Source organism: Rutidosis leptorrhynchoides, chromosome 4, assembly GCF_046630445.1.
Source record: "Rutidosis leptorrhynchoides isolate AG116_Rl617_1_P2 chromosome 4, CSIRO_AGI_Rlap_v1, whole genome shotgun sequence".
Classification (NCBI taxonomy): domain Eukaryota; kingdom Viridiplantae; phylum Streptophyta; class Magnoliopsida; order Asterales; family Asteraceae; genus Rutidosis; species Rutidosis leptorrhynchoides.
In genome coordinates, this window is record NC_092336.1 from 397,010,417 (window position 1) to 397,082,505 (window position 72,089).

The following is a 72,089-nucleotide window of genomic DNA, read 5'->3' on the forward strand; positions in this document are numbered from 1 at the left end:
TTATCTCTATGTATGGGATGTGTATTGAAATATGAAATCTTGTGGTCTATTATTATGATTTGATATATATAGGTTAAACCTATAACTCACCAACATTTTTGTTGACGTTTTAAGCATGTTTATTCTCAGGTGATTATTAAGAGCTTCCGCTGTCGCATACTTAAATAAGGACGAGATTTGGAGTCCATGCTTGTATGATATTGTGTAAAAACTGCATTCAAGAAACTTATTTTGTTGTAACATATTTGTATTGTAAACCATTATGTAATGGTCGTGTGTAAACATGATATTTTAGATTATCATTATTTGATAATCTACGTAAAGCTTTTTAAACCTTTATTTATGAAATAAAGGTTATGGTTTGTTTTAAAATGAATGCAGTCTTTGAAAAACGTCTCATATAGAGGTCAAAACCTCGCAACGAAATCAATTAATATGGAACGTTTTTAATCAATAAGAACGGGACATTTCAGTTGGTATCCGAGCGTTGGTCTTAGAGAACCAGAATTTTGCATTAGTGTGTCTTGTCGAGTTTCTTAGGATGCATTAGTGAGTCTGGACTTCGACCGTCTTTACTTGAAAAATGATTGCTTAACAAATTTTGTTGGAAACTATATATTTTTAACATTTGAATATTATGTGATATATTAATCTCTTAACGCGTTTGATATTATGTGATAGATGTCTACCTCTAGAACAAGTCCCATTGACTCTCCTAATAATAATGAAGAGTCAAATATAAATTGGAATGATTCGTGGACTGATTCACAAGTTCCCGAAGAGGAACCGGAAGAAGAGTCGGAACTGGAAGAAGAATCGGAACCTGAAGAAGAATCGGAACCGGATGAAGAAATAGAACCGGTGGGGGAAATAATAAAACGGTTAAGTAAAAGAAAATCCTCAACCAACCGACCAAGGTTAATTATGGTCAATGGTGTTTCCGCCAAGGAAGCAAAATATTGGGAGGATTACCAATTCTCCGATGAATCGGATTCCGACGAGAATTCCGATGATGTTATAGAAATTACCCCAACTGAATTTAAAAAGGCAAAAGAAAATAATAAGGGAAAGGGCATAAAAATAGAGAAATCTAATTCCAACCCCGATGAACTTTATATGTATCGTCAACCCCCGAAGTCCTTAAGTTGTAACAATGACCCGGGAACCTCTAAACCACCAGGTTTTTCTAAACCAATGTGGAAAACGACGGCTCGTATTAGGGAAACATCATATATCCCTAGAAACTTGGCAAAACAATCCAAAACCGAAGAAGAAGAAACAAGCGAGTCGGAATAAGATAGTTGTATTCGTGTGGTGTACTATATGTAATATAGTGTGCTTATGCTTTATGATATATGTAAAAATTACTTGTATTAATAAGTATTTTTTTTTATGAATCTAACTCTTGTCTATTTTACAGTATAAAAACACAAAATGGATAGACAACCCAATATTTTAAGAGACCTACCCGGAGACATGATTGATGAAATCTTGTCTAGAGTCGGTCAGAATTCTTCGGCACAACTGTTTAAGGCGAGATCAGTTTGTAAGACATTCGAAGAACGTTCCAAGAATGCCTTGGTTTATAAAAGGCTTTCGTTCGAAAGATGGGGGATATCACATTGGGAAATCCATAAGTTACGATGTGTTTACTTTGACGCATATATTGCGGGGAACCCAAATGCTATTTTACGCAATGGGTTAAGAAATTATTTTGACTCAATATATCCGAATATTGGAATTCGTGATTTAGAAAAAGCAGCTAACATGCAACATAAAGAAGCATGTTATGCTTACGGATTAGTAATGTTCGCTTCTCACCAAAGTGAGAATAAGAACATCGGGCTACAACTATTAAACAAAACATTCCCACAAGTGACGGAGTCGGTAATTGGGGTAAGAAATGAGGTTTTTAGTTTGTTACGGGACTGTTGGACATTACGTAACCCTCGTCCCTTTGACGACGTTACAACACGATGTCTTATCAACGGCCATAACGGTTATGTTCCACAAGACCAAGGATGGGAAGTAATCCTAGTAAAACCAGAATGCATGACTTGTTTCTGGACGTATGAATTACGTGTCTTTATTGCCTTTGCTGAACGACTTGTGTACTAGCTAGAATTATCTTCACAACCATTTTGTATCAAATTTATTGTGTGCTATATTTCATGCTATATGTAAAATAAGCGGTATTGTAAGTTTGTAAAATATTGTGTAAAAGTTTGAACGCGAAATATTATTATAATCAGTTTTTCATATAGAATTGTAGTAGTTGAATTGTATATTAGCTACTAAGTATGAACTTAACGGGTAGGTACTACCCGAATTTAAACTTATAAAACGCTAATATGAAGAAAAAGCTTTTATAAATGAGTTCATATTATGCTACGAAATACTATTAACTACTCTTAATATTCTGTATGATTAACTTGTTCCATTTGACTATTTTGAAGGAAATGGCACCGAATACTCGACACACCGTGAATATGAATGAAGAGGAATTCCGTACTTTTATAGCTTCAAACATAGCCGCAGTACAGGCTGTGCTACATACCAACAATAACCTTGGATCTAGTAGTACAGGAAATCGTGTAGGATGCACCTACAAAGAATTCACTGCCTGCAAACCTTTGGAATTTGATGGAACCGAAGGACCGATCGGATTGAAACGGTGGACCGAGAAGGTTGAATCGGTGTTTGCCATAAGTAAGTGTACTGAAGAGGACAAAGTGAAGTACGCTACGCATACCTTCACAGGTTCTGCGTTAACATGGTGGAATACCTATCTAGAGCAAGTGGGACAAGACGATGCGTACGCACTACCGTGGTCAGCATTCAAGCACTTGATGAACGAGAAGTACCGTCCCAGAACCGAGGTCAATAAGCTCAAGACAGAACTTAGAGGGTTACGAACCCAAGGATTTGATATTACCACGTACGAAAGACGATTCACAGAATTGTGCCTATTGTGTTCGGGAGCATTCGAAGATGAGGAAGAGAAGATCGACGTGTTTGTGAAAGGATTACCGGAAAGAATCCAAGAAGATATAAGTTCACACGAGCCCGCCTCCATACAACAGGCATGTAGAATGGCTCACAAACTAGTGAACCAGATTGAAGAAAGAATTAAAGAACAGACTGCTGAAGAGGCCAATGTGAAGCAAGTCAAAAGAAAGTGGGTGGAAAATGGTGATAAGAATCACCAATACAACAACAACAGCAATTACAACAATAATCGCAACAATTATCCCAACAATCGCAACATCAATCGCAACTACAACAAACGGCCCAACAACAACAACAACAACAACAGCAACTACAACAATCATCCCAACAACAATAATAACCGCAACAACAAAAACAATCAGAAGCAGCTATGCCAAAGGTGTGAAAAGTATCACTCGGGGTTCTGCACCAAATTTTGCAACAAGTGTAAAAGAAATGGTCAAAGCGCGGCGAAGTGTGAGGTCTACGGACCAGGGGTTAATAGAACGAAAGGAACAAATGGTGTCGGAACAAGTAATAGCGGAGCAAGTAGTGTCAGAGCAAGTTATACCAATGTAGTTTGTTATAAATGTGGAAAACCGGGTCACATTATTAGAAATTGCCCGAACCAGGAGAACACGAATGGACAAGGCTGCGGAAGAGTTTTCAATATTAATGCGGCAGAGGCACAGGAAGACCCGGAGCTTGTTACGGGTACGTTTCTTATTGACAATAAATCTGCTTACGTTTTATTTGATTCGGGTGCGAATAGAAGCTATATGAGTAGAGATTTTTATGCTAAATTAAGTTGTCCATTGACGCCTTTGGATAGTAAATTTTTACTCGAATTAGCAAATGGTAAATTAATTTCAGCAGATAATATATGTCGGAATCGAGAAATTAAACTGGTTAGCGAAACATTTAAGATTGATTTGATACCAGTAGAGTTAGGGAGTTTTGATGTGATAATCGGTATGGACTGGTTGAAAGAAGTGAAAGCAGAGATCGTTTGTTACAAAAATGCAATTCGCATTATACGAGAAAAAGGAAAACCCTTAATGGTGTACGGAGAAAAGGGCAACACGAAGCTACATCTTATTAGTAATTTGAAGGCACAAAAACTAATAAGAAAAGGTTGCTATGCTGTTCTAGCACACGTCGAGAAAGTACAAACTGAAGAAAAGAGCATCAATGATGTTCCCATTGCAAAAGAATTTCCCGATGTATTTCCGAAAGAATTACCGGGATTACCCCCACATCGATCCGTTGAATTTCAAATAGATCTTGTACCAGGAGCTGCACCAATAGCTCGTGCTCCTTACAGACTCGCACCCAGCGAGGTGAAAGAACTACAAAGCCAATTACAAGAACTTTTAGAGCGTGGTTTCATTCGACCAAGCACATCACCGTGGGGAGCTCCTGTTTTGTTTGTCAAGAAGAAAGATGGTACATTCAGGTTGTGTATTGACTACAGAGAGTTGAACAAACTTACCATCAAGAACCGCTACCCACTACCAAGAATCGACGACTTATTTGATCAACTACAAGGCTCGTCTGTTTATTCAAAGATTGACTTACGTTCCGGGTATCATCAAATGCGGGTGAAAGAAGATGATATTCCAAAGACTGCTTTCAGAACACGTTACGGTCATTACGAGTTTATGGTCATGCCGTTTGGTTTAACTAATGCACCAGCTGTGTTCATGGACCTTATGAACCGAGTGTGTGGACCATTCCTTGACAAGTTTGTCATTGTTTTCATTGATGACATACTTATTTACTCAAAGAATGACCAAGAACACGGTGAACATTTGAGAAAGGTGTTAGAAGTATTGAGGAAGGAAGAATTGTACGCTAAGTTTTCAAAGTGTGCATTTTGGTTGGAAGAAGTTCAATTCCTCGGTCACATAGTGAACAAAGAAGGTATTAAGGTGGATCCGGCAAAGATAGAAACTGTTGAAAAGTGGGAAACCCCGAAAACTCCGAAACACATACGCCAGTTTTTAGGACTAGCTGGTTACTACAGAAGGTTCATCCAAGACTTTTCCAGAATAGCAAAACCCTTGACTGCATTAACGCATAAAGGGAAGAAATTTGAATGGAATGATGAACAAGAGAAAGCATTTCAGTTATTGAAGAAAAAGCTAACTACGGAACCTATATTGTCATTACCTGAAGGGAATGATGATTTTGTGATTTATTGTGACGCATCAAAGCAAGGTCTCGGTTGTGTATTAATGCAACGAACGAAGGTGATTGCTTATGCGTCTAGACAATTGAAGATTCATGAACAAAATTATACGACACATGATTTGGAATTAGGCGCGGTTGTTTTTGCATTAAAGACTTGGAGGCACTACTTATATGGGGTCAAAAGTATTATATATACCGACCACAAAAGTCTTCAACACATATTTAATCAGAAACAACTGAATATGAGGCAGCTTAGGTGGATTGAATTATTGAATGATTACGACTTTGAGATTCGTTACCACCCGGGGAAGGCAAATGTGGTAGCCGATGCCTTGAGCAGGAAGGACAGAGAACCCATTCGAGTAAAATCTATGAATATAATGATTCGTAATAACCTTACTACTCAAATAAAGGAGGCGCAACAAGGAGTTTTAAAAGAGGGAAATTTAAAGGATGAAATACCCAAAGGATCGGAGAAGCATCTTAATATTCGGGAAGACGGAACCCGGTATAGGGCTGAAAGGATTTGGGTACCAAAATTTGGAGATATGAGAGAAATGGTACTTAGAGAAGCTCATAAAACCAGATACTCAATACATTCTAGAACGGGGAAGATGTACAAGGATCTCAAGAAACATTTTTGGTGGCCGGGTATGAAAGCCGATGTTGCTAAATACGTAGGAGAATGTTTGACGTGTTCTAAGGTCAAAGCTGAGCATCAGAAACCATCAGGTCTACTTCAACAACCCGAAATCCCGGAATGGAAATGGGAAAACATTACCATGGATTTCATCACTAAATTGCCAAGGACTGCAAGTGGTTTTGATACTATTTGGGTAATAGTTGATCGTCTCACCAAATCAGCACACTTCCTGCCAATAAGAGAAGATGACAAGATGGAGAAGTTAGCACGACTATATTTGAAGGAAGTCGTCTCCAGACATGGAATACCAATCTCTATTATCTCTGATAGGGATGGCAGATTTATTTCAAGATTCTGGCAGACATTACAGCAAGCATTAGGAACTCGTCTAGACATGAGTACTGCCTATCATCCACAAACTGATGGGCAGAGCGAAAGGACGATACAAATGCTTGAAGACATGCTACGAGCATGTGTTATTGATTTCGGAAACAGTTGGGATCGACATCTACCGTTAGCAGAATTTTCCTACAACAACAGCTACCATTCAAGCATTGAGATGGCGCCGTTTGAAGCACTTTATGGTAGAAAGTGCAGGTCTCTGATTTGTTGGAGTGAAGTGGGGGATAAACAGATTACGGGTCAGGAGATTATACAAGAAACTACCGAGAAGATCATCCAAATTCAACAACGGTTGAAAACCGCCCAAAGTCGACAAAAGAGCTACGCTGACATTAAAAGAAAAGATATAGAATTTGAAATTAGAGAGATGGTCATGCTTAAAGTTGCACCTTGGAAAGGCGTTGTTCGATTTGGTAAATGAGGGAAATTAAATCCAAGGTATATTGGACCATTCAAGATTATTGATCGTGTCGAACCAGTAGCTTACCGACTTGAGTTACCTCAACAACTCGCGGCTGTACATAACACTTTCCACGTCTCGAATTTGAAGAAATGTTTTGCTAAAGATGATCTCACTATTCCGTTAGATGAAATCTAAATCAACGAAAAACTTCAATTCATCGAAGAACCCGTCGAAATAATGGATCGTGAGGTTAAAAGACTTAAGCAAAACAAGATACCAATTGTTAAGGTTTGATGGAATGCTCGTAGAGGACCCGAGTTCACCTGGGAGCGTGAAGATCAGATGAAAAAGAAATACCCGCATCTATTTCCAGAAGATTCGTCAACACCTTCAACAGCTTAAAATTTCGGGACGAAATTTATTTAACGGGTAGGTACTGTAGTGACCCGAACTTTTCCATGTTTATATATATTAATTGAGATTGATATTTACATGATTAAATGTTTCCAACATGTTAAGCAATCAAACTTGTTAAGACTTGATTAATTGAAATATGTTTCATATAGACAATTGACCACCCAAGTTGACCGGTGATTCACGAATGTTAAAACTTGTAAAAACTATATGATGACATATATATGGATATATATATAGTTAACATGATACTATGATAAGTAAACATATCATTAAGTATATTAACAATGAACTACATATGTAAAAACAAGACTACTAACTTAATGATTTTTAAACGAGACATATATGTAACGATTATCGTTGTAAAGACATTTAATGTATATATATCATATTAAGAGATATTAATACATGATAATATCATGATAATATAATAATTTAAAATCTCATTTGATATTATAAACATTGGGTTAACAACATTTAACAAGATCGTTAACCTAAAGGTTTCAAAACAACACTTACATGTAACGACTAACGATGACTTAACGACTCAGTTAAAATGTATATACATGTAGTGTTTTAATATGTATTTATACACTTTTGAAAGACTTCAATAAACTTATCAAAATACTTCTACTTAACAAAAATGCTTACAATTACATCCTCGTTCAGTTTCATCAACAATTCTACTCGTATGCACCCGTATTCGTACTCGTACAATACACAGCGTTTAGATGTAAGTACTATTGGTATATACACTCCAATGATCAGCTCTTAGCAGCCCATGTGAGTCACCTAACACATGTGGGAACCATCATTTGGCAACTAGCATGAAATATCTCATAAAATTACAAAAATATGAGTAATCATTCATGACTTATTTACATGAAAACAAAATTACATATCCTTTATATCTAATCCATACACCAATGACTAAAAACACCTACAAACACTCTCATTCTTCAATTTTCTTCATCTAATTGAACTCTCTCAAGTTCTATCTTCAAGTTCTAAGTGTTCTTCATAAATTCCAAAAGTTCTAGTTTCATAAAATCAAGAATACTTTCAAGTTTGCTAGCTCACTTCCAATCTTGTAAGGTGATCATCCAACCTCAAGAAATCTTTGTTTCTTACAGTAGGTTATCATTATAATACAAGATAATAATCATATTCAAACTTTGGTTCAATTTCTATAACTATAACAATCTTATTTCAAGTGATGATCTTACTTGAACTTGTTTTCGTGTCATGATTCTGCTTCAAGAACTTCGAGCCATCCAAGGATCTGTTGAAGCTAGATCCATTTTTCTCTTTTCCAGTAGGTTTATCCAAGGAACTTAAGGTAGTAATGATGTTCATAACATCATTCGATTCATATATATAAAGCTATCTTATTCGAAGGTTTAAACTTGTAATTACTAAAACATAGTTTAGTTAATTCTAAACTTGTTCGCAAACAAAAGTTAATCCTTCTAAATTGACTTTTAAAATCAACTAAACACATGTTCTATATCTATATGATTTGCTAACTTAATAATTTAAAACCTGGAAACACGAAAAACACCGTAAAACCGGATTTACGCCGTCGTAGTAACACCGCGGGCTGTTTTGGGTTAGTTAATTAAAAACTATGATAAACTTTGATTTAAAAGTTGTTATTCTGAGAAAATGATTTTTATTATGAACATGAAACTATATCCAAAAATTATGGTTAAACTCAAAGTGGAAGTATGTTTTCTAAAATGGTCATCTAGACGTCGTTCTTTCGACTGAAATGACTACCTTTACAAAAACGACTTGTAACTTATTTTTCCGACTATAAACCTATACTTTTTCTGTTTAGATTCATAAAATAGAGTTCAATATAAAACCATAGCAATTTGATTCACTCAAAACGAATTTAAAATGAAGAAGTTATGGGTAAAACAAGATTGGATAATTTTTCTCATTTTAGCTACGTGAAAAATGGTAACAAATCTATTCCAACCATAACTTAATCAACTTGTATTGTATATTATGTAATCTTGAGATACCATAGACACATATACAATGTTTCGACCTATCATGTCGACACATCTATATATATTTCGGAACAACCATAGACACTCTATATATGAATGTTGGAGTTAGCTATACAGGGTCGAGGTTGATTCCAAAATATATATAGTTTGAGTTGTGATCAATACTGAGATACGTATACACTGGGTCGTGGATTGATTCAAGATAATATTTATCGATTTATTTCTGTACATCTAACTGTGGACAACTAGTTGTAGGTTACTAACGAGGACAGCTGACTTAATAAACTTAAAACATCAAAATATATTAAAAGTGTTGTAAATATATTTTGAACATACTTTGATATATATGTATATATTGTTATAGGTTCGTGAATCAACCAGTGGCCAAGTCTTACTTCCCGACGAAGTAAAAATCTGTGAAAGTGAGTTATAGTCCCACTTTTAAAATCTAATATTTTTGGGATGAGAATACATGCAGGTTTTATAAATGATTTACAAAATAGACACAAGTACGTGAAACTACATTCTATGGTTGAATTATCGAAATCGAATATGCCCCTTTTTATTAAGTCTGGTAATCTAAGAATTAGGGAACAGACACCCTAATTGACGCGAATCCTAAAGATAGATCTATTGGGCCTAACAAACCCCATCCAAAGTACCGGATGCTTTAGTACTTCGAAATTTATATCATATCCGAAGGGTGTCCCGGAATGATGGGGATATTCTTATATATGCATCTTGTTAATGTCGGTTACCAGGTGTTCACCATATGAATGATTTTTATCTCTATGTATGGGATGTGTATTGAAATATGAAATCTTGTGGTCTATTATTATGATTTGATATATATAGGTTAAACCTATAACTCACCAACATTTTTGTTGACGTTTTAAGCATGTTTATTCTCAGGTGATTATTAAGAGCTTCCGCTGTCGCATACTTAAATAAGGATGAGATTTGGAGTCCATGCTTGTATGATATTGTGTAAAAACTGCATTCAAGAAACTTATTTTGTTGTAACATATTTGTATTGTAAACCATTATGTAATGGTCGTGTGTAAATAGGATATTTTAGATTATCATTATTTGATAATCTACGTAAAGCTTTTTAAACCTTTATTTATGAAATAAAGGTTATGGTTTGTTTTAAAATGAATGCAGTCTTTGAAAAACGTCTCATATAGAGGTCAAAACCTCGCAACGAAATCAATTAATATGGAACGTTTTTAATCAATAAGAACGGGACATTTCATCCCTGTGGATCGAACTGGTTAATTTACTTGCTAGTTACTGCATGATCGGGTTTTAGTTGCCTGTATTATGTGTTAATTATTAAGCATATTGTCTACATTTTAAAGGTTACGTCTTGACACATCAATTATTAATTAATAATACTTATGATATGATTTAAAATCTATTATTAATTAATAATACTTATATCATAATTAATATTTAATTAATTAATTAAATACTTATGTTATATTAATTATATCATTTAAACTTTTGTTAACTTTAATAATTCAATTTAATTTAATTAAACTTATGTTATGACATAATTATACATATATGACTTAAATTAACATTATAACCTATATTATTATTATAACCTATACTTTTAAAATTAACGTTGACTATGTTTGACCAAGGTTGACTTTTGAGTTGATTTTCGGTTGACTTTGACTTTCAGTTGACTTTTGTTAACTTTCTAATTAAGGAAACTTTCCTAACTTATAAACTTTTCAAAAATAGCAACTTTCTAAATATGGAAACTTTCTAAATTTGGAAACTTTCCAAAAAATAGAAACTTTCCAAAAAAAATAGAAACTTTCCTAAAATAGAAACTTTCCTAAAATATAAACTTTCCAAAAATGGAAACCTGCTAAAAATAGAAACTTTCTAAAAATAGAAAGTGTGTGTGTCCGTATGCTGTTCTGATCAAACCGACGTATGTGAGTGTTGTTCTATGTCTACTTGCAACATGTACAATAGCTATCATACTAAGACTTGATCTAAGTTAGTTATTTATATCGACCTGCTTTATTTATAGGTCGGCGTTGTGGTCATTCCTGATCACTTTACTTCATTGCTGTTCGCATATTTGTGTGGTTACTTTGTTTGCTATTAAGGTGAGTTATAGTCCCATTTTCCTATTTTAAATCTTTTGGGATGAGAATACATGCAATTTATTTTATATTTTGGACATAAGTGGAAGTAGGTTTAAATTATTCATTGTGAGTTGAACAAAAATATTTCCTAGTCTGGTAACTGTAATCACTGGTTTCTACTGGTGAATGTGAATCCTATGGATAGATCTATCGGGTTTGACAACCCCATTTCGAGCTAGTCGCGCTAGCAATTTATAATCGGAATGTTTAGTACTTCGTATTTTGTTGTAGATACACTTGTTCGGTGTATATTATTTATTGTGTTTGACAAGGGTAAATAAATGATTAAGTAGTTACCAGGTGGCTCATGAAAAATGGAATAATGTTTTTATATGTTTTCTAGGATATAATTTTGTGGTCCAAAAAGGAGTTTTTATGTTTTCAAACATAAATTTTTATGGATTAAATTAAATATTGTTTGCAATATTAAACCTATAATTCACTCAACATTTTTGTTGACAGTTACTCGCATGTTTTATTTTCAGGTTCATGATCGATTGCTTCCGCTATGCTTAGAGAGTCTGCATATTTATGATGGCAGCTTTTGTTAAACATTAACTTGCATTCTATTTTGATACATTTAATAGTGGATGTTGTTGACTTGTTTTGGTCAACTTTTGGTTAAGTCATAATGTATGGTTTTTCTAAACTTACATATTTTGATAGTTTTCCTTTATAGGAAATCATTTTTAAATAAATAATGCAAGGTTATTTATCAAATTCATATAGAGTTATGATCAAGCTGTGGGACTAATATAACGATGGTCATCAAGTGTACTTTGACGGGTCATTTCAGTTGGTATCAGAGCCTTGGTTGTAGGGAATTAGGCTGCATTGATGTCATTACCCGAGTCAATAGGGTACATTAGTGAGTCTAGTCTACAGCCCGGCCTATAATATATTATTATATGTGATTATTTGTATCGTGTTGGTATGTATATTGTTTTCATACATACATCTCTATTATGTTCTGAATCTGGGAGGAACTCCCATTCCGATTTAAACGTATTCTCCGACTCATGCGAACTTATCCTTATAAGAACACCTCGGGTAGTGAAACCGAGGGTGTCATTATTGACTTCTGAAATTCTCGACATTTCTATGTCATCTATTATGGTTATGTATATAACGTTTGAGTTATATTACGCGAGATGTCATTCTTGACTTCTAAAGGCTCGGCATTTCAATGTCAGCTATTATGTTTGGGTATATAACATTCTTGTTATATTACGTGCCTTTGTGTCGTTGTGCCTTTGTACTTTGGGTTGCGAATCAGAAACGTCATTCTTGATATTTAAAGATTCTTGATACTTCAAAGGCATTTTTATGTCATCGTTACTCTTATTCATTACTTTTGATGTTTTTGTTTCTTGTGCTATCCTTAGCACATTGTTTAAGAATCGTTTTAGAGAAATTGTGTGGAAATTCGAGGTTGATCGCGTGTCCTGACCTCATGTAGTGCTATTGGAATGGAACTATGAATTAGTGAAATATAATGGCATCAGGCCAACGTGATTATATTACGTTAATTCATAAAGAAGTCCCAATATTGTGACATAAGGAATAGAAAGCGAGTCAAAGAAAATTTTTACACTACTCATTCAGAAATTCCGATGTATTACATGGGTAGGGAAAATATTCATTATCTTATTTGTTGATATACGAGAAGCTCGTTTTAACCAGATTATCTATCTCATGCTCTATCCTTCATAACTCGCTTGTTAGCAACAGCTTCGCTCGGAAATAGTTTTGGCCCAAGGACTTATGTCCTGATAATAGTCAAAACAACATTTAACTCATTGGTTTTCATGACCTCGTAACATTTGTTGGTCAAATGCCGCACGATGATTCAAGTCCTTTGCTCGATCTTCCACCATCTTACTTCAACTTGTAACCTCTGAAATTCAGATACTCTGTTTATCATCGGGAGTTTTACACATTTGTTTAATTGGGCGGTTCTCACGAGATTATGGGCGAATAGAAGTAATGAAATATTTTATCATGTATACAATTTATAAAATCATATATGTATGTGTGGATTCAAATGAATAAATTTACCCTTACCTATTTTGGCTAGTATATACTAAATCATACCTTCAAAATTATTTTAAAACCACTAATTTATTAAGCTGTTTGACTAAGTCAATTTGTTTTATATAAAATGGTACACGTTGTACATACTTCTAAATTTACTAAGAACTTCGTTCTGTTTATGTTGTCACATCAAACGTTTAAAGCTTTTTCAAAACTCCTTTGATTGATTTCATCAAATTTTCGCATTACCCTACAGAGTGTTTGGATCACAATTCTTCTCATCCTCCGTTTAAGGATGAAACTTACCATTAAGTTCATTGATAGAAACTCTTACACCACTTTGGGTGCCGGTTTTATAAAATTTGTTGGAAAGTCCTTGCGTTCATAAGATTTTCCCTCTTATGGTTGGACATGGCCGAAACGCAGACCGATAAATCAGTTTTCTGAGATACGTATAGTGGTCACCCTGTTCTTAGGAAAGACGCTAGGTGGATTTCTACCCCAACTGTTGTTATAGTGGGTATCATGGATATATATTACACTAGACCGTTTGAGGAGTTTCTACACTCAATATTCGCTGTTAACCGTAACACCCTCGTAAACATCAATCCTAGGATTCAATACTTTGAGTTACACGAAATTATTTTTGGAGATTCATCTCACCTGGAGTCGACCATTCCTTATAACCCATGATTCGCGTTCTTTTCATCCGCACATGAATTTAAGAATATGGATGAATCCTAGATTTCCTCGTTCATTGTACAAGGAAGTTCACTCTCATTAAAATATCACACCTTTCGTATGTCTTCCTTTTGGAAATGTAATGAAAATTTACTTTGAAGTCCATGATCCTCGTTATCTCCTTTGAGAGAATTGTCTTATATATATCTATGCCACCGATGTGACTACTCCATATATTTCTTCCTTCATTGTAGCAACTTTATTCGTCCTAGTTTGTCCCCTTGAGGAGCTCCTGTTTTGTTTGTTAAGAAGAAAGATGGTTCGTTCCGATTGTGTAGTGATTATCGCGAGTTAAACAAGCTTACTATTAAGAACCGTTACCCTCTTCCTAGAATTGATGATATGTTCAATCAACTTCAGGGTTTGTCTGTTTATTCTAAAATCGATCTTCGTTCCGGCTATCATCAGTTGCGTGTTAAAGAATATGATGTTTCAAAAACTGCTTTTCGCACCCGTTATGGTCACTTCGAATTCCTTGTTATGCCGTTTGGATTAACAAATGCACCTACTGTGTTCATGGACCTCATGAATCATGTGTGTAGACCCTATCTGGACAAATTCGTTATTGTTTTCATCGACGACATCCTTATTTATTCCAGGAATGATGAAGAGCACGAAGAACATTTGAGGTTAGTGCTTGATCTATTGAGGAAAGAAGAATGGTACACTAAGTTCTCTAAGTGTGCTTTCTGGTTACAAGAAGTTCAATTCCTTGGGCATATTGTTAGTAAACAGGGAATACAAATTGATCCGGCTAAGATTGAGGCGATTGAAAAGTGGGAAATTTCGAAAACTCCTGCTCAGATTTGTCAGTTTCTAGGATTGGCAGGTTACTATAGAAGGTTCATTCAAGATTTCTCTAGTATAGCGAAACCTCTGACTGCTTTAACGCACAAGGGGAAGAAGTATGAGTGGAAGGATGAACAAGAGACTGCTTTTCAAATTTTGAAGAAGAAGTTGACTACCGCTCCGATATTGTCACTACCTGAGGGTAATGATGATTTTGTTGTTTATTGTGATGCTTCGCGTCAAGGCTTTGGTTGTGTTTTGATGCAACAAAAGAAAGTTATTGCGTACGCGTCACGTCAGTTGAAGATTCACGAGCAAAATTATACAACTCATGATTTAGAGTTGGGGGCTGTTGTATTTGCGCTTAAGATTTGGAGACATTATCTTTATGGGGTCAAAAGTACTGTGTACACGGATCACAAAAGTCTTCAACATATCCTTGATCAAAAACAGTTGAATATGAGGCAACGAAGATGGATTGAGACGTTGAATGATTATGATCGTGAACTTTTATATCATCCGGGAAAGGCCAATGTGGTGGCAGATGCGTTAAGTCGTAAAGAAAGGGCTGAACCTTCCAGGTTTAGAGCCTTAAATATGACAATTCGAACAAACCTCACAAGGCATATTCTTGAGACACAACAAGAAGCCTTGAAGGAGGAGAATTTTGTGAATGAGAATGTAAGAGGCATGGCTAAGAAGTTTGAGGTACGAGCAGATGGTACTAGGTACTTTGTGGGATGTCTTCGAGTTCCGAATTTTAGTGATCTCCTACAACTTGTTTTGGATGAGGCTCATAAGTCTAGGTACTCTATTCATCCTGGTTATGGAAAGATGTATCATGATCTTAAGGATCTGTATTGGTGGCCTAATTTGAAAGCTGATGTAGCTACGTATGTGGCTAAGTGTTTGACCTGTGCTAAGGTCAAAGCTGAACATCAGAAACCGTCTGGACTTTTGGTACAACCCGAGATTCCTTAGTGGAAGTAGGAAGGTATTACGATGGATTTTATTACAAAGTTACCGAGAGTTGCGGGTGGCTATGATACCATTTGGGTGATTGTAGATCGACTCACAAAGTCAGCTCATTTCTTGTCGATTAAAGAAACTGATTCGATGGAGAAGTTTACCCGTTTATATTTGAAGGAAATTGTTTCGAGGCATGGTGTTCCCGTATCCATTATTTCGGACCGAGACAGTCGATTTACATCGAAGTTTTGGCAGTCCTTACAGGAAGCTTTGGGAACAAAATTGGATATGAGCACTGCTTATCATCCACAGTCTGATGGTCAGAGTGAAAGGATCATCCGAGCATTGGAAGACAGGTTGAGAGTGTGCGTAATTGATTTTGGTAATGGTTGGGATAGGTATTTGCCACTAGCGGAATTTTCTTATAATAACAGCTATCATGCAAGTATTAAATCCGCACCTTTTGAAGCGCTGTATGGTAGAAAGTGTAGGTCTCCTGTCTGCTAGAATGTGGTTGGGGATGCTCAACTCACAGGTCCAGAAATTATTCATGAGACTACCGAGAAGATCGTACAAATTAAGGAAAGATTGAGAACCGCCAGAAGTAGGCAAAAGAGCTATGCCAATAAGAGAAGGAACGATATTGAATTTCAGATCGGTGACCGTGTTTTGTTGAAGGTATCATCTTGGAAGGGTGTGATACATTTTGGTAAAAGGGGAAAGTTGAATCCTCGTTTTGTTGGACCTTTTGAGATTATTGAGAGAGTTGGACCCGTGGCTTATCGTTTGAAATTGCCACAAGAACTCAGTGCTGTTCATGACGTTTTTCATGTATCGAATTTAAAGAAGTGTTTGGCCGAGGCCGATGAGACTATTCCTCTGGAGGAACTTTATGTTGATAAGCAACATCATTTTATTGAGGAACCTGTTGAAATTATGGATCGAGAGGTTAAGACTCTTAAGCAGAGTAGAATTCCTATTGTCCGAGTTAAATGGAATGCCAGACGCGTTCCCGAGTTCACTTGGGAGCGTGAAGATCTGATGAAGCAGAAATACCCGCATTTGTTCCCAGATGCTGAGTCAACCCCTGCACCTGCTTAAATTTCGGGACGAAATTTCCGTAACGGGAAGGTACTGTAACGACCCTACTTTTTTCGTTATCTTTTACCGTTAATTATTTAACGACCGTTAACTGTTATTTGTGCCACGTCATTTCTATGACCTATATTATTATTTTTGTAATAATATATTAATTATTATGTGTTAAATGAATATTTGTATTCATATTTTAAATCGTACGTTTCTACGTGTCGCAGATTTCTATCCGGCGAATCTTTTCGGTTTTCAAACCAACGGTCGAGCTTTTGGGATTTTTAAGTTCTAATTATTTTAAATATGGTATTTTAATGTCATATGAATATATATAGTGTTTATATATATTTTTCGTCGCGTATTTGTTATTTCTCCGAATTTTCAATCGCGTAGTCGTGTTTTCGTGTTTCGGGCTTCGTTCGGGCATTCGGGCTAAGAGATTTTAGTCTATACTTCAAGGTGGCCCACAAATGGGGCCCACCCTATCATTTTCGGCCAAACCCCTTAATAGGGGAGGGGGTTTTGTGTTAATTCTTGGATTTTGGAGATTACATGTGCTAATTTGATCACTACTCTTTTCATTTAACCTAAACACAATTTTATTTCACTCTCTCTTCCTCCCTTCCTCCTTTTGGCCGTCTCATCACCATCAACATGATCATCATCATCTTCAATCAATTCAATCTTGGAATTTAGGGCTTTTAGCATCAACGGATTTCTCTCGTTCTTCTCTACGCGTCCATATAAATCATTTCTTGATTAGGGTATAAACCCTAACCCTAGCTTTTCAATTTTCCATTTATTTTTCTGTTTTTATATGATATATTTATAGTATGGTGCTTATATGTTATTGTATTGTTGATTGTATGCGTAGAAATGTTCGTTAATTCATGTTTTCGGTTTGATTGTTTTGGGACAGCGGTTTGATTGTTGTTTTCTGTAAATGTAACTGATATAAAAGTGAAATTAAAGTGTTTATATGAGTTCCTCTCATCAATACATTAATTTTAGACTCCGGATTCATGTCATTTCGATTCCCGGAGCTCTAGATATGCTTAAAATGGTGTTTTGTTGAGATTAAATTGTGAAAACGAATTGAATCAGGTATGGTCCGACTTTGTGACCACTTTTGGAGTCTTTAGGGTGTACTAGTGTGTTAGTATTGATGATGGGATGAACTTTCATGTTCGGGTCATCGAAATCCGACCCACGGATAACCCGGTATGACTAAAACATGTTTTTGGAACGGATTAAAGCTACAAGTTGCTTCATGGCTGTAAGTCACGACTTATTTGCTGTTCTTGGGGTGTTCTTGAGCACACTAATGTGTCGGGTGCATTGGTTAGGCGAAGATATAAAAGACTCGTCGAAAACTGATTCCCGGAGCTCAAGTTATGACCCGATGAACTTTTAATTAAAACTTATGGTTATTAATTATGACTTATGATAAAAATAATGAATTTCATTATTAATAAATTACTTATGATTTAAAAAGTAATTAATTTAATTTAAGACTTATGATATATATATTTATTATATTATTTATTAATTACTTATGATTTAATTAAACATTTAATTAAACTTATGATTAATAATACTTTTATTATTAATGAAAAATACTTATGGTAAGTATTAAACTTATATTATGAGATTATTATAATAAGACTTTTAATAAGGATTAATTAATTATTTAATTATTATAAGGCTTAGTTATTATTTAATTATAATTTAATTATTAAATACTTATGATTTAATAATTATAATTAGAAACTTATGATATGATTAATAATTCATTATTAATTAATAATACTTATGATATGATTTAAAATCTATTATTAATTAATAATACTTATATCATAATTAATATTTAATTAATTAATTAAATATTATGTTATATTAATTATATTATTTAAACTTATGTTAACTTTAATAATTCAATTTAATTTAATTAAACTTATGTTATGACATAATTATACATATATGACTTAAATTAACATTATAACCTATATTATTATTATAACCTATACTTTTAAAATTAACGTTGATTATGTTTGATCAAGGTTGACTTTTGAGTTGACTTTCAGTTGACTTTGACTTTCAGTTGACTTTTGTTGACTTTCTAATTAAGGAAACTTTCCTAACTTATAAACTTTTCAAAAATAGCAACTTTCTAAATATGGAAACTTTCTAAATTTGGAAACTTTCCAAAAAATAGAAACTTTTCAAAAAATAGAAACTTTTCTAAAATAGAAACTTTTCTAAAATGGAAACTTTCCAAAAATGGAAACCTGCTAAAAATAGAAACTTTCTAAAAACAGAAAGTGTGTGTGTCCGTACGCTGTTCCGATCAAACCGACGCATGTGAGTGTTGTTCTATGTCTACTTGCAACATGTACAATAGCTATCATACTAAGACTTGACCTAAGTTAGTTATTTATATCGACCTGCTTTATTTATAGGTCGGCGTTATGGTCATTCCTGATCACTTTACTTCATTGCTGTTCGCATATTTGTGTGGTTACTTCGTTTGCTATTAAGGTGAGTTATAATCACATTTTCCTATTTTAAATCTTTTGGGATGAGAATACATGCAATTTATTTTATATTTTGGACACAAGTGGAAGTTGGTTTAAATTATTCATTGTGAGTTGAACAAAAATATTCCCTAGTCTGGTAACTGTAATCACTGGTTTCTACTGGTGAACGCGAATCCTATAGATAGATCTATCGGGTTTGACAACCCTATTTCGAGCTAGTCGCGCTAGCAATTTATAATCGGAATGTTTAGTACTTCGTATTTTGTTGTAGATACACTTGTTCGGTGTATATTAATTATTGTGTTTGGCAAGGATAAATAAATGGTTAAGTAGTTACTGTAGTGACCCGAACTTTTCCATGTTTATATATATTAATTGAGATTGATATTTACATGATTAAATGTTTTCAACATGTTAAGCAATCAAACTTGTTAAGACTTGATTAATTGAAATATGTTTCATATAGACAATTGACCACCCAAGTTGACCGGTGATTCACGAACGTTAAAACTTGTAAAAACTATATGATGACATATATATGGATATATATATAGTTAACATGATACTATGATAAGTAAACATATCATTAAGTATATTAATAATGAACTACATATGTAAAAACAAGGCTACTAACTTAATGATTTTTAAACGAGACATATATGTAACGATTATCATTGTAAAGACATTTAATATATATATATATATATATATATCATATTAAGAGATATTCATACATGATAATATCATGATAATATAATACTTTAAAATCTCATTTGATATTATAAACATTGGGTTAACAACATTTAACAAGATCGTTAACCTAAAGGTTTCAAAACAACACTTACATGTAACGACTAACGATGACTTAACGACTCAGTTAAAATGTATATACATGTAGTGTTTTAATATGTATTTATACACTTTTGAAAGACTTCAATACACTTATCAAAATACTTCTACTTAACAAAAATGCTTACAATTACATCCTCGTTCAGTTTCATCAACAATTCTACTCGTATGCACCCGTATTTGTACTCGTACAATACACAGCTTTTAGATGTATGTACTATTGGTATATACACTCCAATGATCAGCTCTTAGCAGCCCATGTGAGTCACCTAACACATGTGGGAACCATCATTTGGCAACTAGCATGAAATATCTCATAAAATTACAAAAATATGAGTAATCATTCATGACTTATTTACATGAAAACAAAATTACATATCCTTTATATCTAATCCATACACCAACGACCAAAAACACCTACAAACACTTTCATTCTTCAATTTTCTTCATCTAATTGATCTCTCTCAAGTTCTATCTTCAAGTTCTAAGTGTTCTTCATAAATTCTACAAGTTCTAGTTACATAAAATCAAGAATACTTTCAAGTTTGCTAGCTCACTTCCAATCTTGTAAGAACTTCGAGCCATCCAAGGATCCGTTGAAGCTAGATCCATTTTTCTCTTTTCCAGTAGGTTTATCCAAGGAACTTAAGGTTCGTGAATCAACCAGTGGCCAAGTCTTACTTCCCAGCGAAGTAAAAATCTGTGAAAGTGAGTTATAGTCCCACTTTTAAAATCTAATATTTTTGGGATGAGAATACATGCAGGTTTTATAAATGATTTACAAAATAGACACAAGTACGTGAAACTACATTCTATGGTTAAATTATCGAAATCGAATATGCCCCTTTTTATTAAGTCTGGTAATCTAAGAATTAGGGAACAGACACCCTAATTGACGCGAATCCTAAAGATAGATCTATCGGGCCCAACAAGCCCCATCCAAAGTACCGGATGCTTTAGTACTTCGAAATTTATATCATATCTGAAGGGTGTCCCGAAATGATGGGGATATTCTTATATATGCATCTTGTTAATGTCGGTTACCAGGTGTTCACCATATGAATGATTTTTATCTCTATGTATGGGATGTGTATTGAAATATGAAATCTTGTGGTCTATTATTATGATTTGATATATATAGGTTAAACCTATAACTCACTAACATTTTTGTTGACGTTTTAAGCATGTTTATTCTCAGGTGATTATTAAGAGCTTCCGCTGTCGCATACTTAAATAAGGACGAGATTTGGAGTCCATGCTTGTATGATATTGTGTAAAAACTGCATTCAAGAAACTTATTTTGTTGTAACATATTTGTATTGTAAACCATTATGTAATGGTCGTGTGTAAACAAGATATTTTAGATTATCATTATTTGATAATCTACGTAAAGCTTTTTAAACCTTTATTGATAAAATAAAGGTTATGGTTTGTTTTAAAATGAATGCAGTCTTTGAAAAACGTCTCATATAGAGGTCAAAACCTCGCAACGAAATCAATTAATATGGAACGTTTTTAATTAATAAGAACGGGACATTTCAGTTGGTATCCGAGCGTTGGTCTTAGAGAACCAGAATTTTGCATTAGTGTGTCTTATCGAGTTTGTTAGGATGCATTAGTGAGTCTGGACTTCGATCGTGTTTACTTGAAAAAATGATTGCTTAACAAATTTTGTTGGAAACTATATATTTTTAACATATGAATATTATGTGATATATTAATCTCTTAACGATTTTGATATTATGTGATAGATGTCTACCTCTAGAACAAGTCCCATTGACTCACCTAATAATAATAAAGAATCAAATGTAAATTGGAATGATTCGTGGACTGATTCACAAGTTCCCGAAGAGGAACCGGAAGAAGAGTCGGAACCGGAAGAAGAATCGGAACCAGAAGAAGAATCGGAACCGGATGAAGAAATAGAACCGGTGGGGGAAATAATAAAACGGTTAAGTAAAAGAAAATCCTTAACCAACCGACCAAGGTTAATTATGGTCAATGCTGTTTCCGCCAAGGAAGCAAAATATTGGGAGGATTACCAATTCTCCGATGAATCGGATTCCGACGAGAATTCCGGTGATGTTATAGAAATTACCCCAACTGAATTTAAAAAGGCAAAAGAAAATAATAAAGGAAAGGGCATAAAAATAGAGAAATCTAATTCCAACCCCGATGAACTTTATATGTATCGTCAACCCCCGAAGTCCTTAAGTTGTAACAATGACCCGGGAACCTCTAAACCACCAGGTTTTTCTAAACCAATGTGGAAAACGACAGCTAGTATTAGGGGAACATCATATATCCCTAGAAACTTGGCAAAACGAACCAAAACCGAAGAAGAAGAAACGAGCGAGTCATAATAAGATAGTTGTATTCGTGTGGTTTAATATATGTAATATAGTGTGCTTATGCTTTATGATATATGTAAACAAATTGCTTGTATTAATAAGTATTTTTTTATGAATCTAACTCTTGTCTATTTTACAGTTTAAAAACACAAAATGGATAGACAACCCAATATTTTAAGAGACCTACCCGGAGACATGATTGATGAAATCCTGTCTAGAGTCGGTCAGAATTCCTCGGCACAACTATTTAAGGCGAGATCAGTTTGTAAGACATTCGAAGAACGTTCCAAGAATGTCTTGGTTTATAAGAGACTTTCGTTTGAAAGATGGGGGATATCACATTGGGAAACCCATAAGTTACGATGTGTTTACTTTGACACATATATTGCGGGGAACCCAAATGCTATTTTACGCAATGGGTTAAGAAATTATTTTGACTCAATATATCTGAATATTGGACTTCGTGATTTAGAAAAAGCGGCTAACATGCAACATAAAGAAGCATGTTATGCTTACGGATTAGTAATGTTCGCTTCTCACCAAAGTGAGAACAAGAACATCGGGCTACAACTATTAAACAAAACGTTCCCACAAGTGACGGAGTCGGTAATTGGGGTAAGAAATGAGGTTTTTAGATTGTTACGGGACTGTTGGACATTACGTAACCCTCGTCCCTTTGACGACGTTACAACACGCTGTCTTATCAACGGCCATAACGGTTATGTTCCACAAGACCAAGGATGGGAAGTAATCCTAGTAAAACCAGAATGCATGACTTGTTTCTGGACGTATGAATTACGTGTCTTTATTGCCTTTGCTGAACGACTTGTGTACTAGCTAGAATTATCTTCACAACCATCTTGTATCAAATTTATTGTGTGCTATATTTCATGCTATATGTAAAATAAGCGGTATTGTAAGTTTGTAAAATATTGTGTAAAAGTTTGAACGCGAAATATTATTATAATCAGTTTTTCATATAGAATTGTAGTAGTTGAATTGTATATTAGCTACTAAGTATGAACTTAACGGGTAGGTACTACCCGAATTTAAAATTATAAAACGCTAATATGAAGAAAAAGCTTTTATAAATGAGTTCATATTATGCTACGAAATACTATTAACTACTCTTAATATTCTGTATGATTAACTTGTTCCATTTGACTATTTTGAAGGAAATGGCACCGACTACTCGACACACCGTGAATATGAATGAAGAGGAATTCCGTACTTTTCTAGCTTCAAACATAGCCGCAGTACAGGCTGCGCTACATACCAACAATAACCTTGGATCTAGCAGTACAGGAAATCGTGTAGGATGCACCTACAAAGAATTCACTGCCTGCAAACCTTTGGAATTTGATGGAACCGAAGGACCGATCGGATTGAAACGGTGGACCGAGAAGGTCGAATCGGTGTTTGCCATAAGTAAGTGTACTGAAGAGGACAAAGTGAAGTACGCTACGCATACCTTCACAGGTTCTGCGTTAACATGGTGGAATACCTATCTAGAGCAAGTGGGACAAGACGATGCGTACGCACTACCGTGGTCAGCATTCAAGCACTTGATGAACGAGAAGTACCGTCCCAGAACCGAGGTCAATAAGCTCAAGACAGAACTTAGAGGGTTACGAACCCAAGGATTTGATATTACCACGTACGAAAGACGATTCACAGAATTGTGCCTATTGTGTCCGGGAGCATTCGAAGATGAGGAAGAGAAGATCGACGCGTTTGTGAAAGGTTTACCGGAAAGAATCCAAGAAGATATAAGTTCACACGAGCCCACCTCCATACAACAGGCATGTAGAATGGCTCACAAACTAGTGAACCAGATTGAAGAAAGAATTAAAGAACAGACTGCTGAAGAGGCCAATGTGAAGCAAGTCAAAAGAAAGTGGGAGGAAAACGGTGATAAGAATCACCAATACAACAACAATAGCAATTACAACAATAATCGCAATAATTATCCCAACAATCGCAACTACAACAAACGGCCCAACAACAACAACAACAACAACAACAGCAACTACAATAATCATCCCAACAACAATAATAACCGCAACAACAACAACAACAATCAGAAGCAGCTATGCCAAAGGTGTGAAAAGTATCACTCGGGGTTCTGCACCAAATTTTGCAACAAGTGTAAAAGAAATGGTCATAGCGCGGCGAAGTGTGAGGTCTACGGACCAGGGGTTAATAGAACGAAAGGAACAAATGGTGTCGGAACGAGTAATGGCGGAGCAAGTAGTGTCGGAGCAAGTTATGCCAATGTAGTTTGTTATAAATGTGGGAAACCGGGCCACATTATTAGAAATTGCCCGAACCAGGAGAACACGAATGGACAAGGCCGCGGAAGAGTTTTCAATATTAATGCGGCAGAGGCACAGGAAGACCCGGAGCTTGTTACGGGTACGTTTCTTATTGACAATAAATCTGCTTACGTTTTATTTGATTCGGGTGCGGATAGAAGCTATATGAGTAGAGATTTTTGTGCTAAATTAAGTTGTCCATTGACGCCTTTGGATAGTAAATTTTTACTCGAATTAGAAAATGGTAAATTAATTTCAGCAGATAATATATGTCGGAATCGAGAAATTAAACTGGTTAGCGAAACATTTAAGATTGACTTGATACCAGTAGAGTTAGGGAGTTTTGATGTGATAATTGGTATGGACTGGTTGAAAGAAGTGAAAGCAGAGATTGTTTGTTACAAAAATGCAATTCGCATTATACGAGAAAAAGGAAAATCCTTAATGGTGTACGGAGAAAAGGGCAACACGAAGCTACATCTTATTAGTAATTTGAAGGCACAAAAACTAATAAGAAAAGGTTGCTATGCTGTTCTAGCACACGTCGAGAAAGTACAAACTGAAGAAAAGAGCATCAATGATGTTCCCGTCGCAAAAGAATTTCCCGATGTATTTCCGAAAGAATTACCGGGATTACCCCCACATCGATCCGTTGAATTTCAAATAGATCTTGTACCAGGAGCTGCACCAATAGCTCGTGCTCCTTACAGACTCGCACCCAGCGAGATGAAAGAACTGCAAAGCCAATTACAAGAACTTTTAGAGCGTGGTTTCATTCGACCAAGCACATCACCGTGGGGAGCTCCTGTTTTGTTTGTCAAGAAGAAAGATGGTACATTCAGGTTGTGTATCGACTACCGAGAGTTGAACAAACTTACCATCAAGAACCGCTACCCACTACCGAGAATCGACGACTTATTTGATCAACTACAAGGCTCGTCTGTTTATTCAAAGATTGACTTACGTTCTGGGTATCATCAAATGCGGGTGAAAGAAGATGATATTCCAAAGACTGCTTTCAGAACACGTTACGGTCATTATGAGTTTATGGTCATGCCATTTGGTTTAACTAATGCACCAGCTGTGTTCATGGACCTTATGAACCGAGTGTGTGGACCATACCTTGACAAGTTTGTCATTGTTTTCATTGATGACATACTTATTTACTCAAAGAATGACCAAGAACACGGTGAACATTTGAGAAAGGTGTTAGAAGTATTGAGGAAGGAAGAATTGTACGCTAAGTTTTCAAAGTGTGCATTTTGGTTGGAAGAAGTTCAATTCCTCGGTCACATAGTGAACAAAGAAGGTATTAAGGTGGATCCGGCAAAGATAGAAACTGTTGAAAAGTGGGAAACCCCGAAAACTCCGAAACACATACGCCAGTTTTTAGGACTAGCTGGTTACTACAGAAGGTTCATCCAAGACTTTTCCAGAATAGCAAAACCCTTGACTGCATTAACGCATAAAGGTAAGAAATTTGAATGGAATGATGAACAAGAGAAAGCGTTTCAGTTATTGAAGAAAAAGCTAACTACGGCACCTATATTGTCATTGCCTGAAGGGAATGATGATTTTGTGATTTATTGTGACGCATCAAAGCAAGGTCTCGGTTGTGTATTAATGCAACGAACGAAGGTGATTGCTTATGCGTCTAGACAATTCAAGTTTCACGAACAAAATTATACGACGCATGATTTGGAATTAGGCGCGGTTGTTTTTGCATTAAAGACTTGGAGGCACTACTTATATGGGGTCAAAAGTATTATATATACCGACCACAAAAGTCTTCAACACATATTTAATCAGAAACAACTGAATATGAGACAGCGTAGGTGGATTGAATTGTTGAATGATTACGACTTTGAGATTCGTTACCACCCGGGAAAGGCAAATGTGGTAGCCGATGCCTTGAGCAGGAAGGACAGAGAACCCATTCGAGTAAAATCTATGAATATAATGATTCATAATAACCTTACTACTCAAATAAAGGAGGCGCAACAAGGAGTTTTAAAAGAGGGAAATTTAAAGGATGAAATACCCAAGGGATCGGAGAAGCATCTTAATATTCGGGAAGACGGAACCCGATATAGGGCTGAAAGGATTTGGGTACCAAAATTTGGAGATATGAGAGAAATGGTACTTAGAGAAGCTCATAAAACCAGATACTCAATACATCCTGGAACGGGGAAGATGTACAAGGATCTCAAGAAACATTTTTGGTGGCCGGGTATGAAAGCCGATGTTGCTAAATATGTAGGAGAATGTTTGACGTGTTCTAACGTCAAAGCTGAGCATCAGAAACCATCAGGTCTACTTCAACAACCCGAAATCCCGGAATGGAAATGGGAAAACATTACCATGGATTTCATCACTAAATTGCCAAGGACTGCAAGTGGTTTTGATACTATTTGGGTAATAGTTGATCGTCTCACCAAATCAGCACACTTCCTGCCAATAAGAGAAGATGACAAGATGGAGAAGTTAGCACGACTGTATTTGAAGGAAGTCGTCTCCAGACATGGAATACCAATCTCTATTATCTCTGATAGGGATGGCAGATTTATTTCAAGATTCTGGCAGACATTACAGCAAGCATTAGGAACTCGTCTAGACATGAGTACTGCCTATCATCCACAAACTGATGGGCAGAGCGAAAGGACGATACAAACGCTTGAAGACATGCTACGAGCATGTGTTATTGATTTCGGAAACAGCTGGGATCGACATCTACCGTTAGCAGAATTTTCCTACAACAACAGCTTCCATTCAAGCATTGAGATGGCGCCATTTGAAGCACTTTATGGTAGAAAGTGCAGGTCTCCGATTTGTTGGAGTGAAGTGGGGGATAGACAGATTACGGGTCAGGAGATTATACAAGAAACTACCGAGAAGATCATCCAAATTCAACAACGGTTGAAAACCGCCCAAAGTCGACAAAAGAGCTACGCTGACATTAAAAGAAAAGATATAGAATTTGAAATTGGAGAGATGGTCATGCTTAAAGTTGCACCATGGAAAGGCGTTGTTTGATTTGGTAAACGAGGGAAATTAAATCCAAGGTATATTGGACCATTCAAGATTATTGATCGTGTCGGACCAGTAGCTTACCGACTTGAGTTACCTCAACAACTCGCGGCTGTACATAACACTTTCCACGTCTCGAATTTGAAGAAATGTTTTGCTAAAGAAGATCTCACTATTCCGTTAGATGAAATCCAAATCAACGAAAAACTTCAATTCATCGAAGAACCCGTCGAAATAATGGATCGTGAGGTTAAAAGACTTAAGCAAAACAAGATACCAATTGTTAAGGTTCGATGGAATGCTCGTAGAGGACCCGAGTTCACCTGGGAGTGTGAAGATCAGATGAAGAAGAAATACCCGCATCTATTTCCAGAAGATTCGTCAACACCTTCAACAGCTTAAAATTTCGGGACGAAATTTATTTAACGGGTAGGTACTGTAGTGACCCGAACTTTTCCATGTTTATATATATTAATTGAGATTGATATTTACATGATTAAATGTTTCCAACATGTTAAGCAATCAAACTTGTTAAGACTTGATTAATTGAAATATGTTTCATATAGACAATTGACCACCCAAGTTGACCGGTGATTCACGAACGTTAAAACTTGTAAAAACTATATGATGACATATATATGGATATATATATAGTTAACATGATACTATGATAAGTAAACATATCATTAAGTATATTAATAATGAACTACATATGTAAAAACAAGGCTACTAACTTAATGATTTTTAAACGAGACATATATGTAACGATTATCGTTGTAAAGACATTTAATATATATATATATATATATATATATATATATATATATATATATCATATTAAGAGATATTCATACATGATAATATCATGATAATATAATAATTTAAAATCTCATTTGATATTATAAACATTGGGTTAACAACATTTAACAAGATCGTTAACCTAAAGGTTTCAAAACAACACTTACATGTAACGACTAACGATGACTTAACGACTCAGTTAAAATGTATATACATGTAGTGTTTTAATATGTATTTATACACTTTTGAAAGACTTCAATACACTTATCAAAATACTTCTACTTAACAAAAATGCTTACAATTACATCCTCGTTCAGTTTCATCAACAATTCTACTCGTATGCACCCGTATTCGTACTCGTACAATACACAGCTTTTAGATGTATGTACTATTGGTATATACACTCCAATGATCAGCTCTTAGCAGCCCATGTGAGTCACCTAACACATGTGGGAACCATCATTTGGCAACTAGCATGAAATATCTCATAAAATTACAAAAATATGAGTAATCATTCATGACTTATTTACATGAAAACAAAATTACATATCCTTTATATCTAATCCATACACCAACGACCAAAAACACCTACAAACACTTTCATTCTTCAATTTTCTTCATCTAATTGATCTCTCTCAAGTTCTATCTTCAAGTTCTAAGTGTTCTTCATAAATTCTACAAGTTCTAGTTACATAAAATCAAGAATACTTTCAAGTTTGCTAGCTCACTTCCAATCTTGTAAGAACTTCGAGCCATCCAAGGATCCGTTGAAGCTATCCATTTTTCTCTTTTCCAGTAGGTTTATCCAAGGAACTTAAGGTTCGTGAATCAACCAGTGGCCAAGTCCTACTTCCCGACGAAGTAAAAATCTGTGAAAGTGAGTTATAGTCCCACTTTTAAAATCTAATATTTTTGGGATGAGAATACATGCAGGTTTTATAAATGATTTACAAAATAGACACAAGTACGTGAAACTACATTCTATGGTTGAATTATCGAAATCGAATATGCCCCTTTTTATTAAGTCTGGTAATCTAAGAATTAGGGAACAGACACCCTAATTGACGCGAATCCTAAAGATAGATCTATCGGGCCCAACAAGCCCCATCCAAAGTACCGGATGCTTTAGTACTTCAAAATTTATATCATATCCGAAGGGTGTCCCGGAATGATGGGGATATTCTTATATATGCATCTTGTTAATGTCGGTTACCAGGTGTTCACCATATGAATGATTTTTATCTCTATGTATGGGATGTGTATTGAAATATGAAATCTTGTGGTCTATTATTATGATTTGATATATATAGGTTAAACCTATAACTCACCAACATTTTTGTTGACGTTTTAAGCATGTTTATTCTCAGGTGATTATTAAGAGCTTCCGCTGTCGCATACTTAAATAAGGACGAGATTTGAAGTCCATGCTTGTATGATATTGTGTAAAAACTGCATTCAAGAAACTTATTTTGTTGTAACATATTTGTATTGTAAACCATTATGTAATGGTCGTGTGTAAACAGGATATTTTAGATTATCATTATTTGATAATCTACGTAAAGCTTTTTAAACCTTTATTGATGAAATAAAGGTTATGGTTTGTTTTAAAATGAATGCAGTCTTTGAAAAACGTCTCATATAGAGGTCAAAACCTCGCAACGAAATCAATTAATATGGAACGTTTTTAATCAATAAGAACGGGACATTTCAGTTACCAGGTGGCTCACGGAAAATGGAATAATATTTTTATATGTTTTCTAGCATATAATTTTGTGGTCCAAAAAGGAGTTTTTATGTTTTCAAACATAAATTTTTATGGATTAAATTAAATATTGTTTGCAATATTAAACCTACAATTCACTCAACATTTTTGTTGACAGTTACTCGCATGTTTTATTCTCAGGTTCATGATCGATTGCTTCCGCTGTGCTTAGAGAGTCTGCATATTTATGATGGCAGCTTTTGTTAAACATTAACTTGCATTCTATTTTGATACATTTAATAGTGGATGTTGTTGACTTGTTTTGGTCAACTTTTGGTTAAGTCATAATGTATGGTTTTTCTAAACTTACATATTTTGATAAGTTTCCTTTATAGGAAATCATTTTTAAATAAAGACTGCAAGGTTATTTATCAAATTCATATATAGTTATGATCAAGCTGTGGGACCAAGATAACGATGGTCGTCAAGTGTACTTTGACGGGTCGTTTCACGAAGATATGGAGAATCGTCCAGAACGGATACCGAATAGAGGACGAGATCAAGACGTTATCATCCGAGAAATAAGAGATAGGATGGTGCACGACCAACTAACCGATGATCTAGTTGAGCATATTTGGAACCTTCCGTCCGCATTCCGCACCATGAATGGTTAAATTTATGTAATGGTTAAATTTTATGTAATGGTTAATTTTTATATGTTTTTAATTATATGTAATATAATTTGTATGCATAATAAAATAAAATAAAAAGAAAAAATAAAACTAGTGGGACCTATTTGACACTGGAGGAGCGTCAGGGTTATTTTGGTGTCAGAGGGTGACACTGACACGTCACAGGCATGTTTATTCATGGTCTAAGTCTCATTGATGACATGTATGCTTTTGTGCCTACCCAATATGGCAGGTACTATTTTTAATAGTAGTGTTAAGTTCAATTCAAATTCTGAAAGATTTTATGATTCAAATACTTCTCAGTCTAAACCAAATGTGTCTAAAGGATGGATCATTGATTATGGTGTTAATCAACACATGACTATCTCATAAATTACTAATGTGGTTGACATTTCTCATTTAAAGCTTATTATTGGTCACCCTACTTGTACTCAAGCCAGAATAAAAATGTATTCTAAATTTGAAACTTTTAGATAAAGTCGTGTTATATGATGGGCTTGTTGTCCTTGAGTACTGTGTAAGCCTTATGTATGTGTTTAAACTTTCAAAAGATAACAAACTTGTCACTTCTTTTTATGAACATAAATGCCGTCTTCAGGACTTGAAGCTAGGGATAACAATAGGGATTGGTGATGAAGTTGGTGATCTTTATGTGTTTAATTATGTATGCTCTAATGTGAGTAATGTTAATTGTCTTAATTATGTCTATGCTTCCAGCAAATTTTGACATGCTAGGTTGGTCATCATTTTGATCAAGTTCTCACTGTTTTAAAAACAAACTTGGTTTAGATGATAATGTTAATGTTAATGTTAATGTTAATATACGTGATCCTTGTGATAAGACTAAACAGTTTAGAGATCCTTTCCCTCTAAGTGATCATAAGACCAACAACATGAGTGATTTAGTCCATATAAATTTGTGGAGTCCTTTTAGGGTTCAAAGCATAGATGGTTTTAAGTATTTTTCAACTATTATTGATGACTGTTATTGATGGCTACACTAAAGCTATTTGGATTTATCTTATAAAAAATAAAGATGAAGTTTTTAAAAACATTGTGTAATTCTCAAATTTACTTAACACTCAATTTTTTGAAAAAAAAAAAATGTTCTGAAAAATGATAATGTAACTGAAGTTTTGAATCATAATGTTAATGATTTTGTGTACAAAAATGGAATTATTCATCAAACTTCTTGTTCTTACACTCGTGAACAAAATAGTGTTGTGGAAAGAAAACATACACACTTGCTTAATATTGCAAGTGCCCTTATGTTTCAAGGGATTTCCTCTGAATATGTGGACTGAGTGTGCTCTTATGTTTCAAGGGATTTCCTCTGAATATGTGGACTGAGTGTGTTCTTACTGCTTGTTATTTGATTAACACGACTCCCTCTTCTGTTCTTGTTGGATTGACCCCTTACATCAGATGATGATGATGATGATGATGATGATGATGATGACGACAACGGCGGCGATGATGACGACGATAAAATCCAAAGACATGATGTTAGTATGTTACATTCTAGCAGGATTAAAACGACAATAATACCCGATCTCATTAAATATATTTTCGTGATATTGATGCAATAAAGAAGCATTAGAAATAAAATATATGGGCAAGCTAAACTGCAGTAGCTTATATGGACACCAATATTGGTTCTAATTTTAGACAGAAAACTGGATATATAACCTAAAACTATACATTTCTGAACCAACCAAATGCAATAATTCTTTTGCTGGCATACATATACGGTATGACGTGTTGCAAATAATGATGTCAAATTCACAAATATATACATGACCTTGTTTAATCAATCTCAGCATGCACGTAATCGACGAAAACAAAGTTCTTCTGTAATTCGTGAGAATAGTACGCCAAACCAGCACTAAAAACCGCAAGCCCAGCAAAAATAAGACGTAATTGGATCTCAGGAGGTACACCAGCAGCAGCACATAAAACGACAGCTGCTCCAATTAAAAACTTCTTCAAAGTATCAAATGTTTTGTGAGCCTTGTTACACGATGAACAATTTACAGTATGTTGCTCGTATCTATCCAACATCTGTAAAAAAAAAAAAAAAAAAAAAAAATCATACCAAAATATGAAAAACGAGCAGGAATATATTATAACCACGTGCCAAAAACAGTTCAACATAGAGGTGCCAAATTTCAGATAAAAATATACTTGCAAATGAGTCAATTTCAGCTGTGTTTGTCTCAAATGGGGCAAATAAATTTTATGTCAAATGGGCCAAATATAATTTTTTTTTTTGTCAAATGAGTCATAAACTCATATAGGTCTAAAGCAGCCCTAAGTTTATATACAATCACTGTTGTAGGAGTCTGTTGAGTCGGACAACGTGTCAATTTGGAAACTAATCCGCACCGTTTCGTTCAATTACACCTTAAAAGTCGGTAAACGCTAAAATGTCGGTAAACGCTAAAAAGTCGGGTCAAAGTCGGGCCGAGTCAGGTCCGAGTCTAAGATGGTCAAAATTTAAGATTTTCAAAATCAGATTTTGATTTTGTGCCCTATATCTATGTTTGAAATATATATGCTTTATGTTTGATATATTTATACGTAATATTCATATGTTTAATTTATTTATTACTAAAAGTCAACGATGGTCAACGCCCGACTCGTCCCTCCAGGGTCCCGAACGATTCGTGACTTCAACCTTGTATTCAATACCTTAATTTGTTCTTTTCAAAGACAGTGATTAATACTGTAACAATATAAGTTTTGTAATCATCATCAATGCATACATTATATTGCATAGGTGGTATAAGAAAATGGCTTAAATAAAATGTTTACGAAATAAACCAACCCAGCTCGACCTGTTTCGACCCATTATTTCCATCTGCAGTTCAACAAGTCAATTATCACGTACCTGGCGTTTGGACAGAGATGTGGATGGCAGTGATTGAATATTCGCATTGCCAAACCACTCGGGTTGACTGTTCCCATGTCGTCTCAACCAATTTCTAAACGCCAACACAAAACGATCAGCTTGTGTCGGTGTAAACGTAAGTTTAGTATACAGCTTGTTGACATCAGTAGAACCATCCATTGATTGCGACAAAAATACTTTTTCTTGACCTTGAAGCACAATCATATCTCCATCATATACTTTGTTTGACGTCCAATGTTCGTGCCATCTTGGAATAACCTGCAAGATTTGTCTTTTAGAAATGGAGGAAGATGGGACCCACAAGACGGGTTTGTAGTGTTGAGCTATGAAGTCGATAGAAGTGTTACCTGCCACCATGCGGGCCCAGGCATTGTAAACTGAAAGAAGTTTCGAGCGCTGCAAACAATGGAACGAGTCTTTCCTGGTGCCATTGGTACATTGAAAGAACAAATCCATATTACCCACTTTTGGTCACCCACAATTGGGAGTTTTGTGTCAATCTCTATTCTGGAAACACACAATATATGTAACTTTTCAATTAGCATGTACTTTTAATATAACAATTTTTAACGGCTAATATACTAGTTAAATATCTGAATTACCCTCATAAAAAAATGAAATATGTATTGTATGTGCAAAAGAAGTTTTTGCAAACTATGGATGAAGTGTGTTAAGTATGTGTTTAGAGCAGTGGCAAGTCTAAGTGTATACCCGTAGGGTCACAGGACACCACTAGTTTGAAATTTGTTGGTAGAAAATACTCTTTAAATTGTATAGGACACCACTAAATTAAACCGCAGGACCCCATATATTTTTCAAATTTATAGTTTTTCTTTTAAATTGTTTAGGGCACCACTAAATTTAACTACTCGGACACCATATATTTTTCGAGTTTTAAGTTTTCTGAAAGTAATTACCACTAAAATAGCATTCAAATATAATTAGTAGTGAAAAAAATTCGGGACCCCATTGCATTTTAATCCTGGAATCGCCACTGGTTTAGAGTCATAATTTTCTCATTGTACAACTCCCACACAAATGAAACCATTGATCAGACTAAAGGTGCATTTCAGCCTATTTAATTATGAAAGGGTCAATAAGGGTTTAATGAGTCAAATGGGGAATTAAAATTAGCTACAAAGGAAACAGGTTGGGGGTCTTCGAAAGTGTATGTTCTGCGCATAAAAGCTCTTACATATGTTTATTCAAAAGTAATAAATAATAATTTTTTTCAGATCATATTTGACACAAAATTATTTATAGAGCGCTTGATAGTTATAAACAAGAAGTATTTGAGGTCAACCTATACCAAATATGACTCATCACCCAACTCGCCTGACACGATGATATTGCTAATTCTAGACGAAACACGTAGTTTCACATCAGTTTTCATCACCTACGAAAACTATTCCCCGACAATTAGATCAATGATAAAACTTGTAGAATAGAATCGATGGGATCAATATTAGAAAAATGAAAAATTTTGGTTCAAACTTTAAACTTACTTGTTAATATAATAACACGGTGCAATAAATTTAGCGCTGATTTTTGGGTTCCCTTCATTTTCTCCTGAAAATCCCCAATGGCCAGCTGAATCCATCTTAAACGGCAGCGGTTTAGCTCTATCTCTTCTCCCTGTAACCTGCACAATCATTTAACTAAGTTATCTTCGGTATTTGGTGTCAAAACTAAAATTAAGTTATGACTGAAATATATAAAGTGTTCACCTTATGATGGGCAAAATCAATGTGTGAGGGATCAGAAACATTCTCCATGAGAGTATCATACCCATAAAACAAATCACGTTGAATTGTCACAGTCGAAAATTCAGGCTTGTTAAAGTCATCAGGCAACCTATACAACATTTACCCGAAAATATTTAACAAATGAGGAAAATGACATGTATAATAACTTTATATAACACAAGAGATTTCGTTTAAACATATATAACACATGATATCAAATATATATAGCACATTTTTCTAGTAAAACTGCATAAGAGCAGAAAATTTCATGAACAAAAATCAATATTATTAACTTTTGAGCAAACTAAATCATAAAAGTTTGAACTTTCTAAAAATGAAAGACCACAAACCCCTAAAGCACCCACCTTTAATACTCTTGTGAACCCATGTATCAATATTCTTAATCAATAGGGATTAAAGAATAATATCCCCATTTAAAGAATATTATACAAAAGATTTGAACCCCTTAAAACCCCATCATCAAGAGTCTTGATATTCCTGATCAACAACTAAACATCTTGGGCTTACAAGTGAACAACTAATATAATTGGGAACCTTTATAGAAAAGGGAAGGCAATGTTTTATAATACATAAATCAACAACCAACATATGGAGTGAATATTATAAAAACCATGACCAATGATTCTATCAAGATTAGTCAATCAAATTAAATATTCCAAATCTTATATGGCTATATGCATACTATATAAAACTTTAAAAAGGTTGGCAAGATTACATTGGAGGCTTGGTAGCATTAGCTCTTTCCAACCCATTTTCATCAGGCCACACAAAAAGCAAACCTTGAGACACCATTGTTGGGAACCTAGTAACACAAGCTCTTGGCGATTGAACCGCTCGAGCTTCGGGCCCATCCGATGATGCTTGAGGGATCCGAGAACACGACCCACATCCATCAAATGACCACCCATGATAAGAACATTGTAAATGCCCATTTTCATCAATTCTTCCTTCCTAAAACAACCCAAACAAGATTATAATTCAGCAAGATTGTTAATTTAGTAAATTCTAACACATTTAAAAAAGTACTAATTGTTGAAACTAATGACACTAATAACAACATATTTAAATTAGTAAGTTGTTGTTATCCATAAAGAAATTAGTAAAAAAATGCATAATTTTTGTAACAAGTTATAAAAAAAATAACTATTTTGGATAATTAACACAAACCCAAAAAAAAAAAAAAAAAATGTAAACTTCGAGTTGGAGGGATTAAAGAAGTTAATTACAGATAAAGGGGCAAGGCGATGAGGGCATTTATCATCAAACACAACCCACTGGTTGTTAATTTTATCAAACCAGATAACAAGATCACGATTTAAAAGTGTAAATGGTGTTGGTATGTTTGGATCAAGGTCTTCAATTAAAGAAACAGGGTACCAATGATCTTTCCATGAGAATTTTGATGAAGAATTTTCATCAAATTCTTCAATTTCAGTATCTATGGGTGATAGGTCAGTGGTGGCAGTGGACGGTGGTGCAGATACACGGAGTGGCGGCAGAAGGGTTTTTCGGCGAGATGATGACGGTTGTGATGGTGACAGGTGGCGGAGGTTTAAGGGTTTTGGAGGAAGTAAATGACAGTTGGTGGCGGTGGTTGTTACCGTTGTGGGTGGTGTTGGAAATAGTAAATATGACATTTTTATTACTGGGTTTCAAGATTTTAGTGGTGTAGAAGTTTGTATATTATGTGTGACTTTGTAGGTGTGTTAAAATGTGTATTCAAGCAAGACTTTGCGTGTAAGTTTGTTATACGTTTGTAGGGAACAGCCAAAAACCAACCATGAGAAATTTGCTACAAACACTTGGGCGAACAATCAAGAATTGTCTTATTTTCATTTGAACCATGAAAATGTTGAAAATGTTGAGAAAAGTGACACCGAATTATAGCAAACCGCTAGTAATAATTGAAATAACGACAATAATAGGACACCGAGATTTAACGTGAAAAACCCCAATAGGGTAAAAACCACGGGCAAGGAAAGAAACGTTTCACTAATAAGAATAATAGGAATTACACTTCTCTCTAATTACAAGGATAAGTACTAATCTTTATATCTCTTGTAATTAGAAGACTAACACTCACAAACTCTTTATTTATAGTACTTGGAAATGGCCAAATTGTCAAACATGGTAGATGAAAGTTAGGCTATTTTACTAAGCCTTCAAATCAATAGTACTTGCACAATATACATGTGCTAATTGACTGACCATATCAACCATTCACCAACCATTCAATGTCCAATTATTTCAACAATCTCCCACTTGAAAATTTGATTGAAGCTCAATCAATCTTCACACGATAATCCTTCCTTGCCAATGATGTTGCTTACGTCTCTGCTAGGCCGCATGAGGAACGGCACCAAACAAACTTGTCACGGTTGATTGACTTTGTTAGAAAATCAGCTACATTGTCGTCAGTATGAATTTTCTGCATATTCACGGTTCCTTCTTCCACTTTCTCACGAACGAAGTGATACTGAACTCGTATATGCTCTGTCTTTGAATGAAATGCTGGATTCCTTGCAAGATGCAAGGCACTCTGGTTGTCACAAAATAGAGTGATATTCTTTTGTTTGTGTCCGAGTTCCTCAAACAACATCTTCAACCATACTGCCTCTTTAGTAGCTTGAGTAGCTGCTACATATTCTGCCTTTGTTGTTGACGTCGTCACAACTGACTGCAGTTTTGCAACTCAGCTTGCTATTCCACCACAAAGTGTGAAAACATATGCAGTGGTAGATTTACTTTTATCGATATCACCTGCATAATCTGAATCAACATACCCTTTGACAATAAATTTCGGTTCCCCATAACATAATGCAACATCTAAGGTTCTCTTGATGTATTTAAGGATCCTCTTTACCGCATTCCAATGCTCTTTACCAGGATTCGCCATGTACCGACTAACTACTCCCACTGCATGTGCAATGTCTGGTCTTGTACATATCATTGCGAACATTAAACTTCCCACTGCTGATGCATACGGTACTTGAGACATCTCCTTCCTTTCGTCTTCACTGCTAGGATACATAACGGAGGATAACTTGAGATTAGTAGGAAGTGGGGTTGAGATTGGCTTACTATCTTGCATATTGAAACACTCCAAGATTTTCCTCAAATAATTTTTTTGAGAAAGCCAAATCTTCCTATTATCTCTGTCTCGGTGAATTTGCATCCCTAGAATCTTGTTTGCGGCACCCAAGTCTTTCATTTCAAACTCCCTAGCCAATTGAGCCTTCAGCTTATTAATACGATCTTTGTTGGGGCCTGCAACCAACATGTCGTCTACATATAACAGCAAAATGACAAAATCATTGTCCCCAAACCTCTTGAAATATGCACAAGGTCTGCATAAAGTCTGTTATATTCAAGGCTCATTATGAAAGAATCAAATCTCTTGTACCAACATCTCGGCGCCTGTTTGAGACCATACAGAGATTTCTTTAACCTGCAAACCAAGTTCTTTTTTCCTTGTAGTTCAAAACCTTCTGGTTGAAGCATATAAATTTCTTCTTCAAGATTTCCATGAAGAAATGCAGTTTTCACATCTAGCTGCTCTAGATGCAAATTAAATGTAGCACACATCGCTAGAACTACTCGAATTGTTGTAAGTCGAACCACAGGAGAAAATATTTCATTAAAGTCCGTACCTTCTTTCTGAGCATATCATTTAACCACCAGTCTTGCACGATACCGCTCCACTTGATCATCGCCATTTCGCTTGATCTTATACACACATTTATTTCCAATAGGTTTTTTACCTTTCGGCAATGGCACAAGTTCCCATGTTTTATTTTTATGAAGAGCTTCAATTTCTTCCTGCATAGCCGTCATCCACTGAGATGCATCTGAATGATTCAGTGCCTCGCGAAGAGTTGTTGGCTCTCCTTCCTCTGTTAGAAGACAATATGCAACATTGCTTTCCATAATATAATCCGAGTGCCAACCTGGACGTTTACTTTCCCGATTAGAAATACGAGTCGATGGAACTTCATCAACGACTACTTGATTTTCATCGTGCTCTGGTACTGCTTCAGAAGAATCTTTATAAAATTCATTTACAACCTGTATCGGTGTAGTTTCTTTTGAAGTGCTAACATCTTTAAGATCTTTGTCTTCCGTAAAGACAACATCTCTGCTGATGACTACTTTGTGGGCAGTGGGGTCCCACAAGTGATACCCCTTAACTCCATCAGTATACCCCAAGAATAAACACTTTCTGGACTTCGGATTCAACTTTGTCATTTCTTGAGAATTGTACATTGTGTACACAGGACTTCCAAATATATGAAGGTTTGAATAATCAACTGGTTTTCCAGTCCACATCTCCATCGGCGATTTCAACTTAATTTCAGTTGACGGCGACCGATTTATCACGTAACAGGCAGTACTGACCGCTTCTGCCCAGAATGATTTCCCCAAGCTTGCAGTTGCCAACATCGCCCTCGTTCTATCTAACAAGGTTCTGTTCATCCGCTCTGCCACTCCATTTTGTTGAGGAGTGCATGCTGTCGTGAACTGCCTTTTGATACCTTCTTGTTTGCAGAACTTATCAAATTCATCACCAGTGTATTCTCCTCCATTATCAGTCCTTAAACACTTAATCTTTTTACCAGATTCAAGTTCAACCCGCGCTTTGTAAACTTTGAAAACTTCAAACACATCTGCCTTCCTCTTGATTGGGTACACCCAACATCTCCTAGTGTAATCATCAATAAATGATACAAAATACTTTGCTCCTCCTAGGGATTGAACTGGTGCTTGCCACACATCAGAGTGAACCAATTCTAGAATCAATTTACTTCTAGAATTTGATGTGTTAAACTTCAGGCGATGCTGCTTGCTGATTACACAATGCTCACAGAAAGGTAGCGATACCTTTGTAAGACCAGGAATAATATTTCTTTCAACAAGAATCTTCATACCTTGCTCAGACATGTGTCCAAGCTTTTGATGCCATGTCATAGCAACTTTATCACTTGAACTATTCGAAGCAACAGATGCTTCCGATTCCTGTACCGTTTTGCCTTTCATAATGTATAAATTAGCACCCACACTTTCTCCTTTCATAAGTACAACCGCGCCTTTCTTGATTATCATGATCTTCTCATGTATCACCATCTTACAACCAAGATCATCCAATTGTCCTAAAGACAATAAGTTCTTCTTCAAACCCTCCACGTGTCGTACACCTTGAATAGTACGAATTGTACCATCATGCATCTTCAAAACGATATCTCCAATTCCAATGATCTTTAGTTCATGATCATTGCAACTGTATACAGATCCTCCTGAGATACGTTCATATTGTTTGAACCATTCTCTTCTAGGGGTCATGTGAAAAGTAGCTCCCGAGTCAAATAACCAGACATCAACAAATGTCTTTCTGCCTTCATTTGCTACCACTGCCTCACTAACCAAAGCAGTCCCATCATCTGAAGTGCTTGCAATATTTCCTTAAGGATTTGAGTTATTTAAACTCCGACAATCTTTCTTCAGGTGACCTTTCTTGCCACAATTGTAGCATGTATAGGTCTTCTTCTTTTTAGACTTCGGTTTTAACGCCTTGAATCGAGTAAATTTTTTTTTTTTTTTTTTTTTGAAAAACAAGGTTACTGCCTGGACAAGGCTTATGCCGCGGCGCGGCCAGCCTTGTCGCGGCGCGGCCAGCCTTGTCGCGGCGCGACAATACACAGGAAAATTTATACTTCTTAGCCTTGCTTCTGTTCCCAACATCAGTTATATACCGCGGCGCGGAGCCCTTGGCCGCGGCGCGACATAACACTAATCCGGGGGCTGATCTGCAACATTTCACTTAAACCAAACTTTTTCACTTTTCATCATACTCAAACATATTTAAAACTGCATAATTCATACACAAACATCAGAAATCAGTTTCTAACATCGTGAACCATCTATAAACAACATTTAGACAACAAAACGTGTTTTCATGAATCAAAACCATCATTTGGTCCCAAGTTCAACAATAACAAACATGACTCATTCAAAGCCCTTGGCGTTTAATAAGCGGTAACCGTAGAGCGTGATTACAAAAAGGGACTTGCAATACCACTTACGCTATGCCAATGCTCCTCTAGCGCTTTACACGGGCTCCTTACCTTCACGATGGACCTTAGCACCTAAAACATAAAACATCATAGGGGTAAGCTTTTGCACTTAGTGAGTTATAGGAAAGTAATAAAACACAAAACACAAAACATGTGGGCATAAATCATAACACTTATCCTTCAACCCATTGGTTGCTTGCATACATTCGGATCCAATTCATTCATACCATAGACATGACTTACTAGGCCGAACCTAGTAATCATGCCTAAGCTAACCATAGACATACTAAATATGCCTAAGCTATCATCATCTCATACATAGACACTTAATGTGTCTAAGCTAACACAAACCATAGGCAAGATTACTAGCAATGTAATAACCTTGCCTAAGCTAAACATCAACCATAGATACAACTATTAGGTTAACCCAATAGTTCTATCTAAGCTACATAACTAGTGCACTTAGTCATTTCTCTCTTGCACGGATGCAATCCGAGAACACTAAGCCACTCTTGACCCGCCCATATTACCCCCTATGAACTCACCTTGCTTAATTGAATTTCCTTGATCACTTGTAACCTCTTTTCCTTGATTAGCACCTATACATGAGCTAATCTCATTAATCATCACTCAATCGAAAATCACAACTTTCATGTATTAATACACTATCATATACTTTCACATTTACTTAACCCCCTAATCACAACATACATACATTCTAGCCTTGATCTCATCTTTTCTAAAACAAGAATATTACCAATTAAACTTCATAACTTTTATCCATTTAACATAAAACAACCTTTACCATATAATTTCTTAGCAAATAAAATTTACATAAAATAATACCTTAAATATTTGGGATGTTACAACTCTCCCCCTCTTGGATCGTTCGCGTCCTCGCGAACCACTCTTGATGCAATGACGGATAATACTTCATGAGCCATTCTTCGGGTTCCCATGTACATTCGGAACCTTTTCCAAATTGCCATAATACCTTCAACAATGTAACCGACTTATTTCTCAAGCGCTTAACCTTTTGCTCCAATATCTTTATTGGCTTCTCCGCATATCTTAACTTATTATCAACCTCAATTTCATTCAAAGGAACATAAGTTGATTCATCCGCCAAACACTTTCTCAATTGTGACACGTGAAACGTGTCGTGAATATTACTCAATTCATCGGGTAAAGCCAAACGGTAGGCTACCTTCCCAACTTTCGCCACTATCTCAAATGGTCCCACGAACCTTGGACCCAATTTTCCCCTCTTTCTAAAACGAATGATGCCTTTCCATGGAGAAACTTTTAGCATCACTTTATCACCTACTTGAAATTCTATCGGTTTTCTCCTTTTATCTACATAAGACTTTTGTCGATCTTGTGCCGCCTTTATTCTTTCACGAATTTGGTCAATCATCTCGGTGGTTTGTTGTACTATTTCCGTGCTTCCTAATTCCCGTTGACCTACTTCGCCCCAACAAATCGGGGTTCTACACCTCCTTCCATACAACATCTCATATGGTGCCATTCCAATTGTAGAGTGATAACTATTGTTGTATGAAAATTCAACTAATGGTAAATGAGCATCCCAACTACCACCAAAATCGATAACACATGCTCTTAACATATCCTCGAGAGTTTGTATAGTCCGCTCACTTTGACCATCCGTTTGCGGGTGAAACGCGGTACTTACATGTAACTTAGTACCCATTTCCTCTTGAAACTTTCTCCAATATCGAGATGTAAATCGAGTGTCTCGATCCGAAACTATGGAAACCGGTACTCCATGCCTTGCAACAACTTCCTTCATATACAACTTAGACATTGCTTCCGATGAAGAAGCTTCTCTTATTGCCAAAAATAATGCACTCTTAGTCAATCTATCAACAATAACCCAAATTGCATCGTGTTGTCTAGGGGTCTTAGGCAACTTAGTCACTAAATCCATCGTAATATGCTCCCATTTCCACACCGGTACCTCTAAAGGTTGCATTTTACCGTAGGGAATTTGATGATCGGCTTTCACTTGAAGACAAGTAAGACACTTGTGCACATACTTAACTATATCCCTCTTCATTCCCGGCCACCAATAGTCTTTCCTTAAATCTCTATACATTTTCGTAGCACCGGGGTGAATCGAATACTTAGACTTGTGAGCTAAGTCTAGGAGCTCACTTCTAACGCCACTTTGCAAAGGTACCCAAATCCTCCCATATCTAAGCCTTAAACCACGGGAATCTACCACAAAATTATCAACTTGCCCCTTGATCCTTTCTTTTCTCACGTTTTCGGGCGATAACGCTTCACCTTGTGCAACATGAATATCATCAAATATTCGAGGCGATATTACCATAGCCAAACTTGTTATCTTAATTGGTTAAGTTAAGAAGGACTAATGGTGCAAAGTTAGAATTAAGGACTTCCCTAACTATAGATGTGATGGGGAGGGTTGAAATTGCTAATAGACCAAAGTTATATTAAATAAAAGAAATTAGAAATGCTGGAAATTGAATTTATTCACAAAAAAAATAAAGAAACCTCCTGGTTGTATGTGTGTGTGTCGACTTGGAGGAGGAAGAAGAAGGAGATCACCAATTGATGAAATTAAACTCATGCAAGCTTGAATTTAGTGAAATCTAACACACCTTAATCACTCTAGCAAGCTTTAATCTTCCAATTTCACTCTCTTGGTGCACAATTAGGGTTCTTAAACTCTAAAAGACAAGGTATGGATTTTGTGTCTAGGTATTGCTTGTATTGTGAGATTTTATATCATCCCGGAAAAGCGAATGTGGTGGCGGATGCTCTGATACCAACTTTTAACGCCTTGAATCGAGTAAATTTTTTTTTTTTTTTTTGAAAAACAAGGTTACTGCCTGGACAAGGCTTATGCCGCGGCGCGGCCAGCCTTGTCGCGGCGCGACAATACACAGGAAAATTTATACTTCTTAGCCTTGCTTCTGTTCCCAACATCAGTTATATGCCGCGGCGCGGAGCCCTTGGCCGCGGCGCGACATAACACTAATCCGGGGGCTGATCTGCAACATTTCACTTAAACCAAACTTTTTCACTTTTCATCATACTCAAACATATTTAAAACTGCATAATTCATACACAAACATCAGAAATCAGTTTCTAACATCGTGAACCATCTATAAACAACATTTAGACAACAAAACGTGTTTTCATGAATCAAAACCATCATTTGGTCCCAAGTTCAACAATAACAAACATGACTCATTCAAAGCCCTTGGCGTTTAATAAGCGGTAACCGTAGAGCGTGATTACAAAAAGGGACTTGCAATACCACTTACGCTATGCCAATGCTCCTCTAGCGCTTTACACGGGCTCCTTACCTTCACGATGGACCTTAGCACCTAAAACATAAAACATCATAGGGGTAAGCTTTTGCACTTAGTGAGTTATAGGAAAGTAATAAAACACAAAACACAAAACATGTGGGCATAAATCATAACACTTATCCTTCAACCCATTGGTTGCTTGCATACATTCGGATCCAATTCATTCATACCATAGACATGACTTACTAGGCCGAACCTAGTAATCATGCCTAAGCTAACCATAGACATACTAAATATGCCTAAGCTATCATCATCTCATACATAGACACTTAATGTGTCTAAGCTAACACAAACCATAGGCAAGATTACTAGCAATGTAATAACCTTGCCTAAGCTAAACATCAACCATAGATACAACTATTAGGTTAACCCAATAGTTCTATCTAAGCTACATAACTAGTGCACTTAGTCATTTCTCTCTTGCACGGATGCAATCCGAGAACACTAAGCCACTCTTGACCCGCCCATATTACCCCCTATGAACTCACCTTGCTTAATTGAATTTCCTTGATCACTTGTAACCTCTTTTCCTTGATTAGCACCTATACATGAGCTAATCTCATTAATCATCACTCAATCGAAAATCACAACTTTCATGTATTAATACACTATCATATACTTTCACATTTACTTAACCCCCTAATCACAACATACATACATTCTAGCCTTGATCTCATCTTTTCTAAAACAAGAATATTACCAATTAAACTTCATAACTTTTATCCATTTAACATAAAACAACCTTTACCATATAATTTCTTAGCAAATAAAATTTACATAAAATAATACCTTAAATATTTGGGATGTTACATCGGTTTACCATGATTGTGACACCACCAAGACCTCCACTTGTCGTGAACCGACTTGTTTGTCCTCCTTGTTATTGCGCCGATTTTCTTCTTCTAGAATAGCAGCCGCAACTTCATCATAGACTAGATACTCCGAGAGAACATTATTGGTTAAGTTAATAATGAGTTGATCATACGAGCCAGGTAGACTCTGAAGTAAAAGTTCAGCACGTTCTTTTGGCTCTATATTGCAACTTAATGAAGCGAGTTGAGAAAACAGAGTATTCAAAGAATTAATGTGCTCATTAACTGAAGTAGATTCATTCATGCGTAGCGCATAAAGTTTCCTGTTAAGGAATATCTTGTTGTGGAGTGATTTGGTCTCGTACAATTTTACGAGGTGATCCCAAATCTCTTTCGCCGTATTCTTTTCTTCAATGCTAGACAAAACGCCATCTGCTAGTGCCAGATGAAGATTTGCGATAGCCTGGCCGTCCATCTCTTCCCATTTTTCATCAGTGACTTCGGCTGAACGTCCACTGACGGCCGCCAAACACTTATCCTTTCTCAGGATAGCTTTCATCTTTAGTTTCCATAACGAGAAGTTACTCCCGTTGAACTTTTCAATTTCGAATTTCGTAGACATTGCTATAATCACAATCTTCTTTTCGACAATACTATTTTTCTGAGAAATAGTACCCGGGAACTTTTATCGAGTGAAATTAATCTTACTTATTTTCTGATGTGGACGATCCACTCCAGTGGCAACCACAGAGCATACGATAAGTAGATTAATACACACTAGATATTAGAACCTTAGCTCTGATACCACTTGTTGAGAAAAGTGACACCGAATTATAGCAAACTGCTAGTAATAATTGAAATAACGACAATAATAGGACACCGAGATTTAACGTGGAAAACCCCAATAGGGTAAAAACCACGGGCAAGGAAAGAAACGTTTCACTAATAAGAATAATAGGAATTACACTTCTCTCCAATTACAAGGATAGGTACTAATCTTTATATCTCTTGTAATTAAGAGACTAACACTCACAAACTCTCTATTAGACTTTTAGTATACAAGATACACTCTTGAATTTTGGGATGCCTAAACGTGTCTGCATGATGGTATATTTATAGTACTTGGAAATGGCCAAATTGTCAAACATGGTAGATGAAAGTTAGGCCATTTTACTAAGCCTTCAAATCAATAGTACTTGCACAATATACATGTGCTTATTGACTGACCATATCAACCATTCACCAACCATTCAATGTCCAATTATTTCAACAGAAAATACATCAAAGTAAGTCAATTTAAATTGATATCGTCGGCATGAATTGTTTTCATTCCAACTTTTAAACCTTTCGGATTGTGATTTGTAGTATGAATGTAATGTATGATAGTATGTCATTTTAAGCCACTCCCCTGGGATCGCCTTCCCCGCCCACCTCCAGGATTATGAGTGCTTGGTTGGGAGTGCGTAGCCGTACTCTAGTCCTCATTTGATTTTTCCTCACTCACAGTGCATTATGTTGTATTTAGACAGATTTCAGCATGGAAGATAAGAGTAACATGTACATTTGGTTCATATATTTGTACCACACAATAATTAATTAGTTAGTGAATCTCAATTTTTGTAGGAAAATATGTTTGGTTGGGAGTGTTTAATCATGGTTAATTCTTATGGGTAAATGCTAATGTGTCACTGATGTGATAATAAGTTCTTGTGAGAAAGTATGTCATGATTGTGAGTGGCCTAATGATGTTTAGTCATAATTGTTCATTTATTCTATTTGAGGAGCGTCTAGGAAACCTGGCTCGCAACGCAATGTGCGAAAGACGGTCTTGGATGGATTTCAAGACGAAGGGATATCATTGTGTGCAATGTTGCCACCCCAAGAAATCGAACTCCCAACCTCAAACAAAGAGGTATGAGCCATTACCACCGGACTAATAATAAAATGATACATTTTGTTCACGTTGTAATGTGAAATACTCCATCCGTCCCAATTTAATTTCCCCCCCACAAAAAATAAACAATTTAACAAAAAGTGACTGTCAGAAGAAAAAAAAAAAAAAAGGTCGGATATGGTCACGGATTAGCCCGTTTAAGCAACGTATTGAGCAAAAACAATACTTTCTCCGAATAGCTTGAATTTAAAAAACTTTATCCGTTTCTTTCGTCTAGGCCAGGTGTAGTGTGTGGCGTCCCAACCCAAGTCCCAATGAAACTTGAACGCATCTTCGGACCGTAGAACTGTAAAAGTGTAATCACTGATGTGTATCTTGACAAAGCTTTCCTAACATGGCCTCTATCTCAACCATCTATCTATCCAAAGTATGAAGAGCTCTGACTAATTATCTTTTAAATGCATCCACATAAACTATAGTTTATGGCTTTAGTGGACGGAACAGGTTAAAAGCCACTTCCTTAAACTTCTTAAGTCATTGTTTTTAAAGAATTAAATTTAAATATCTTTTGTATAACATAACTTTATTAGTCATACTGAAAATGTATTTGGGTGTGTATTACCTGTAATCCAATTCATAAAATTTGCAACATCTACTACTGTCATATTAATGAACAATTATGAACTCCCAACCTGAACATTTCCAATCAAAAAGTAATCCAACTCCTAAACAATGTTGCAGAGTTCAAACACCTCAAACTGTTACTACAAAAAATAAGAGACCAACAGATTCAGATCATTTGATCCTCTGTTATTAATCCCAAACTCATACAAATTTAGCACATTCATATAGAGCACACTATTTTTTTTTTTCGTCCTCGAGATAGGTAATCAGATACATTACATAATTTCAAACAATAGAGTACCTAAGAGTTTATTTCTTAGAATAAGTCTGAAAGTCAGGTCCAACATCACGTGATCCTGTATTTATATAAGGTCCTCGAAAAGTTGCTTGAGGTGGCAGAGGTTTCGTTGAATCAATTATAGGAGCCTTTGATGACTTAGTCCTGCATTCAAAACACATCCACAATTTAAAAAAAAAAAAACATCAAAAACCCCGAAAAAAACAGCCGAAAGAGTGACAGCTGAAAATAACAAATCTACTTACGCCATGTAAAATGGAAACGCCAAACCTGCACCTGCAAAGGCTAGTAAGCCTGTGGCAACTATCATGTTACGAGTTCGTGACATTCTAGAAAAAACGAGTAATCAATACGCAAATCTGAAAACCAACAAAAGTGTATTAGTATGCCAACGAAATTGTCCAGCTGGCAGCTTATACCGTTTTCAGTAGCAAAATGAACATATAAGGTTGTAGCGGCTTTAGGATAGAGCGGTTTCATCTGTTCAAAAGGCTTTAAACAAGCAATAACGAGTGTGAAGTGTACCATGAAAAATCTACAACACTTTAAAAGATTATCGTTTCTCAGAAATCGTACACGGATGTGCAGTATATTGCATCAAACAAAAAAGGCAAAACCATCACATAACAACTTTCTTCTTAATAAGTAATTTCATATTGTCATGCTCTGAAGTCTTAACAACAACAACAACAACAACAACAACAACAACAACAACAACAAAACATTCCTTTTTATTTGAATAAAAAGTGGCAAGGCAAACACCTTATATCATTCCTATTCATTCCCCAATTGAATATTGGGCCAATTCCCATACCTTAAAACCCTATATCCAAACATGCCCTTCAGTAAATTCGCTAATATTTCCTGATTTGATTGTAGGAAACCCTAATAAAATTATTACAATGAATAATCATCAATCGTATACCACTTAAATTCATTTAATTTGTTAATTGTATTCATAAAATTGAAGCTACTGAAACCCTGGAAAATAATCCATGATCATGCTTATACTTATGCGTATGCACAGCGACAAATAGATGGGCTATAGACAATTGTAAAATCGAAATTGAAATTCATGTTAAAAGATTAGATGAAATTTAATAGCTTGATTTACCTGATTGTGAGAAAAGCTATGAACAGGCAACGATGGTATTTTGGGCGTTTTTTGGTGATATGTACATTCATCTAGCAGAGTCAGGTCGGGTCGGTTCGGGTCGGTGTAATGTGTTTTGCGGTTGGTTAATAAACTTACTCCGTACCATTTTACTTTTGGGGCGGATAATTTGTATGGAAAACGGTTTTGCTTCGGGATGATCGGGTATTTCGACCCTCCGCGTCAATATTATTTTCAGGTTGTTTTAAATTAATTGACTTTTAAGAATGAAAAGTAAATTTAATACAGTTTACACTTTACACCATTATCTTTAATATATTAATTCAATTTCAAAAATTAAAGGGTTTTTAATTAATTAATTGAGAGTAAAACTGTAAAATTAAAAAAAGTACAAAAATAGAGTTTGATAATAATATTTCTTAAATTGTGTGTTTTTTTGAATAAATAATCTGGGACAGAAGAATAATTGTTTAATAAATGATAGGTACTCGTATAATCTAACGTCTGCTATAAGAGTTATTTTTTTTATTTTTTTTTATTTTTTTAAGGGAGTAACATGCCTATTTACACGAATATGTATAACAATTCATGAATATATCTACTAGCAGCACTTCAACCCCTAACCTCAATGCTAAAAGAGACACCACGAAATCGCCAGACCAACGACCCTTTAGTAAGACGTTTATGTAATGATCGAAATATATAATAAACAACAAGAAAAATAAAAGACTTAAAGAAGACAAAAGGCTAAACTAACTATTAAAATCGGCAGCCCACTATCACCACATCTCATTTACGCACATTTCACACCTTTATGTGCATGAGAACTAGTCAACTTTTTAATACCAATTCAATAGTTGCTGACTTAAATAATAAATAATAAATAATAAAACTAACATATTACAAAATGCTAATCAACCATTAAATTAAATATTAATTAAACCAAACTTTAAAAAAACCAATTAAACCAATAATCACCTCCTTAATTGGTTTATCCATCTATCCATTCACCACACTTGTAACATATAACGCAGCTCTTCCGGACACGTTCAACACCATCTCGACTCACCGGACCCTCGACCTCTTCCCCGGTCACGTCCACAGTCATCTCGGTTTGAACTGCTCAACACCATCTCGACTCTTCCCGGACACCCGACCTCTTCCCCGGTCACGTCCGTAGTCATCTCGGTTTGAACCCCCATAGGCTCAATGTACAAAACATGTGTTTTCCATTCAACTTAAAAATCATCCCGGTCACACTTGTTCCAAGAAACTTTTACACCACCCAAGAAAACAAGCCGAACACGCTATACCGTTTTCTTTTCCCCGGTTAGTCCTTTTCACGAACAAGTCTTGACAATCTCGTAGACACCTTTAACAACTGCAACTTTCCCGATCAAATTGCTCAAGAAGCTCTTCCACCACCCAAAAAAACAAACCCACCTGATTATACCGATTTCTTGTACTCCGGTTTAGCTTCTTCTCATGAAACTCTTCCACCACCCAAGAAAACAAACTCATCTGGTTATACCGTTTTCTTGTACTCCGGTTCAGTTTCTTCACAAGAACAAAATGACCCTAGTTAAAGTTACACCTTAGCTCTTGATACCAATTGTTGGGACACATGTCCTTAACTTATCAATAATTAAACTACTAAAAAAAAAAGGTAAATTGTGTTTATTTTGTATGCAAGAAAAAGAAAAAAATGAACACAGAGAACTACATCTTGTTTCACTTACATTTCATTGATTACAATATGTGTTGTTAAATACTACGGAGTAGAAAACAGAGAATAAACCATATCTCCAATAAATCCGTACACGTACACCCATTCCACTACTTTCCTAATTGAAATCGGTAGCTCACTATCACCACATCTCATTTACGCACATTTCACACCTTTATGTGCATGAGAACTAGTCAACTTCTAATACCAATTCAATACTTGCTGACTTAAATAATAAATAATAAAAGTAACATATTATAAAATGCTAATCAACCATTAAATATTAATTAAACCAAACTTTAAAAACCAATTAAACCAATAAAATGATTATGTTCGAAGGGGTTTGATAAATGGTGCAACTGTTGGCAAAACTAAAGAATTAGTGTCCCATTTATTCTATGCCGATAATGTCGCTATTCTCTCCAAGTGGAATAAATCGAGTATCGACAATATAATGTGTGTTTTACATGATTTTCGTCTTTACTCTGGGTTGAAAATTATTGTGGGAAAGTCAACGTATATGGTCTTGGAGTTCAAAGTGTTGAAGTTGATGCGTTTGCAAGAGATATTGGTTGTCTTCAAGGTGAGTTACCAATCACTTACTTAGGACTTCCGTTGGGAGCTCAAATGTCCCGGGTGGCTAATTGGAAGATCATATTGGATCGTTTTAACAAAGACTTTCCGGATGAAAATCTAATCTTTTGTCTATTGGGTGCCGCCTCACCCTTATTAAAACGGTTCTAGAGAGTCTTGGTATATACTTCTTATCTCTATTTAAATGCCCAGATTCTATTATTATTGCTCTTGAAAATATTCGTGCTCGTTTCTTTTGGGGATGCAAAAATGGTGAGCGTAAAATGCATTGGATAAAATGGGAGCAAGTCCTATCTTCGTTGAATAATGGTGGCTTGGGTGTTGGTAGTCTTCGGGCTTTCAATCATGCCTTGCTAGCTAAATGGATTTGGAGATTGGTAAATGACAAAGGCTCAAAATGGGCTGCTGTAGTACACGCTGTTCACGGCCCAACAGCAGGCTGGACAATGTTACTGTTTCGGGCTCAAGCATTTGGTCTCAAATTGTGAAGGTTTATTGTAAAAACTTAGACACGGGCTGGTTACCACCGGATGTTTTAACAGAGAAAGTTGGGAATGGTTCGTCTATTAGATTTTGGAAGGATAATTGGCTTGGGAACGGATGTTTAAAAGATAGATATAATCATCTTTTTCACAATGATAAAAATGAGAATTGCTCGTTAGCAGATCGTTTTTACCAAGGGGAATGGAAATGGGATTGGAAAAGAAGCATAGATAGTTCAAGAAGTGCACAGCTTTTTGATTCTATGCTTGAGGAAATTGGAACGATTAGTTTAACAGAAGGCCAAGATGCATTTGTTTGGAGTATTGCCAAAGATGGCAATTTTTCGGTTAGTAACACGCGAATTTTTATTGACTCTCGTATACTTCCTTCGGCGAATAAGTGTACGATTTGGTCTCGGATTTTACCACGAAAGATAAATATTTTCATTTGGCAGGTTATGTTTAATAGGCTTCCTACAAGATTAAACCTTTCGACTAAAGGGTTTGGAGCTTGATAGGATCAATTGTGTGTTTTGCGATAACCGCATTGAATCCTTAAATCATCTATTATTTGGTTGTTGTGTCGCTAAAGATATTTGGTAAAAGATTAGTATATGGCTCGATCTTAAGTTTCCTCCGTTTGATTCATGGGATGATTGGTATACTTGGTTCGAGGGTTGCACAAAGATGTTGGATGTAAAGGATATCAAAACAAGTCGAAGAAAATGTTTCAAAGGGAGAGGCGCGCCGCGGCCCTTGAGAGGCGCGACGCGGCCCAATACATAAACAGAGCATCAGATTCGAGAAACTTCTGCCCGGGATTTTGCATTGGAGGCGCGGCGCGGCCCCATATAGCCGCGGCGCGGCTCGTCTGACGGGGAGTTTCCATATTGACGTTTTTTCTTTTCTCCAAGGTGTTTCCTTGTTGTTTTGGCCTATATAAGCATCCTATTGTAACCCTCATGTATATGCACGAATTATATTAATGGAATCTCTCTAGTTGGTCCGTGGATTAAAGTAATCGACATTCGATTACATATAACAACGTTAAATCTCGCGTTCTTTAATCTTTTCATTATTGTTCTTTCGTTTGTCGATTGTGGAAGGGTAATTCTCTGAAATTACTCTATTGTTTGGGTCCTATAATCCTTACAAATTGGTATCTAGAGCTCAAGGTTCAAGTTGGGATCGATGTCGGAAGACGGTAAATTGAAGATTGAGCGGTTTGATGGCAAAGACTCCGCCTTTTGGAAGATGCAAATAGAAGACTACTTGTATCAAAATAAACTTCACTAACCTTTGTTGGAGACCAAACCCGAAGGCATGAACGATGCCGATTGGATGCTCTTGAATCGTCAAGCTTTGGGTGCAGTTCGTCTTGCACTCGCCAAGAACGTTGTTGGTAATATTATGAACGAAAAGACAACGTTTAATTGTTTTAAGGCACTCTCCAACATGTATGAGAAACCTACGACGGCGAATAAGGTTTTTCTCATGTGACAATTGTTCAATACGAAGATGAAGGAAGGTATGAGTGCAACGGATCATATCAACGAATTCAACAATCTTGTTTCAAGATTAGAGTCGGTTGAAATCAAATTTGATGATGAACTAAAAGCACTAATCTTGCTTTCATCATTACCGGAAAGTTGGTCGGATACTGTTACTGCGGTTAGTAGCTCTACCGGTACTACTAAGCTTGCGTATGAAGGAATTAGGGATTTAATTCTCGGTGAAGCTAGACACTAGTAGGAGAAGTTCGGGGGAATTGTTATCCGGTTCTTTGTTGAGTACCGACAACCGTGGTAGGAAAATTGATCGCGGTGTGAAAAAGAGTAAAGGGAAGTTCAAGAAGAGGTATCCATCGAAAGACCGAAGTGAAGCTATTTGTTGAGGTTGCAATCAAAAGGGGCATTATCAAAGAAATTGTAAGAATGCTCCGGTTAAAGATGTTAACTTAACCGCGGAAGATACGGAGGATGCATTATTATGTAGTATTGAAAGTTCGGTGGAGTCTTGGGTCTTGGATTCGGGAGTTTCGTTTCACGCTACACCCACTAAAAGCGTGATGAAGAATTTTCGTGTAACACCCTAGGCAAATCCCACATCGCCCACGGACATGAGTGATCATGGGATTATAAGGTAATACTCACGCTTAAATGACACAACGCGTTTTGGGACCACATGCAGAGCGGGTGAGCGAGTACGTTGTGGTTAAGCATGCTCGGGCGAGAGCACTACCAGGATGGGTGACCTCCTGGGAAAGTGCTTCTCGTGTGTGGTCGCCAAGAAAAAACCGTGCGCCTGCGGGCAAAGCGGACAATATTGTGGTCATGTTAAGCTGGGGTGTTACAGAATGGTATCAGAGCCACTCATGTGTCATTGGGGGTGGTGGGGCAAACCTCATCGAGGACGATGAGTCCCTAAGGGGGGTGAATGTAACACCCTAGGCAAATCCCACATCGCCCACGGACATGAGTGATCATGGGATTATAAGGTAATACTCACGCTTAAATGACACAACGCGTTTTGGGACCACATGCAGAGCGGGTGAGCGAGTACGTTGTGGTTAAGCGTGCTCGGGCGAGAGCACTACCAGGATGGGTGACCTCCTGGGAAAGTGCTTCTCGTGTGTGGTCGCCAAGAAAAAACCGTGCGCCTGCGGGCAAAGCGGACAATATTGTGGTCATGTTAAGCTGGGGTGTTACATTTCGGTCGTATCAAGGTAACGTTAGATTGGCAAACAACAAAAGTCTCGAGATTAAAGGTATAGGGGATGTTGTATTGAAAACTACTCTTGGTTCTAATTGGACTTTGAAAAACGTGCGGTTTATTCCTAAGCTAAAAAGGAAGCTAATCTCGGTTGGTCAATTAGATGAAGAAGGTAATGAGGTTACTTTCAAGAATCGCCAATGGGAGGTGATTAAGGGTAGTAGTTTCGTGGCTCGTGGACATAAAAGAGGAACTCTTTATATGGTTGAGGTGTTTGAAGAAGACACGGTGATTGCTACGATTGATGTTGGGGCTAGTTCTACTCTATGGTACCGAAGACTCGGGCATATGGGTGAGAAGGGTATGAAGGTTCTTAGTTCGAGTGGGAGAATTCCGGATTTGAAAAAGATAGAGCTAGGGTTTTGCGAACCATGCACTTATGGGAAGCAAAAGAAGGTGACTTTTGTTAAATCGGGAAGACACCAATGTTAAAGAAATTGGAGCTAGTTCATATGGATGTTTTTGGGCCAACGAATCTAGAATCACATGGAGGTTCTCGTTATTATGTCACCTTCATTGACGACTCCACTTGAAAGGTATGAGTTTACTTTCTTAAAGCTAAATCCGAAGTATTTGATACTTTTGTGAAGTGGAAAGCTATGGTTGAGAATGAGACAAATTTAACGGTCAAGTGCTTAAGGTCGGACAATGGAGGAGAATATGGTAGTCTCGGTATTAGAATGTTGAAAACGGTACCGAAGACACCACAACACAATGGGGTCGCCGAACGTATGAATCGTACGTTGAATGAAAGGGCTAGAAGTATGAGACTACATGCCGGTTTGCCTAAGATGTTTTGGGCGGATGCGGTTGATACGGCGGCTTATTTGATTAATAGGGGACCCTCAACACCATTGGGTTTTCAAATTCTCGAGGAAGAATGGCTAAGTAAAAAGGTTAGTTATGATCATCTTAGAATGTTTGGGTGTAATGTTTATGTGAAAACCAAAGATATTGATAAAGATAAACTTGAAGCTAAGTCAAAGAAGTGTACGTTCATCGATTATGGTTAAGATGAAATGGGCTATCGTTGTTTGGATAATGAAGCTAGAAAGTTTATTCGATCACGTGATGTTACCATTGATGAAGATTCGGTCTATGGCAAACCGGTAACGGAGAGTCAAAAATCGGATCATGTTATTCTTGATGATGTTTCTCTTGATGATCATGTGGGTTCTAGTGGGAGTTCGAGGAACAATGAATTGCCGATTAATGGTGATGGGTCGGATCTTGACAATGATGGGAATGGTTCAGATAGCGGTGTTAATTTCGAACATAGTGCGAGTTCTAGTGATGAGGAGGCTACTAATGAAACCGGTCCAACCATACCGGTTGCTCCTATACTTAGACGCCCGACTAGATTACCCAAACCTAATCCTAGGTATTCTCCATCAACAAACTACTTGCTCTATACAGAGAGTGGTGAACCCGAAAGTTACTTTGAAGCAAGAAAGTCCAAAGAATCCATACAGTGGCAGCTTGCTATGAAAGAAGAGATGGGGTCACTTGAGAAGAACAAGACTTGATCACTAGCGAAATTACCTCATGATAAAAAGGCGTTGCAAAACAAATGGGTGTATAGAATAAAGAATGAGGTGGATGGCAAGAAGAGGTACAAAGCACGGTTAGTGGTTAAAGGGTTTCAACAAAGGAAAGGGGTTGATTACCAAGAGATATTTTCACCGGTGGTGAAGATGACTACTATTCGTTTGGTACTTTCGTTGGTCACATCCGAGGACTTACATCTACAACAACTAGATGTGAAGACCGCATTACTACACGAGGATCTTGATGAAGAAATCTATATGAGGCAACCCGATGGCTTTGAGGTAAAGGGTAAAGAGAAGTGGGTTTGTATGTTAAATAAAAGTTTGTATGGATTGAAGCAAGCACCTCGGCAATGGTACTTGAGATTTGATGAGTTTATGAAGAAGGTTGGTTTTGTAAAATGTGAAGCGGACCATTGTTGTTACATGAAGAAATTCAAGTCTTCTTACATAATCTTATTGTTATACGTTGATGACATGTTGCTAGCGGGTTCCGACATGTTCGAGATCAATAAGTTGAAAGATATGCTTTCAAAAGAGTTCGAGATGAAGGATCTTGGTAGTGCTAAGAAAATACTTGGAATGAGTATTGTGCGTGATCGTGCTAAAGGTGTTCTATACTCGTCTCAATCCAAATATATTGAGAAAGTAGTAGAAAGGTTTAATGTTGATAAAGCAAAGGCTCGTTCTATGCCTATGGGTAGCGCGATGAAGTTATCGAAGAATCAATCACCTAAAATGGAAGAAGACAAAGCGAAGATGGAAAAGGTTCCGTATAGATCGGTCGTGGGAAGTATTATGTATGCTATGGTTTGTACACGACCGGATATAGCTCATGCATTGGGAGTTGTAAGCCGTTATATGTCTAATCCAGAGAAAGAGCATTGGGAAGCGGTCAAATGGTTCCTTCGTTATTTGAAAGGTACTTCTAGTATGAGATTGTGTTTCAATAAGGGCAATGTTGTACTTAGAGGTTATGTGAATGCAAATTTGGGTGGATTTGGTGATTCAGGTAAGAGTACTACGGGATATGTGTTCATGATTGGTAAGACGACGGTTAGTTGGATGTCTAGACTACAAAGAAGTGTTGCTTTGTCGACCACCGATGCCGAGTATATGGCTATTGTGGAAGCTTCTTAAGAGCTTGTTTGGTTGAAGAACTTCTTGTGTGAGTTGGGTAAAAGACAAGAAAATTGCGTCTTATATTGTGACAACCAAAGTGCAATCAATCTCGCGAAGAATCCGGTGTTTCATAATCGTACGAAACACATTGATTTAACGTATCATTTTATTCGAGAACGTATTGAGAATGGTACTTTGATATTGGACAAAGTCCTTGGTATAAAGAACCCCGCGGATATGTTTACTAAGGTGGTGTCAATGGACAAGTTGAGGTTTTGTATAGCCTCAACGGGTCTTCTCATGAACTAATGAGAAGGTGGTGACCGACTAGGGAGATAGAGAGATGATGATTCGGTTCTAACAAGAAGTGTTGAAGACCTTGTATCGAAACTCTGCTTATTCGGCGTATGTGATAGGAGTGTGCGTGTCCCAAATGGAGTTTGGCGGTAAAGGGTGCTTTGGCGATCTTGGTTAGTTTGATGATATGATGGGTTGACAATGTGAGTCATGGTTTTGACTATCTTCAAGTGGGAGATTGTTGGATGCGAAGGATATCAAAACAAGTTGAAGAAAACGTTTCAAAGGAAGAGGCGCACCGCGGCCCAATACATAAACAGAGCATCAGATTCGAGAAACTTCTGTCCGGGATTTTGCCTTAGAGGCGCGGCCCCATATAGCCGCGCGCGGCTCGTCTGATGGGGAGTTTCCATATTGACGTTTTTTCTTGTTCTCCAAGGTGTTTCCTTGTTGTTTTTGGCCTATATAAGCATCCTATTGTAACCCTCATGTATATGCACGAATTATATTAATGAAATATCTCTAGTTGGTCCGTGGATTAAAGTAATCGACATTCGATTACATATAAAACCACGTTAAATCTCGCATTCTTTAATCTTTTCATTATTGTTCTTTCGTTTGTCGATTGTGGAAGGGTAATTCTCTGGAATTACTCTATTATTTGTGTCCTATAATCCTTACAAAAGATGCTAGTTCGAAGAAAAGGATTTACGTGATCATTTCATGCTCTCTTTGGCAGATATGGAGGTTGCGTAATAATGTCATTTTCAACTGGTTGGAGACTAAGAAGAACTCGGTGTTTGACTCGATCCGTAGTTACTCGTTTAATTGGATGAATAATAGAGGAAAATGTAATCTCAATTGGGACGACTGGCTAAAAAAGCCATTGTAATCTTTCATTGTATTTTTTGATGTTTGATCCTCTAGTGCCTTGCTAGGGCGTCTCATCTTTTTTTAATAAAATTTGTCGTTCCAAAAAAAAGTAAAGCAGGTTTGTAGCGACCTTAGTTTTCAAATGTCAAGTTGTTATTGTTACAAAACATGTGTATCGGTAGGGACATGTTAGCCCTGTGTTGACTATGTCAACCCATCCAGCGGTCCCCCATAGCCCACTGGAGCCTGGCGAAACACCATCACCAAATGCCCCTACAGCATGTCAGGAACGAGAATCGAACCTGCATCGTTATTGTTATAATCTTTACATGCGTGGGGCCTAGGGATCATTTGGGCCGGGTACCACTGAAGCACTTCAAGTTGTTATTGAAGTTTATTGTCTTCACGAAATTAACTGTATACAAGTTTTTCTGTAAGCTAATATAAACAAAAATACTCCCTAGGATCATTAGCTTCTCTCTTTGATTATAGACCATTTAGACAAAGAAAACACTAAGGGCATTTTCTAAATGATATATATACTACAAAATATAATATAATTACTTTACAGAACACAATTCACAACAAACAATACTAACAAAGTAATTCATCAACTTTCAAAAAGATACAAGGCTATAGCCATGAGTTGTATCTCTAGTTCATATTCTAGATTTACAGCCAACCATAATTCTTGCAAGTGCTTTGGCTAGCTTAAGAATCTTAGATTTGAATACAATCAAAGTTAACTGTTAACTTGACCATAGTTGTTACATTTTCTCGAACAAATGGTTACATGTTCAAGCTCAGACCATAGTCGATAGTGTATAAGAAACATCTATACTAAAAGGGCAAAACATATAGTTATGCTAAAATGCTACAGTAATCTATTAAAATCAAACTTTTAACGGGGACGTCACATCTTATACAAGCCATTTGAGACTAGATAGCTGCCAGTACAATCAACTTTCACCACAGAATATAAACGAGTCACTTTAACATTCTAAAACAAAGATCATGCACCATACTGCAGTCACTTTAACAAATTTGAAATAAGAATATCATAGTACTATTTTAGCAAATTTGAAATAGTACTTTGAAATAGTACTATTCTAAAACAAGAGCAAGACAACTTTATAACATTCTAAAACAAAGATCATGCACAATACTGCAGTCACTAACAAATTTGAAATAAGAATATCATAATACTATTTTAGCATTATATGCTCATTTCTACATGAAATGAGATGTGGGTTCGTTTCATAGAGCACAAGACTAGCTGAATCACTTAGCAAGAAGGGTTTGGTGAGCCTGAGCCTAGTTCTCTTGGTTCTGTTGATAGTTGAGTGGCCGCCTGAACAACATGATATGTGGCTCTGGTCGGTGGATGGCATAATGCACCCATCCTCGACTCTGTTGCACTCCAATTGCACGCCATTCAGTCTATCCAAAAAATATCACAAAAAAACACTCTTTATCATTAAAGCAGTTGTACCTTATAAACTCGATATAAAATCAAATTCCATTCACCTTCATACTTAAGTTTCACAAAAAAAGACTCTTTATATGAATTAGAAAATTAGAATCAATATAGGGACAAAATTAGTACTTGGACAGTAAATACAAAATACATAAGCTTCAAAAACCCCATTCACATTCAATAATACAAATGGGGAACCACTTATAAGGTATTCTAAAAATATCTTAATTGTCATTTTTTTGGGGGGGAAAAGGCAAAGCTTTATTATTAAACAGATGATCAACAAAGGGCAAAGCTACAAAAGGGAAGATCGGCACCCAACAAATTAAACCCAACATCATTAAGAACAGAGAAGAAAAAACTGGACAAAAAAAAAGCCCTACACAAAAATATTTAAGTAAAAAACGATCAAATCTATCATAACGAGCAACCTCTTAATCAATCCTAAGCAAACACATTTAATTTAAATTTTTGATTAGCAAACGTGTTTATCTGGATATTGAACTATAGATGATAAAATGCAGTACCTTACACACTGAAACTGGATATTAAATTTTAGACAATATTACACTAAATTTTCTACTTTCAGCATATTCTACACCATTCTATTTTAAAGTGATAAATTTCATATCAAATATTCACAATAAATTCAAATCATCATAAGCAAGAATAACTAGCAATATATGTTGATAAGAGAGCTAATATAAACCTAACTAGTTTCACACGATATCAATTATGCAGTTACAAAATTACACGCATAAAAACCTATGTACACATAGAAACATATAACTAAATAAAATAAAAAAAATATAGAAATACACATACCTCAGATAATAGCCGATTTTTAGGTAAAAGCTTCGCAACTTCTGATGGAAGAACAACATGCCTATCAATCACAATTTCAAAACAGATTATACAAAATTCAAGCAGTATTAAAATTAAAATTAAAATATAAATTATAACGAACAATTTAAGTGATTTGATTGAAAATATATACCTGTATTCAAACGTATCATCGAAATACTTATCGGAGTATTGGATCTGGCCCATAATTGATTTAATTTATAAAATCCTGATGAAATTCGGGTAGATTGACTGTAAATAATGACGAATGAAACAAATAGTTTGTAGATTAAACTGTAAATAATGACGAATGAAACAAATAGTTTGTAGATTAAAATGGAAATTAAGGAATTTAGTTGATACTGTATAATATAAACCCTAGTAGATAGATATACCTGTTTGTATGTATGTGAAAAGGAGCGGAGTTGCGTGTTTGTTGAAGTACAAGCCCTATAAATAGCGTTTTTTTGAAATTTTTTAATTGAGTATATTTATATTTATTTATCACCGTGTTTTTGTAACGGGCAGGAAATTTATTTTGAAATTTGAAAATTGAAACCCATACACCAATAACCAATTCACCAAACCGTATATTTGTAGTGAAGGGATTTGTACACGACTAAAAATTAGTCATACACCACCAAACATGTTTTATGTAGTTTTACTATACAACATAATAAAGAATGTTTGGTGATATTTGATGAAAAATTGATAGTGTACGAATTATCAGTCTTTTATATTAATATTAAGTAAGTTATTCTACTTAATTTAAAGAAATGCCAATTACAACTCTATCAAGTAAGTTATTGTATTTAGGCCCCGTTTGTTTTTTTTCTTCTTATTAAATCAACTTGTCGGAATGAAAATAATGAAGCGACCCGTCTCAATCCATAAGGACGAATACAATAACATATGGTTACATTGCGAGGTTTTGACCTCTATATGATACATTTTACAAACATTGCATTCGTTTTCAAAAGATAACCTTTTTATTACATCGAAAGTTGACAGGTATGCATACCACTTCATAATATCCAAACTATAAATGACCTAATCTGTCATTTACTTAATAATAATCTTTATTGAACTCAACGACTTGAATGCAACGTCTTTTGAAATATGCCATGAATGACTCCATGTAATATCTCTAAAATGAGCAAATGCACAGCAGAAGATTTCTTTAATACTTGAGAATAAACATGCTTTCAAGTGTCAACCAAAAGGTTGGTGAGTTCATTAGTTTATCGTAATCAATCATTTTCATAATTTTAATAGACCACAAGATTTCATTTTTCATAAACATCATTCTCATATCAGGCATTTCGCAAACTGCATAGAGATAAAAATCATTCATATGGATTGAACACCTGGTAACCGATCTTAACAAGATGCATATAGAATATCCCCATCATTCCGGGACAACTTCGGACATGATAAATTCGAAGTACTAAAGCATCCGCGACATGGATGGGGCTCGTTGGGCCCGATAGATCTATCTTTAGGATTCGCGTCAATTAGGGTGTCTGTTCCCTAATTCTTAGATTACCAGACTAAAAAGGGGCATATTCGATTTCGATAATTCAACCATAGAATGTAGTTTCAATTACTTGTGTCTATTTCGTAAAACATTTATAAAAGCAGCGCATGTATTCTCAGTTCCAAACATATATTGCAAAAGCATTTAAAAAGGGAGCAAATGAAACTCACTATACTGTATTTCGTAGTAAAAATACATATGACGGCATTGAACAAGTGCAAGGTTGGCCTCGGATTCACGAACCTATATTAAGTATATATATATATATATATATATATATATATATATATACATATGTATATATATATATACATATGTATATATATATATACATATGTATATACATATGTATATATGTATGTATATATATATATATATATATATATATATATATATATATATATATATATATATATATATATATATATATATGTATGTATATATATATATATGTATGTATATATATATATATATATATATATATATATATATATATATATATGCAAAAGTTAACAAAAATCAACTAAAATGACTTCCAAAATTTATACATGATTATTATATAGTTTAAATATAGTCGTTTTATATATATTTAGATATTTTTAACAGATTTTATTAGAGTAAATAATATAATTCATTTATTAATAAAATTTTATATTAAATATATATAATAAAAATATACTTTTTTATATATCTAAAGTAATAAAATTTATAAAGTTCATTTAATATCATAAAAATAATATGATAGGTATTATTAATGTAATTATATTACACGTAGTAAAATATCTTTGTATCACATATTTATTTGATAAAATAATACAATAATAACAATAGTAAGTAAAAGTTGTATTATTTGTAATAATAATAATAATTATTATTATTCTACTAATAATAATAACAATATTTATATTTACTAAAAATGATATTATGATAAAATGATAATTGTATTAATAATAATACTAAAATGATAATAATAATGATATTTTATATTAACAATAATATTCCTATAAATAATATTTTTTGTAAAAATGATAGTTTTAATATTAATAATACTTTTAATAATAATAATGATAAAAAAATAATAATAAAGAAAACGATATTTTTATCTAAATCAATAACTTACAATATTTTTTATTTCAATGATACATATACTCATGGTTTCCTAATTGATTTGTTTAATAGTTTTTAATACTCTTTTATATCGCATTCATAATAATGATAATAATCGCAATCATAATAAGTAGATAATACTAATATTAGTTTTAAAGATAATGACACTAATAAGTATTATAATAATATTAATAATAATACTAGTAATTATAATAATAATGATGATCATATTAATAATAATTTTTGATGATAATAACAATAATAATAATAATAACAATAATGATTTTTAAATAATGATACATATATTAATAATGATAATAATAATAATAATAATAATAATAATAATAATAATAATAATAATAATAATAATAATAATAATAATAATAATAATAATTATTATTATTATTATTATTATTATTATTATTATTATTATTATTATTATTATTATTATTATTATTATTATTATTATTATTATTATTATTATTATTATTAGATGATAATAATAATATCGGCGATTATAACGACGATAGTAATAATAATCATTTTAACAATATTACAAAAATTCAGTTGACTATAACTTCTAAACTGTTCGTCGAAACCATTCGAGTTCTAAATGAAAAGTTCTTAATTTTTCGCTAGCTTTCCAACGACATGCATATCATATACCTTATCCTAGTAGCATATGTATTAAATTCATGATTCATCATAAACTATCTAACGATAATAATAAACGTACAAGCATACATAATCCTATATACTCGAGCACTAGTCAGGGATACACTATTAATATATAAAAGTTAGGATATGAGTGCTCACGTAACAATATTGAGATTCAATATTGCAGGAAAGTACGTAGACACAACGGAGATGATAAACACTAGATTGACCTCACGAGCATACCCCCGAACCATACACATAACCTTCAAAGCTATAACCCATAATTTTATTAGCTCTATCCCGCTCGTAAAACCTGTTTTGAAATAACACGCGCATGACCTCGTCGTAGTATTTTATGTATAAAATACTAATAATAATAATACTAACTCCTAATAATAATAATATAATTAATAATAATAATAATAATATTAATTTTTAATATAAATATAAATATTGATACGAGAGATTGAGAGATATGAATTATGAAATGAATCAAACGCGTTCGAGCTTTATAGTCCAGTTCAGGACCCATGAGCTCCGCGATTGTGGAGTGGGTATGGGGAAGATGGCCGCGATCGCGGCACAGTGGTTTCCAGCTCACCACTTAATTCCCTCGTAGGCTGCGGACGGTTTATAATATTTAATATATAATATATTTTATTTATATAATTAATTATATATTATATTATATTTACGTGTATAGTTAACTCGTAATTTTAGTTCCAACGAATTGTACTATGTCACTCAACTTATATCCCGGTTCCAGTTTCTCGAACGCATTTTCGTACGCTTAGAAAACTAGCACTTTACGTTACATGACGTGTACCTTTATCAATAATTAGACTTAATCATCTAAAGACTATATTACCCAAAGCATAACTTTTGTATTTGAGTGTCGTGGTCATTTGCTTCCATAAAGTAAAGTCTCGTTATTTATCCAAATATATTATTTTAAATTAACCGTTAAATATTATATTTTGTCACTTGTAAAATATATATATTTCCTTATTAAAAAAAATATAAATTTGTTCATATTGAAATATTTACCTAATAATACAATATTTAGTTTTTCAAAACTAATTATATTTTAAAGTTCAATTCTAGAATCGTTTAGATAGTAGAAAAATATTATATCAAATCACATTTACGTTTTTGAAACACTTTATATATTTGTAATTTATAATATAAGCTTATTTAAATTCTTCAAAAGTCATATATAAATTCTATTATAAAACATCCTAATTAATAAAGTTCTTTTTAACTGAAACGTTTTTATACGTTTAAATCAAATATGATAACTTTGTTTTCTAAAACTAAATATATATATAATAATCATTTTATTAAAAAGTTAAAATGGAAATCGTTATATTATAAAGCATAAAAAAATAAAAAAATAAAAAAATAAAGTTATTTATACTCAAAATAGATTTCAAGCTTTTAAATTACAGTTTGTTGGTGAAGCGTAAGATAAGGTTTAAAGGTTAGATAAACGTTTGAAATCATTTTAAAGTAAAACGTTGATATCTAACTTCTAAGTTATCCATATTTCATAACCTTACTTTCACATTAAATAATACGAAAGTTAAAATAGTTATCTTATAGAAATCACGAGGAAAATATTGTAAAGCATGAATTGAAGATCAAACAGGAATTTCCACTAACCCTTGTCTAGTTCCCGTTAATTGACACTTTTGTTCTTATATTCCGAATACCGTTAAAAATGAAAGATTTCTCAAATCAACGTGGACCTCACAACAAAGACTCATGATCATACAATGTATCTGATAAATCAATCATTTGACATTATCTTCTAATCTCATTGATAAACATATTGAAACATATACATTTATGTAAAGTATTATACATTTAATATTTTGTTAACATTCTCAAGTTATAATATATATACATATACATATTCATATTCAATTATATAATGGTTCGTGAATCGTCAGAACTTGGTCGAGGTTAAATGAATGTATGAACACAATTTAAAATTCTTGAGATTTAACTTAACAAACATTGCTTTTCGTGTTGGAATAATATAAAGATAAAGTTTAAATTTGGTCGGAAATTTTCGGGTTATCACAGTACCTACCCGTTAAAGAAATTTTGTCCCGAAATTTGATTGGGATGGTCATGATTGACAATAGATATGTTTTCATGACGCATACGGACTGAAAATTAGAGTTTTATCATCAGCGAGTAATATGGATAAAACAATCTGTTTATGTGAAGTGTACGAGTGAAGTTATCATAAAGAGTGAAATGAGTAAATGCAGGTTCGTCTTAACCGGTAACGTAGTCACGGTTGATTTTAGGAATTTAAGGGATTTTAGAGGAAATCTTCGTAATAAGATTTGGTTCTTCAAAAATTAAAGTAATTAGGATCCGCTTTGATTAAATGCGATAATCTGTTTTGATTGCTCTGTCGGATATTTTACTATATATCTACCCCCTTCGTTTCCTTATTTCCACAACTCACACCTTCTATTATTTCTTCCTCAACTCATACTTTAAAGTATTCATCAATATGCTTCACTCAGTTCTGATTCTTGATATACTCCTAACTTTTATATCTATCATTCTTCTTTTCCATCTGCCGCCGGAGGAATCTATTCACTTTTACTATACTCTTGGCTTTATAGTGTTTTTAGTTCTCTCGTGTCTTTATATTGCTATATGTATCGATATATATGGTTTATAGTTTCTGGGTTGTCGTTGGGCTTTATATCTTCCCTTATTTTTTTCAAAATCTCTGCTTCTGTCTTCTATAATCATTATTATTCACAGTTAATGCTCCCTTCTATTTGCTGCGATTCATACTCCCATTTTTATTTCGAATCTTCATTCTTTCGTTTCCTCTTCTGGTGATTAAGCATCGTATGTAATGGTCCAGAATTCGTAGATATACATTTCGGAATGAACATAATTAATGTTCTAAGAAGAAAATTGTAATGGCACGATCTTAATTTGTCAAATTACCAGAATATCCTGGAAAAGACCGAATCATCAAGAAAAAATATTTTCTTGATATGTTTAGAGATTAAGTAGAATACAAGAGTTGTGTAACATGGCACATGATGACGTTATGATCTGTGAATTCATCACGTTGCATTTAGAAACTCAGCATGACTTACTGTAATATAATCACGTTGATCAAGTGTCATTATATTATACTAACTCATGCTTCAGCTCCCAACATTACTTCAAAAGCTTTCATATTTTGAATTCGAATTTTTTAGAATTTAAGAACTAAAACAGTTTCTTTTATGATGTAACACTGATAGCGTGAAGAGATAAATGATTTCAGATAGAAATAATTATGAGAATATCTTCAAAAACATCGAGGATATTTATAATGAAACATACGATGATATCTTAGAATATTTAAGATAAGAGGATGATGAAGAATATTGTCCACAAGGGTTTTAGAGTCAGGAGTAAGGTATTCGTTAATGTCTTCAGCAGACACTGAATTATTTGGATTCTTTGAAGGCAGATTTAATCCTTGTGATTTATCCACAGCCTCCTTCATAGTTTGCTCAATCCGTTTTCCAGTTCCAATCCTTCTCTTTTTCTGAGCTTTGCCAACGCACTATTCTTTATCATCAAACTTTTGACTGTTAAGGTCGTTTACAGTTTTTGCTGCTTCATCAACATTTTTCAAAATTTTGAGAACTAGTTCGCAGTTTAGGGCATTTTTCAGAAACTTCACATTCGAAGTATGCAAGTCCAGGAGATAGACGTTATATGTACACATATATCTTTTGGCGTAAACATGCTGCGAGATTTCAAAATACTGATTGCTGATTCCCAGTAATTGGCAAGACAATTCTTGTTACAAGATGCAAATGAGTAAATGATGGGGTTTCGATAAATATAATAATTTTTCGGAAAGTCAATGATCAGTGAAGTTGTTGGTAAGTTTATTGCTAATGTGGTGGAACATAAACGGCTCCCTGGTAACGATGGCGAAAGGGCAACGTATATATCAAGGTTATAATAAGACTGTTTCAACTGAAAAGTCGAGGTTGATTTGCTGGAGTTGTGACAAAACTGGCTAATTTGAAAAGGAATCGCAAAGTTATTTTTGCTAATAAATGCCAAAGGGTCTGACACAGGTATATGTTAAACTTTTACTTTGGTTTCGAGAGTTTTTCAGGTGTATGACTGTGGGTAACATGTGGTTGGATCATCATCTCAATGATTCATTATTTGAAGTGTCTTCAGGAATTTTGGAGGGTTTGAACACCGATTGTAGTCGTTAATATATATATGATGTTCTAGCACAGTTTTGAAGTCAAAGTATAGCTTTGAAAGATGTAGAAATCTAAGAGTGATGCTATCGGTTATATCTCGACTTAGATTCTGATATGTTAAAATCAGAATATGTAATTTAATTTGAATGAGTATGGTTGCTTTGATTTTTATGAAAGAATGTATATCGTTGTGAAAGTAATGCGTATAATTAATGATTTGTGAATCAGAATCGAAGAATGTAACATATTAATTGTGAATTTATATATCTCTCGGGTATTACCTACCCGTTAAAAAAAATTCACAAGTAATATTTTGTACCAGAGAATTTTATCACAGTCTTTATGAAAATATATGTATATTTTCTTCGGATGTAATACGGATTTAATGAGTTAATATTAAACTCATTTGATTTTCGGCTGGAACTAGAAATGAATAATCGTAATCTTCGCGGATTATTTCTTCAACATAAATGAAATCATGAATCAATACTTCATTATTCATTTTTAGTGAATGAGGTTGATGCTCGTGGAATTCTTGTGAACTTCGCAAGATATGAAAGATATTTTCTAGAAAGTTTCGAGTACGGTGAAAATGAAAGTGTAATATCAAACATGTATTTGAATAGTGCACTTGGTCTATTATGACATGGAATTTATTGAATTGAAATAGAGATTGTAGTTAACGATGGTTAAATCGTTAAGGAAGGATGTACATCTTAGTAGTATGAATTTAATCGAGTAGTATCTACCCTTATTTAATTCATTCATAATAGCTTAGTACGAAAGATTTATTTTGATCTCAAAATTTATATATATTTAAAATATACATATAATTTTTTCAGAGGGAATGAGTTAATACTTCATAACTCGTTGATACAATATACGCGTTATTGATTCATAATGATGTCCACGGTGATTATTGAACTGGCAGAGTTTGTGATGTTATAGGTGCTGCTGATTCTGACGATGCTGACGCCACTGACTGTGCTGGTGATGCTAACGGTATTGTTGATGCTACTGGTAAAACAAGTCTAGCTTGTAAATCACGCATCATCCTATCAGGGTTTCTACTCTTCCTTCTATCATTTTGGTCCGCTCATCTGATTTATGGTTAAGGCAAGAATAGATAATCTCTAAGACTTTAGAGATTATATAATCACCGCGGAATGTTTCTCGAATGAAGTTATTAATCAATACTTCATCGGTTAGTGTTTTTGGTACTCCTTGGTATCTATGGTGCGTGTGACGTTGATGCTTGAGGTACAGATTTTGATGTTGAGGTGTGGGATGCGGATGTTACCGTTAGTGGTGGTGATGGTGATGTTGGTGTTGCTAATGGTGATACTGTTGCTGCTGGTGCTTGTAACCTTTGCACCATATTCTCTAAAGCCACTACCCGAGCACGAAGCTCGTTGACTTCTTCTATTACACCGGGGTGATTGTCGGTTCGGACGAGTGGATGAATAAGATCTAAAATGTGAGATAGTATATAGTCGTGACGAGACACTCTGGAAATGAGGGAGAAAATGGTGTCTCGGACAGGTTCGCCTGTAAGTGCTTTAGGTTCATCGCCAAGAGTGCAATGTGGTGGATGGAAGGGATCACCTTCTTCTTGTCTCCAATGATTGAGGAGGCTACGAACCCATCCCCAATTCATCCAGAATAGATGATGACTAATTGGTTGATCCATTCCGGTCACACTGCTTTCAGAGCTCGAGTGAAACTCCATATCGGAATCCGAGGGACTTGAATTAGTGCCGAGTTCCATTTCGTACGATTGAATAAATGATTTTTTGATATGAAATAATTTTCGGCTATCGGATGGTATTCTAATTTCATAGAATATCTATATATATAGAACAAAAGATTTCGTAGATTATGGAGGAATTTACGAAATATGTCAGACAAAGTTTACAGTAACAGATACGCTAAGATGTGAATTAGCAGATACGCTAAGATATGAATTTTGTCTATACACTATTCATGCACTCAATGCAGTAAAATGTGTCTAGACTAAGAATGATAAGCAGGTGATTTCCGACAAAAATGATAAGCAAAACTTTTGACATGCAGACACGGTCGAAGTTCAGAATCATTAATGCACCTTAATATCTATCAGTTAGACACACTAATGCAAGACCTGGTTCGCTAAGACCACCGCTCTGATACCACATTAAGCGACCCGTCCCAATCCATAAGGACGAATACAATAACATATGGTTACATTGCGAGGTTTTGACCTCTATATGATACATTTTACAAACATTGCATTCGTTTTCAAAATACAACCCTTTATTACATCAAAAGTTGACAGGTATGCATACCACTTCATAATATCCAAACTATAAATGACCTAATCTGTCATTTACCTAAAAATAATCTTTATTGAACTCAACGACTTAAATGCAACGTCTTTTGAAATATGCCATGAATGACTCCAAGTAATATCTCTAAAATGAGCAAATGCACAGCGGAAGATTTCTTTAATACCTGAGAATAAACATGCTTTCAAGTGTCAACCAAAAGGTTGGTGAGTTCATTAGTTTATCGTAATCAATCATTTCCATAATTTTAATAGACCACAAGATTTCATTTTTCATAAACATCATTCTCATATCAGGCATTTCACAAACTGCATAGAGATAAAAATCATTCATATGGATTGAACACCTGGTAATCGACCTTAACAAGATGCATATAGAATATCCCCATTATTCCTGGACAACTTCGGACATGATAAATTCGAAGTACTAAAGCATCCGCGACATGGATGGGGCTTGTTGGGCCCGATAGATATATCTTTAGGATTCGTGTCAATTAGG

General features: G+C 35.1%; 3 protein-coding genes across 5 annotated transcripts; all 3 read right to left on the reverse strand.

Annotated features, from left to right (window-relative positions):
- Positions 1-32,706: 32,706 nt before the first annotated feature.
- Positions 32,707-37,507, reverse strand: LOC139844077 (pheophorbide a oxygenase, chloroplastic). Its single transcript, XM_071834291.1, has 7 exons — positions 37,029-37,507; positions 36,518-36,753; positions 35,764-35,890; positions 35,542-35,678; positions 34,384-34,543; positions 34,016-34,294; positions 32,707-33,186 (listed from the first exon to the last, which is right to left on the reverse strand). The coding sequence occupies exons 1-7, from the start codon at positions 37,437-37,439 to the stop codon at positions 32,932-32,934; spliced, it is 1,605 nt and encodes a 534-aa protein (XP_071690392.1). The 5' UTR covers positions 37,440-37,507; the 3' UTR covers positions 32,707-32,931.
- An 11,292-nt stretch (positions 37,508-48,799) lies between these two features.
- Positions 48,800-49,525, reverse strand: LOC139844947 (uncharacterized). Its single transcript, XM_071835168.1, has 2 exons — positions 49,106-49,525; positions 48,800-49,004 (listed from the first exon to the last, which is right to left on the reverse strand). The coding sequence occupies exons 1-2, from the start codon at positions 49,186-49,188 to the stop codon at positions 48,872-48,874; spliced, it is 216 nt and encodes a 71-aa protein (XP_071691269.1). The 5' UTR covers positions 49,189-49,525; the 3' UTR covers positions 48,800-48,871.
- A 10,956-nt stretch (positions 49,526-60,481) lies between these two features.
- Positions 60,482-62,139, reverse strand: LOC139844079 (cyclin-dependent kinases regulatory subunit 1-like). 3 transcript variants are annotated; one of them, XM_071834294.1, is made up of 4 exons: positions 62,103-62,139; positions 61,862-61,936; positions 61,690-61,750; positions 60,482-60,827 (listed from the first exon to the last, which is right to left on the reverse strand). In XM_071834294.1, exons 2-4 carry the CDS (start codon positions 61,912-61,914, stop codon positions 60,702-60,704), a joined length of 240 nt encoding a protein of 79 aa, XP_071690395.1. In that variant the 5' UTR covers positions 61,915-61,936; positions 62,103-62,139; the 3' UTR covers positions 60,482-60,701. The 3 variants fall into 3 exon arrangements, with proteins under 3 accessions (XP_071690395.1, XP_071690394.1, XP_071690393.1); XM_071834293.1 differs by having other exon boundaries at positions 60,483-60,827; positions 61,862-61,959; positions 62,103-62,122; XM_071834292.1 differs by lacking the exon at positions 62,103-62,139 and having other exon boundaries at positions 60,483-60,827; positions 61,862-61,988.
- Between the last annotated feature and the right edge of the window lie 9,950 nt (positions 62,140-72,089).

What these genes read in the sequence shown, in the direction of transcription:
- LOC139844079 (XM_071834294.1), bottom strand. Translation starts at nt 61,914, where the DNA reads ATGGGCCAGATCCAATACTCCGATAAGTATTTCGATGATACGTTTGAA. An exon ending in GATGATACGTTTGAATACAG is followed by an intron (nt 61,751 to 61,861) that starts GTATATATTTTC and finishes TGTGATTGATAG; the next exon opens with GCATGTTGTTCTTCCATCAG. An exon ending in AAAATCGGCTATTATCTGAG is followed by an intron (nt 60,828 to 61,689) that starts GTATGTGTATTT and finishes TTTTTTGGATAG; the next exon opens with ACTGAATGGCGTGCAATTGG.
- LOC139844947 (XM_071835168.1), bottom strand. Translation starts at nt 49,188, where the DNA reads ATGTCACGAACTCGTAACATGATAGTTGCCACAGGCTTACTAGCCTTT. An exon ending in GCGTTTCCATTTTACATGGC is followed by an intron (nt 49,005 to 49,105) that starts GTAAGTAGATTT and finishes TTTTGAATGCAG; the next exon opens with GACTAAGTCATCAAAGGCTC.
- LOC139844077 (XM_071834291.1), bottom strand. Translation starts at nt 37,439, where the DNA reads ATGTCATATTTACTATTTCCAACACCACCCACAACGGTAACAACCACC. An exon ending in TTGATTTTGCCCATCATAAG is followed by an intron (nt 35,679 to 35,763) that starts GTGAACACTTTA and finishes ATGATTGTGCAG; the next exon opens with GTTACAGGGAGAAGAGATAG. An exon ending in CCGTGTTATTATATTAACAA is followed by an intron (nt 34,544 to 35,541) that starts GTAAGTTTAAAG and finishes GTGTGTTTCCAG; the next exon opens with AATAGAGATTGACACAAAAC.